Source organism: Phyllostomus hastatus, unplaced genomic scaffold (assembly GCF_019186645.2).
Source record: "Phyllostomus hastatus isolate PE091 unplaced genomic scaffold, TTU_PhHast_1.1 phas_scaffold_21, whole genome shotgun sequence".
Taxonomy (NCBI): Eukaryota; Metazoa; Chordata; class Mammalia; order Chiroptera; family Phyllostomidae; genus Phyllostomus; species Phyllostomus hastatus.
The window spans coordinates 10278279-10347794 of NW_025334017.1; the positions used below are offsets into that span (position 1 = coordinate 10278279).

The following is a 69516-nucleotide window of genomic DNA, read 5'->3' on the forward strand; positions in this document are numbered from 1 at the left end:
TCTGGCTGTATTTAGTTGGTTCTATGGGAAGAGAGGAGCCCTAACCTCATAAATCACATCTTCTGAGTCAGATCCTGGCATCAACAATGCTCCCTCTCCATTAGGCTCTGTAGAACCCAGAACCTAAGTTTGAAGGCCTTTGAGATAGAATATTAGATTGACCAGGAGGAGTGCCTGGGGTTGCTAGATTCAGAAAAAAGAAAAAAAATGAGGATACCCAGTTATATTAAAATTTGAGGTAAAAAAAAACAATTGGGACATACATATATGAAAAATGTATTCACTGTTAATCTAAAATTTTTCTAATGAGCATCCTGAATTTTACCTAGCAACCCTAATCTCCCCCTTCCCCAAAGACAGTATTAAAGAAAATTAATATCTCAGCTAGAGAAAAAGAAACAAACTGGTAATTTCTTATTGACTTAAAGCTATTTTTTATTATTAGGATAAAATAGCATAAGAATACTCTGAGTAACAAGTTTTCCCAAACATGAAAAAAAGTAAGGCGGATTACAGGGAGGTTATAATTTAAGGTAAAATTGAAAGTCAGGTAGAATTATGCAGCTAGTAGTTCCGGTATTTAGTAAGAACCACTGCATGCAGGCACCACACTCTGCACTGGGAAGAGCAAGTTCAAAAAGACGCAGCCCTGTTCCCAAGCAGCTGCAGTCTAAAAGGAGGGAGACAGAAGAGATGACACACATTCAGTATAGACAGGAATACAGAGGACAAGCGGATGTCATGCCTCTCTTCTGCCCCCACTAATGAGGTATGACTATCAGGTAAGTAGATTTACTTGTTTTTAAATGGACCAAAACTGTCTGCACTAACTCTTGATCAACACCAAACCCCACACATTGTCTGTCATAGGATAAAATGCCAAAGCTGGAAATGACCTTAGAAATCTCATCAGTGCCTGTTTGGTGATCCCAAAGCAGCAGCCTGGGCATCAGGGCGGCCGCCCCTCGTCTACAGACTCCAGCTAGAGGCTTCTCCTGGCTGCTGCTTCCTCAGGTGAGGCCTGGCCATGAGGATGGACTGATCCAGTTCTCACATCCAAATGACGAATAAGTTCCTGCTCCCAGAAACAAAAGCTTTCAAAGCAGAGAGAATTTTTAAAAGAGCTATAGGAAAGATTGCTACTACATTCTCGCATTCCGATTAGAGCTCGGAAGTGCACGATGGGTTAGGAAGGCAAGCAAAAAGTATTTAATGGCAGAGGTCATTCTTCCAGCTTATTCAGCAGGTAAAATCTACTCATTCCATTCTTTGTCTTCATGTGGTCATGTCGAAAGGCTGATCTCTGGACTTAGTAAAACAAACAGGTTCAGAAAATTCACACTGTATTTGCAATTGGTCTGCTCTGTCACAGAGCAGACAGAGTGTGGAAACTGACTTATAAATTACTGATGATGAATTACTTGGCAATTACTTATTGCCAAGGGTACTTCTTTCCTCTACCTGTCATTTAAAATAGTAAGGAGAGAGAGGAGGAAGAATAGAGCTGAGATTCAGTCTCTGGGAGAAATGAGTAAAATGACATCACAATAGTAAAGTATTTGTCTTCCTCTTACTTCCCTTTCTTCACATCTTTTTTTATTTAGATGTCTTCTTCTCCTAAGTCCTTGATGTCACGTTGGGAAAGTCTTGTTTCCATCTTCCCTATAACTGTCCATGTTCCTATTTTCGATGTAAGAAACGTCCAAACCTGTAGAGATTTTTTTATAAGTTTATTTGAGCCAATCAGATCTAAACACTCCTGAGAATGACAGTTTTACAATGTGTTTTATCCACTTGGAAATTAAGGAGGGAATGTAAGGAAGATTACGTGAAAGTGAACAGAAGCAAGGCAGAGATGCGATAACAGGATCGTTACCAAGGCTGTGTACTCTCTTGAGAACAGTTAAGCTTCTGAGGGGTCTGAAAAAGAGATATTTCCCAGGTATGTTAACCTGGAGGCACAGAAACAATGGACAGGGCTTGCTCAAGGCAAAGACAAGCCTTTCACTAAAGAAGTTATACATCTGAGCTGTGTGCAACCTGCCCAGTTAGGAAATCATGATCAGATCACCCTGTGAGGTCATTTTCAGTCACTGGGTTTGTCTGCTTTACCAAAGAGCCCTTTTCTCACCCATATACTTACTATATATGTAAGTATAGGCCAAGCTCTTCTAGAAACCAGAAAACTAATTAGGACAATTCCTACTAAAATGTAAATGATTTTAAATCGTTTATAAGCTTGCCAACCCCCCCCCCCCAGAAACATCCCTGTTCTAACAAAATTAAAGAAACTTCAGGAATAAACACAGAGATATTTTTAATCAGTAAAGGTTTCTTCCCATGCCCCCACAACGATCTGTAACAGAGAGATATGAAGACCGCCAGACAGGGCGTTTCGACGGTGTATGCCCGCCAGTCCCTGGTTTACATTTCATCACTATGATTTAAATGCCGCTTTTATTTCTAACTTGAGAATTACCCAATTAAGCATGGGTGGTTATACTTTGTAATTATAGCTAAAATACAGAATATAAATATCATAAACTAGCTAAGGAATTAATGACAAAAAGCAATAAAACAGATGACAGAAACAAGAGAAGAGAAGGGGTTCGGAAGCAGGTCGAGGCTACTCTGAAGGAAAACATCACTGTCTTACTAGAAGGTATGTATTAGTTATATATTACCGCACAAAAAAGTATTAACCCCCCACAAAAACAGTAACTCAAAAGACCAATAAAGATTTCCTCTTTTATTTTAATTATATTTTATTGATTATGCTCTTACAGTTGCCCCAATTTTTCCCCCTTTGTCCCCCTCCACCCAGCACCCCCACTCCCTCTAGAGCCTTAGTTGCTGTTGGCAGGTCAATGGGAGGGATTTACCCAGGCCAGTCAGCCACAAGGACTGGCTGTGACCACTGACCACCAACCTCCACCTTCCATGGAGGATCAGCTGTGCAGGGGCAGGGTGGTGGTGCTCCGATATGGTCTTCAGCTGCCCACTGGGTGCACAGGCTCTGGGGTTTCCCAGGTGGTACAGGCCATGGTCAGCACCCTCCTGGGTTCTGCCCAGGACCACCCTGCCTGAGCTATAAAGCACTCTGAGATGGCTGCTACTTGTCTTGGGCTTGGAGATTTCCAGGCAAAGCCAAACTGTGAATCTAGGCTGGCTGCTGCTTGTGCTGGGCATGGGGCTCACTGAAGCCAGCTGTTGCTTGTTTGGGAGGATTTAGGAAGTGGTAAAGCATGAGCCAAGACCAGCCATTCATACAGAAAAGTCATGCTTGACAGTTTGACAGGGCCTGTAAGTTGGGTGGGATGGAGTCTCAGGGGATCTCCAGGACAGGGAAAACAGTGTTAGCCAGGTTGATGGAGTCTCAGATATTGCCCCAGTCTGCCAGCTCTGTGGAGGGAGAGCTCAGAAAAGGGACAATGGCCTCTACCTGTCTTTCTGGGAGAAAGCTGTCCCCCAGCACCCACCCTGATGCCAGATACTTCAGTTCCTGCCTGTATGCCATGGTTCCCTTTAGGCTGCTACCCTGGTGCTGGAGTCTGAGTAAGTCTGTGTGTGGGTTCTTTAAGGGGAACTGCTTGGGACTCTAGAATTTTCTTCCACCGACTCAATCCTGCTGGTTTTTGCAGCCAGAAGTTGTGGCAATTATCTTTCTGGCACCAGAACCCTGGCTGAGGGACCTGGTGTGGGACTGGACCTCCTTGCTCCTGAGAAATCCCTCCCGAATTTTTATCCACCATATATGGGTGTGGGACCAGCCTGTTCTGTGTCTCCATCCCTCTTACCAGTCTGGATGGATGTGGTTTCTTTAATTCCATAGTTGTCAGACTTCCATTCAACTCTTTACTAATGGTTGTGAGTGATGATTGTTTTATATTTTAGTTGTAATTTGATGGGTTGTGTGAGGAGGCGATCCATGTTTATCTCTGCCACCATCTTGACCCGACATTGACCAATAAACATTTCTTATTGCACAGAATTTTGGGATCAGAAATTCAGGAGCCAGCCCTGGCAGGTGTGGCTCAGTTGATTGGAGCATCATCCTGTGAACCAAAAGGTTACAGGTTCAATTCCCAGTCAGGGCACATACCCAGGTTGTGGGTTCTTTCCTTTCCTTCCTCTCTCTCTCTAAAACCGATGAAATAATGTCCTCAGGTGAGGATTTAAAACAAACAAACAAGCAAAAAAAACCCCTCCTGTCTCTTCATTTGAGGCAAAGGAGAAAAAAAACAAGCAAAAAAAATGAAGAAAAAGAGAATTCAGGAGCCAATTAGTTGAGTGCTTCAAACTCCGATTTCTCATGAGGTTGCTGTGGAGAAGTTGGCCTCAGCCCTGGCCAGTGTGGCTCACTTGCAGCATCGTCCTGGAAACAGAAAGGACACAGGTTTGATTCTAGTCAGGGCACATTCCCAGGTTGTGGGTTTAGTCCCCAGTTGGGGCATGTCCAAGAGGCACCTGATTGATGTTTCTCTCTCACACTGATGTTTCTCTCCTTGTCTCTCTCCCCACCCCCCCTCTTTCTGAGATCAATAAGCATGTCTTCTAGTGAGGATAAAAGAATCCATTTTTTTAAAAAGGTAATTAAAAAAAGTTGGCTTCAAGCTGCAGGCATCTGTAGGCTTGACTGGGGCTGGATAATCTGCTTTTTAAATGGTTCATTAGATAGCTGGCAAATTTGGTGCCAGCTACTGCAAGGAAGTCTCAGTTCTTTGCCACATGCACTTCCACTTGGGGCTGCTGGAGTGTCCTCATGATAGGACAATTAACTTCCCCCAAAGTGAATGATTCAAGAGGGAGCAAGGCAGAAGCCACAACATTTTTTATGACCTAACCTTGAAAGTCATACACCGTCATTTCTGACATCAACACTCTATCAGTTACACAATTCATCCCTATTCGAGTGAGAGGGTCATTAATATGAGCAGGCAAGACTTACTGGGAGAAAAGAAGGCTGGTTCTATTGGGTATTAATAGATACATTCTGTCTAAGGTTGGTGAAATAAAAATAGATGTTTAAGTATATTATTTAGAGTTGTAAAAGTAACCACCTCTAAAAGAAATAAAATAATAATATAATTAACAAACTCAATGGAAGAGGCAGGACAGAAAGGTGGGAGTCATCTTTTATATTAGAAAATTGACTAATACAGTCTAAATTTGATACATAAAAAACATAAATAAGAATATTATTTGGTCTGGGAATAGCCATCTTTAGAATTAAATCTAGAACAGTCAAGAAGTGACTACCTCTAGAGAGGTACTAAAGATAGAATGGGAGATTTTTACTTCTTTTTTATTTTTTAGAGAAAGAGAGGAAGAGAGGTAGAAAGAGAGGGAGAGAAACATCAATGCGCGGTTGCCTCTCGTGCACCCCCCACCAGGGACTCGGGCCCCAACCCAGACATGTGCCCTAACTGGGAATCAAACCAGTGACCCTTTTGTTTGCAGGCCGGCTGGCACTCAAACCACTGAGCCATAACAACCAGGGCAGATTTTAACTTCTTATTCAAAACCATTTTATGTCAGTTGATTTTTTAACCAACTGTATATGTCACTTTAATAACTTAAATTATACTTTAATAACTTAAAGTATAATTTTATCTTCAGGACATAAGTATGATTTTCTATGACATATGCTGGGATTAACCCAGGAACAATATACTGATGTCCAATAGCTATTAATATACTTGTACTGCCCACAGCTAAGTGGTCACCTGGTAACACTCACACGTGCCTAACACAGCTTCACTGGTTTAAAACAAGCCATTGTTCCAACAGGAAACTTATCTGGCCTTTTTTATGTTCTAATAATACAACCCTTACAATGATTTAGTAGTTAAGAATTTCCTTAATTTTCACAAATTCAAATTCTCTTTCTTTAAGAGTTGTTCTTTTTCATGTTTCACCAAGAGTCATCAAATGTAATTGAAACACTAATTTGAAAGAATGTAAGCACCCCTATATACATAGCAGTGTTATTTATAATAGCCAAGATTAGGAAGCAGCCCAAGTGCCCATCAGTAGAATAAAAAAGCTGTGGTACATTTACATAATGGAATATTACTTGGCCATAAAAAGGAGATCTTACCTTTTGAGACAGCAAGGATGGATCTGGAGAGTACTGTATAAAGTGAAATAAGCCAATCAGAGAAAGACAAGTACCATATGATTTCACTTATATGTGGACTCTAATGAACAAAAGAGACTAACAAAATGGAAATAGACTCATATATAAAGAGAACAGACTGGCAGCTGTCTGAGGGGAGGGGTTTGGGGGCTAGATGAGAAGGATGAAGGCATTAAGTACAGAAAAAAAAGAAAGACTCAAGAACACAGACAATGGCATGCTGGTTACAGGAGGGGAGGGGAGTGGAGGGGAGGGGAGGGGAGGAAGGGAGAAGAGGGAGTTGGGGGAATAACAGGTGATGGAAGGATACTTAGGGCACTAAACACACAATACAATCAATATACAAATGATGTATTGTACAACTGTACACCTGAAATCTATATAATTTTACTTACCAATGCCACTCGAATAAATTCAATTTTAAAAAGGGAGAGCTTTTAGTGAAAGATATTCTTAAATTTGTGTTTCTAGGCACCATCAACCATTTTAGGACGCTAAAAAGCAGCTTCAAAAAATAGAAGCTAGTTTATTGCAGAAAACCGATGAAAATGTATTACCCAATAGACATTTCCTTGTCTAACATGCCCTTAAAATTCACCTGGAGAGGAGACAACTGGGCAGGAGGAGACAGGATACAGTGGCCCACTCGCTGGGCCCTGCCCTCGCAGAACCAGACTAGCACCAACAGGACAGCAGACACCAGGGCAACAACAAGGAAGCTTTCTCCTGATCGGAGCAGTCAGAAAACCCAAAGGGCAACCTACAAAGGGCTAACCTGAAGGCCATCAAAGCAATTGGGTGACAAAGCAGAACTGAATTACTACAATTCCTTTCAAATTATGGATGCTGCCTCCAAAATTTATGCTGGAAAAATAAACACTTGGGAAATGTTTTTGGTACACTACTTGACCCTTGATGGATGATAGAAATTAACGACAAACTGTCAGACAAAATGGAGGAGAACTGAGTTCTCCTAGCAAGTGTTTTAGGGCTGGAGGATCAATCTGGCATTAATCCCAAACAGAGTTAACCAGCTAGAGAATGGTTGCTTTTACTCAGGCTTCTTTACAGATTGTAAGCCTGTCACATTTCACTTGTTTCATGAGCATCATCTACAAGCCACACTAAAAATTAATTAGCAAGACAGAATCATTCCTGCCAGTATAGGACAGGGAGAGTATAGACTCAGAAATGTAATGCTTGCCACAGGGCTCTCCGGCTAGGCCAGAAACACAGGGGGAGTGCCCGGCCATCGGCCATCGGGGAGAATTAATCAAAGTTCCCCGGAGCAGCTCTTCCGTGGTAAGCCCACAGTACAGGAAGTGCTGCCCAGTAAAGCACAGCTCCAAACAATGTGATAAAACTGTAGAAACATGGGTAGAGAGGCCGATCTGATACATCAATCAGAAAGAGAGCAGTTAATTTTAAACCCATGAAAATTTTATAGGCTAAAAGCTTCATCTGCAGGCATAGGCAGGGCTGAAAAACCCCACGTGATTCCAAGCTAAAGGACCCCAAGGAAGCTTTTCCAACATAAATCCTGCATAGGGGCTCCCATGAAGAAGGGTGGCGAGAAGAGGGGCTGTTCTGCCATCAATGGGGCAGTGACCAGAGAAACCACCAGCAACATTCGCAAGTGCATCCACGGAGTGGGTTTAATGAAGTGTGCCCTCAGGCACTCACAGAGATCTGGAAATTGGCCACGAAAGAGATGGGAACTCCAGATGTATCCAATGACACCAGGCTCAACAAAGCTGTCTGGGCCAAATGAGGAAGGAGTATGGGTGCACTGGTCCAGAAAATATAATGAGGATGAAGATTCACCAAAAAAGCTCTGTCTGTTGGTCACCTACATACCTGTCATCACTTTTAAAAAATCTACAAACAGTTCATGTAGATGAGAATTAGCTGCTGTCATATAAAGTTATAAAACTATAAAAAAAAAGACATTGAGGCTGACACAACTGGGGCAGCTGCCAATGATGACTCAAGGTCACAGCTGTGCTACCATTGCTCCTCACTACTCTCTGGTAACAGATCTTGCCTCTCCCTGGACCCAGAGCTTGAACAGGGCTGGGTGTCACAGGGTACCTCTCCCTCCCTGGCCATGATGCTGGTCCAGGGCTCAACAATGGCCAGACCTGTAACTGGGAAGCAGGCTCCTTTTTGCCTCTTGGATTGCAGCACTGCATGCAGAGCATTCTGGAGTGGCCTGAGCCTTGTTCCCTACCATTCTGGAAAAGCCCTTAGGAGGTAGTCAGTGGAGGCAGTGCAGCCAGCGTGGGTGCAGGTCCCAGTGGTATTCCAATCTCTAGACCCAGCTAGCCCTCGGGCAGATTTTATGCCTGACCTTTCTGTGGTTTGTCTATATGAACCAATGCATTCTTTTGGGCGTTACAGTTTGGTTTCTTTCACTTGAAAGCGGCATGTCCATTATATGTGCAACCAGATTATTAGAGAGACACAGCTCTTTAGGGGAATAAATGTAAAACAAATTTTTAAAAAATTATTGCCTCAAGCCATACTACATTGAATCCCCCAGGCTCATCTTCTAAAAATATGTGCAAATTAAAAATCTTTCCATTTTTATAGGGCTCAAAGAGCTTCTCTGGAAAGAGCCAGATCGTATTTTAGGCTTTGTGGGTCACATGTGATCTGTTGCATATTCTTTTGCAGTTCTTTTTTTAAAAATGTCAAAACCAGGGGCGGGAGCTGGATTTGGCCCATAGGTTAATAAAACAGTTCCATTTTGAGCTTCAGTTCCATTGCATGAAGAGTCACATTGGTCCATGAGTATCCCCCGCACATTCCCGCTTAATGTGCTAGACTGCCAGGTTTATGCATCTGCTAACAGCAAATTCTGTAGCTGGTTGCATAGATCACTAAGCCAAGGTGACTACCAGGTAGCCCAACATGCCCTCCTGAGCCAGGATGAGGGTGAGGCAAGCAAGGTGCCCAGGGTCACAAAATTCAAGGAGGGTGCCAGGCTTATGGGCTAATCCTGCATTCACACGAACCTAAGATTGAGTGCTTTCCTAAAGCTGGCGCTGCGGGTGTCATACCTTGCTTTTCTCCCACCCCAACGACCACCATCTAACTCCTCATTCTCAAGAGGAAGGGAACTTGTTTTTTGCCACAATGTTTGCTGTTTACTCAAAAAGCTCTGAGACACTATGGAAAACAGTATGTAGATTCTTTAAAAATTAAAATTAGAACTACCATACAACCCATAAATTCTACTTCCAGGTATCCAGTGAAAACAAAAGCAATAATTCAAAAAGATTTATGCACCCCTATGTTCATACGTTGAGGCATTATTTACAAAGACCAAGATATAGAAGCAAGCTAGGTGTCCATCAGTCCATCAATAGATGCATGAATAAAGGAGACGTGATATAAAAATATAATGGAATATTACTCATCCATAAAAAAGATGAAATCTTGTCATTTGTGACCAGTTGGATGGACCTGGAAATTAAGTGAAATAAGTCAGAAAAAGACAAATGCCACGCGATTTCATTTACATATATATGGAATCTAAAAAAACACACAAACTAACCTGAAACTAATATATAGAGAGAAAAAAATGTATGGTTGCCAGAAGGGAAGGAGATGAAGGGATGGGCAGAAAAGGGGAAGGAGATTAATAGGTACACACTTGCAGTCATAAAATGTCAAGGGGATGTAATGTACAGCACAGGGAATATAGAAATCACTGTGTAGTGGCAGATGACTACTAGACTTCTGGTGATCACTTCCTGAAATATGTAAATGTGGGGTGTTATATACATAAAACTAATATATCATGTCAACTAGAATTTTTTAAAAAATGTTTTTAAACTAGTGAGCTTTCAGCCTTGACTTCTTCTACTGGAATGTAACCCAGTGCATGTATTCATATTATCTTAGCCCATGAAACTTCCCCCATAGGACTTGGGAGCAAGGGAACCAACACAAATATGCTGAGGCTCATGTTTTCATTGTGCAGTAAAAAGCCATTTATTTGTCTCTGGCTCCAGAGACTCATGTCTTCTACCAGCAGACACGAAACCTATCAGGCTACAGTGTTAGCTTGCAAGGTGAAATCAAACCCTTCACAGCTCTTAACACTCATACGTGATGCAAAACTCATTGCCCATCCTTACGTCCACCTCAATCACAGGCTGAATGGCAGCTCTAGGACTTGTAACAGTATTGTTCATCTTTGTGATACCTTCTCCCTTTCCTTCATAAGGCTGGAGTTGAGAGCAAGGAGGAAGGATCAGGAAGCTAGAAATATGTAACTGCTGCCTGATGGTGGTTGTGGTGGTCATGGTACAAAGGTCCTTCATTTCAACTGACTGGACTTGGTTCTGTCTAATCCTGGTGGTTTCCAAAGAGGCTATGTGTAGGTTTTTCTTGGGTACTGCCAGCTTCTCCCCAGCTCCTTCAGTTGCTGAGGGGCCCCTCAGGGAGGGGGAACCTAGTCCCTTTCACCCAGATGTGAAACATCAAGCCTTTCTTGAGGTAGTTTGTCTTTTCACTTCACCCAGATAATTGTACAATTCCTGCCCTTCCTTTAACTTCCAAGTTCCTTCCGAAAGAGCCCAAAGAACCTCCAGAGCATTCTTCCATAGCCTCTGAGGGCTATGAAACCTAGAACAGGGTAGCAGTTACCACCCCCTCTACCTAGACACTCCCTATCAAGGTCCATTAGAACTCTGCGGCACAAGCTACTCTTTGTAGATTTCTCACCTTCAGAAACCTCCAGTCAGAAACTGGTATTCATTTCTACGTACACACATGGACCCAAATTCCATGGATACATCCCATATTCTCTCTAGGCTCTGTCCATGATCCACTAAAGTGACAATACAAGGACCTGTGAGCACTTCTAGCTTCAGATTGAGTCTCATAAAGCCACCAACTCCTCTTCCTTGACTTAGAAGAACCTAGCCCCTTTCCCTGAGGAGAAGTGGCCACCTTCTACAACCGCTGTTTCCCCTTAAGGTCTATGCTTCATTCCCCCTCCTCAAGCCTCTCCTTACCTAAACTTGTGAGTAAAGGAAGTGGTTGACAAAACAAATCCAAAATCAGCAGTGTTGGGCAGTAGAACATGGGAGAAGTTAACACCACTTACTACCCTATGTTCTCAACTTTGGGCCTCGCCAGCAATTCCAGAATAATAAGGAAGTTCCTATTGAAGATTTTGACACAGGTATTTGTGGGACATGAGCCTTTTAAAACCACAGTAAAAAAAACAATAGGTGGCCCTGGCCAGGTAGCTCAGTTGGTTAGAACATCATCCCAATACGCCGTGGTTGTGAGTTTTATCCCTGCTCAGGCCACATACAAGAATCAACCAAAGAATGCATAAATAAGTAGGACAATAAATTAATGTTTCTCTTTCTCCCTGCCTCCTGCCCCCTTCTCTATCTCCCCTCACCCACCTTTCCTTCTAACAATTTTAAAAATTAAAAAATAAAAAGTATATTTTGAGGACTTCTGGCAAGATGGAGGCATAGGTGGACACACCGTACCTCCACGCACAACCAAGATTAGAACAACAATTTAGAGGCAGAATAACACCCAGAACTGATAGAGAATTTACCTGAATGGAAGTTGGACAGCCAAGAAGTTGAAGTAGCCCCGTTCATCCACACCAGTAGGAAGGGTGGAGACCAGCAGCCGGGCTCAGGTTGCAGCGTGGGTCACGTTGCAGCGCGGGTCGCAGTTCTCAGAGAGCAGAGAGCAGTGGCACATAAGGCAACCAGGAGCACGTGAGGCATCCGGGGCATGCAGGATCGCAGCAGGTCAACCCTGAGTACGCAAGCGGCAGCTGGAGGACCCAGTGAGGCGGCGATTGTGGACGGGGTAGAGTGCACAGCCCAGGATCCCAGGGAAGGGACTGTGGTCTCAGGAGAACGGAGCTACCGCCATTGTTCCCTCCTGCCCCTGCCCCGACATACAACGTCACAATCTAGCAACTGGGGTGCCCAGCCCCGGTGAACACCTAAGGCTCCACCCCTCACCATAACAGGAGTGACCAGACCAAAAAAAAAAAGAGACAGAGAGAGAGACATGTCTCAAAAAGAAAAACAGATCAATACCCCAGGGCTCATCCTTTTGAGCGACCAAGAGATAGCCAATCTATCAGATGCACAGTTCAAAACACTAGTGATCAGGAAGCTCACAGAATTGGTTGATTCTGGGCACAAATTACATGAAAAAATGCAGGTTACCATAAAAGAAATGAAGGAAGATGCACGGAGAACCAATAGTGTTGGGAAGGAAACTAGGACTCAAAACAATAGAGTGGACCAGAAGGAAGAAAGAAACAACCAAACAGGAAAGAATGAAGAAATAAGAATTCAAAAACACGAGGAGAAGCTTAGGAACCTCCAGGACATCTTTAAACGTTCCAACATCCGAATTATAGGGGTACCAGAAGGGGAAGAGGAAAAGCAACAGATTGAAAACATATTTGAACAAGTAATAAAGGAGAACTGCCCCATTCTGGCAAAGGAAATAGACATCCAGGAAATCCAGGAAGCTCAGAAAGCCCCAAAGAAGTTGGACCCAAGAAGAAGCACACCAAGGCACATCATAGTTACATTAGCCAAGGTAAAAATGAAGGAGATAATCCTAGAAGCAGCAAGAGATAAGGGGACAGTGACCTACAAAGGAGTTCCCATCAGACTGTCAGCTGATTTCTCAAAAGAGACATTCCAGGCAAGAAGGGGCTGGAAAGAAATATTCCAAGTCATGAAAGACAAGGACCTATATCCCAGAATACTCTATTCAGCAAAGCTTTCATTTAGAATGGAAGGGCAGATAAAGTGCTTTTCAGATAAGGTCAAGTTAAAGGAGTTCATCATCACCAAGCCCTTATTTTATGAAATGTTAAAGGGACTTATCTAAGAAAAGAAGATTAAAAAAAAACATGTATAGTAAAAGGACAGCAAACTCACAATTACTAATAACCGCACCTAAAGCCAAACCAAAAGAAACTAAGCAAACAACTAGAACAGGAACAGAAGCACAGAAATGGAGATCACATGGAGGGTTAGCAACAGGGGAGTGGGAGGAGGAGAGAGGGGGAAAAGGTACAGAGAATAAGTAGCATAGATTGTAGGTTGAAAATAGATAGGGGGAGGGTAAGAATAGTATGGGAAATGTAGAAGCTAAAGAACTTATAAGTATGACACAGTGGACATGACTACAGTGGGGGATATGGGTGGGAGAGGGTATACAGGGTGGAGGGGAGTGAAGTGGGGAAAATGGGACAACTGTAATAGCATAATCAATAAAATATATTTTAAAAAGAAAGAAAAAGTGTATTTTAAAAAATAAAACAATCATAAACTGCAGGGGGCTCCGCCTGCAGGGCACGCTCCACCCTGTCTGCCACAGATGAAACGTGGCCAGTCTCTCAAAGAAAAAATGCCAGGAGCCTGTTCATCAATGGGCTTTTATTGGGTTCAATTTGCACAGGAATACAGGTAAAGCTCATCAATCATTGTCAGGCAGTGATGATCAAACAACAGATAACATACAAAAAACTATGAGGGCTTATTCTAAGTCAGGGTTAGTTAGTTAAAGGGCTATAAAAACTTTGGGAAACAAACTCATTTCATGCTTGGACCCTTATCAGAAAATTGAGGACATTCTCAGCAAGGCAGGTTTCACAGTATTTTATGTATTCTTTCTTAGGCCTGATTGCCCCAGGGAACCAGCTCTTTCCAGCACAGGGCTGCACCACCCTCTGTAATGGTTTCAGGCTCAAATCAAGCAGGGGAAGTAAGGCAGCCAAGAGATTAGGAGACATCTCAGACAGAATGAGAACTCTGTGTCAAAGCCAAGGGGTGAGGGTCCATCACCCCCTTTTTCTATAGCCCCCCAAGTCCTTCCCTGAGAGCCCCTTCATGACCATGCTTGTCTTAGGTCATCCCTCCCTTGAGGAATCTTACCTGTCATTGGCTAACCAGTCATCTGCTGGGGCCAGGCAGGGTGAAGTGAAAGCAGGCAGAGGCAGAGCCCCTCCCTGGAAGGTAAGCTTTATCTCCTTAGTGGCTTTTGGTCCCAAGGTCTCTCACTCAGCCTTAGCTATAGGGGGTTACAGCTTCTGAAACCAGGCAGGGTGGTTCCCAACAATAAGCAACAACTTTTCATCATTGTTAGGCCACTCTAAACTGAGCCCCACAACAGGAAACTACACTATTTTCATAGGTTTTAGTATATATGGCGATAGGAAAAAAATTTTCAACCATATTAAAACAGAAATGACAACTTCAGAAATTGGAAAAATTATTTTCTTACTAGAATTATAAAACTACCTTCTGACTTAATACAATGTTTACAGTTACTTCAAATTTTCAAATTACTCTATTGCCTTGTGCACCAACAGTAACACTACCAGAAGTATCTCCTAGTACAGTTTCAAACTTCAGGGCAGTGGTTCTGAAACATCGGCATGCATGCCTCAGAATCCCCTGGAGGTTTTGTTAAACCAGGAATTGCTGGGCTTCAGCCTTTCTGACTCAGTAGCTCCTGCTGGATGGGGCAGAGAATCTGCACTGCTAACAGGTTCCCAGTGATAGGCAGTGCTGCTGGTCTGGGAGCCACACTTTGAGAACCTCTGCCTAGGGCATCATTGTTTTAGCCCAGAGCAGCCAATAGGCCCAATTCAACCTGTCATTTCTTCATATACTATATTTTGCCGTGTATAATGTGCACCCACGTTTTGGGCCCAAACTTTCAGGAAGAAAATCTTTCATTTCAACTTTTTCATTCCATATCTTATTTATTTATATTTAGATACTTGTTTTTTGCATTATTTTGTTTTGCACATGGATATTGTTATTGTTTTCTGGAGTTACACTTTTAATGCATAAGCATAAATACAAGAATTAAAAACATTTATATGGATACACAATTAGTACTACCCATGTATATAGTGCACATCCTTATTTTTTCCCTCAAAAATTCAAGCCAAAAAGTGTGCATTATACATGGCAAAATACGCTAAGTAGTTTTGTCATAACCCAGCCACACTCATGTATTTACATGTCGCTCATGGCTGCTTTCTTGGTACAGCTGTAGAGGTGAATAGTTGCAACAGACTTTACAGCCTGTGAAACCTTTTTTGGTCCTTTGCAGAATATTTACTGCCTGGCCTTTTGTAGGAAAAAAAAAATGCTAATCTCTGCTCTAGAGCATCAACTTCTAGCCCATAGTCAACCATGTGCATAGCTTCTCAGACAGGACAATGGATGATTACAGAGGATAAACCTGTAAAGCCACTGCCATGATTTGGCATTAGTGCTTCTTTCACTAAATATACATTTTGATAAAATTTTACAATAGCCCTGTCTTTGTATGGGTCATCTGTAACTATATGCACATTTTTTAAATATTTGTTCAAAATCTTGCTTTATATTCAAATCATTATTTTTCATTCTTTTAATGAAAAGATTTTTTTTCAAAATGATCTCCATATACCTTGGAAACTAAAGAATTACTGCAGATATCTATGTTATGTAGTAACAAAGGAAAACTGGAAGGATGCAGCATTTATTTTAGTGGAGTTGCATTTCACACAAAGATATATACACAAGGAAAAAAAACCTCATGGAGTCAAAATTATGCTTGGAAATCTAAGTCACCTTTAAAATACAGTATACAACATTTACAGACCATGTTGGAAGCAGACTCTCAATATGTCCAACACAGTCACTTTTTCCTTCAATGTTCAAACAGATGGCTCATTCTTTGGGTGAGCACCAGATGAAGTAGTTGGCTTGCATTTGAGGCCATCTTGTATATAAAAAACTACTTATCTTTAAACACTAGAATCACACTCCACACAGTGAGAAGCTCACATTACAAGGCACAACGAATCTATGACCAATTGAAGGAGCTGTAAATTAATGTCTCCCTTTTAACACTTAATCTGGGGAATACTCAAGAGAAATGTTAGGCAGAAGGGACCACATGACTTAAATTCTCTCTCTCCCTCCCAGCACACACAGTTGGATGCTTAAAGAATGTGCCTCTGACGGGACTACCCTGTGTTCATGAAGATACTGACAATGAAAGCTGACTGGGCCATTTCATCACCATCTAGCTCTGACCCCTGAAGTTATGGACATGGCTGAATCCTCACCGTAACAAAATACAAACACTCCTATTCCACACAGACTAAGCTGCCTTGGGCTACTTTCTTCTGACAAAGGCAACTGAACAGGCTGTCACTTTATGGCCACATCCTTATTTAGGACAAATACCTTCAAAATGATCACAAGGATGAAGTAATAAAGTCTGTGAGCTCAGTAGCAACCAGGAAATATAAATTTTACACTTTACCAATTGGCATTATAGGGTTAGTAAAAACTAGGAATACCATCTATATCTACTTTGCTGAAAGAAGATAAAGCTTAAAACATTTTCTTCTTGGTAAAACTGCCTTTCTCTAACTAAAGCAAGAAGGCCAAGTAAACAATCTGCATTTTAATTCTCCTACTTCTGCATTAAAAGAAAATCATGGAACTTCAGTCAAGATGGTGGCATAGGCACATATGGCTCACCTATTCACACAGCCACATCAAAATTACAATTAAAACACAGAACAACCATCACTCAGAACCATCAGATACCAAGTTGAACGGAAGTCTGCCAACAACAGAATTAAAGAAACTACATCCTTCCAGACTGAGCTGGCAAGCTGGTGCCATATCTTAGATCCCATCAACCCAGCTAACACTATTTGACTTGCCTTGGAGATACTCAGAGAATGTGCAACACCCAACTTACAGGCCTACAGAAGCTGCTTTTCTATATGAATGGCTGGTCTTGGCTCATGCTCCACCACTTCCCAAATCCTCTGAAACAAGCAACAGCTGGTCTCAGTAGGCCCCAGGCTCGGCACTAGCAGCAGTCAGCCTAGATTCACAGCTTGGCTTCACCTGGGAATCTCCAAGCCCAGCACAAGTGGCAGTCATCTCAGATTGCTTTATAGTCCTGGGGGACTGCGTCCCCAGGACACAGATGGGGGATGACTTTGTCCTGCACCACCTGGGAAACCCCAGGGCCAAGTACACCCAGTGGACAGCTACAGACCACAACAGAGCACCAACACCCTACCCCCTACAGCCAATCCTCCTCAGAGGGTGGAAATCGGTGTTAAGTCTTCACAGCCAATCTTTGCAGCTGACTGGCCTGGGTAAATCCCTCCCATTGATCTGCCAACAACAATCAAGGCTCAGTGGAGGATGTAATCAACCTACATGGAAGGCACACCATGAGTACCCAGCTTGGGTGACAGGGGAGACTGTGCCACTGGAACCTACAGGACACCTACTACATTAGGCCATACTACCAAGACATGCAGTCAAAGTAGCTCTACCTAATACATAGAAACAAACTCAGGGAGGCTGCCAAAATGAGGAGACATAGAAACATGGCCCAGATGAAAGAACAGATCAAAACTCCAGAAAAAGAGCTAAATGAAATGGAGACAAGTAATCTATCAGATGCAGAGTTCAAAACACTGGTTATAAGGATGCTCAAGGAACTTAGTGAGGGCTTCAGCTGCATAAAAAAGATCCAGTCTGACACAAAGGATACACTAACTGAAATAAAAGAATAATTTTCAGGGAAACAACAGTAGAATGGATAAAAATGAGAATCAAATCAATGATTTGGAACATAAGGAACCAAAAAACAACCAATCAGAACAATAAGAAAAAAGAATCCAAAAAAGTGAGGATTATATAAGCAGCTTCTGGCACAACTTTAAGAGGTCTAATATTCACATCAAGGAGCACCAGAAGAAGAGAATGAGCATTTATTCTCTTCTGTTCAATTATTTTCAAATAGAATTGAAAATCTATTTAGAAAAATAATGAAAGAGACTTCTGGTCAAGATGGAGGCATAGGAAAACATGCTTCACCTCCTAGTGCAACCATAGCAAAAATTACAACTAGACTTCAAAACAAATAACACCCGGAACAATCAGAAAATCAAGCTGTGTGGAAGTCTGACAACCAAGGATTTAAAGAAGCTACATTTATCCAGATGGGTAGGAGGGATGGGACAGGATGTGAAGACAGATGGAAAGGCAGAGAGATACAGTGTGGTGCAGAGAGGCAGTGGCAGTGGAATGGGCAGCCCCATTCACATATGGTAGGTAAAAATTGGGAGGGATACCTTAAAGGGAGCAATCCCAGCCCCAGGCAAGCCTGCACAGCCCAGAGTTCCAGCACCAGGAAGATAAATTCCCATACTTCTGGGTGTACAAACCAGTAGGGGTTGGGAGAGTGGAAGTAACTGCTGAAGTTCCAAGAGATTCCACTTAAAGGGCCTGCAAGGACTCAGAACATACACAGACCAACCCCATCTGGGATTCCGCACCACAGCAACAGCTGGAAGGGAGGCAGTGGCATAATTTCTACAACAGGCTATTCTACTAAGATAGGGAGTCAAAGAAACTCTACCTAATACACAGAAACAAATACAGAGAGGCTACCAAATTGAGGAGACAGAGAAATATGGCTTAAATGAAAGAACAGAATAAAACCCAGAAAAAGAACCAAAATGGAGATAACCAACCCATCAGATGCAGGGTTCAAAACACTGATGATCAGGATGCTCAAAGAACTCATTGAGTGTGCAACAACATAAAAAAGACTCAGAAAGAAGTGATGGTTACACTAAGTGAAATAAAGAAAAATCTACAAGGGATCAAACAGTGGAAAGGACGAAGTTGAGATTCAAGCCAATGATTTGGAGCATAAGGAAGAAAAAAGCATTCAACCAGAACAGCAAGAAGAAAAAAGAATTAGAAAAGAAGTAGGATAGTATAAGGAGCTTCTGGGACATCTCCAAATGTACCAACATCCAAATTACAGAGGTGCCAGAAGGAGAAGAGGAAGAGTAAGAAACTGAAAACTTACTTGAAAAAATAATGAAAGAAAACTTCCCTAATTTGACAAAGGAAATAAACATGAAAGTCCAGGAAGTAGAGTCCCAAACAAGTTGGACCCAAAGAGGACCACACCAAGACATATCATAATTAAAATGCCAAAGGTTAAAAATAAAGAGAGAATCTTAAAAGCAGCAAGAAAAAAGCAAAGCATTACCTACAAAGAGTTCCCATAAAAATGTCAGCTGGTTTCTCAAGAAACTGCAGGCTAGAAAGATTGGCAAGATGTATTCAAAGTGATGAAAAGCAAGGGCCTACCTCCTAGATCACTCTGTCCAGGAAAGCTATCTTTTAGAATGGAAGGGCAGATAAAATGCATCCCAAACAAGGTAAAGCTAAAGGAGTTCATCATCACCAAGCCATTATTTTATGAAATGATAAAGGAACTTATTTAAGAAAGAGAAGATAATTAAAACTGTGAATATTAAAAAGACAACAAATTCACAACTACCAACAACTGAATCTAAAAAAACAAACAACCAGAACAGGAATAGAATCATAGATATGAAGATCATTTGGGGGTTATCAGCTGGGAGAGGGAAGGGGAATAAAGGGGGCAAAGGCACAGGGATTAAGAAGCTAAATTGGTAGATACAAAATAGATGGGGGGGGTGCTGTTAAGAATACTATAAGAAATGTAGACGCCAAAGAACTTACAAAATACATGCACAACCCATGGACATGAACTAAGGTGGTGGGATTGCTGGAGAGAATGGTGGTACCAGGTGGAGGGGGACAAAGGAGAAAAATTTGGGACAACTGTAATAGTTTAATCAATAAAATATCTTTTATAAGAAAAATTACAAAAGAAAACTTCCCTAATTTGGTGAAGGAAATAGACACGCCAGTCTAGGACACACAGTGTGTCCCCAACAAGATAGGTGCAAAGAGGCCCACTCCAAGACATATCATTAACTGAAATGCCAAAAGTTAAAGATAAGATTAGAATCTTAAAGCAGCAAGAGACAAGAAGTTAGTTACCTATAGGGGAGTTCCCATAAGACTGTCAGATGATTTCTCAAAAGAAACTTTGCAGGCTAGAAGGGATTGGCAAGAAATATTCAAAGTCATGACAAGATAAGCCAGGTGATAAGACAAATACCATATGATCTCACCTATAAGTGGAACCTAATCAACAAAACAAACAAGCAAGCAAAATATAACAGGAAACAGTGAACTAGAGAACAAACTGACAGTAACCAGAGGGGTGGAGGGAAAGGGATAATGGGAGGATTATAGGGGATGCCCATCAAGGAACATGTATAAAGGACACATGGACAAGCCAAAGGGGCAGGTTTGAGAATGGGAGGTGGGGACAGGTGGGGCACGGCGCCAAGGTGGGTTGAAAATGGAGATAAACTGTACTTGGACAACAATAAAAAAATACATACACATATTTAATCAATTAGGTTTCAATTGAGAACTATACATAAAACACCTTAAATAGGGTATGAATTGTATTTTAAAAAAGAAAGAAAAGCAGGGACCTACAGCCAAGATTGCTCTACCCAGCAGATATCATTTGGAAGCAAGGGGCAGATAAACAGCTTGCCAGACTAGAAAATACTAAAGGAGTTCATCATCACCAAACCATTACATGAACAGTTAAAAGGACTTATTTAAGAAAAAGATTAAAAGTATGAACAAAATGACAAAAAACATATACCTATCATCAGTTGAATCTAAAAACCAAACTCAGCAATCAAGAATAGATACAGAATAATGGATACTGCAGGCGTTTTGATGGTTGCCAATTAGAAGGGGTATGTAGGGGAATGGGTGAGGAGGTGAGGGGATTAAGAAGCACAAATAAATAGTTACAGAAAAGCCATGGGGATGAGAAGTATAGTATAGGAAATAAAGTAGCCAATCCATGGACATAAATAAAGGAGTGGGGATTGCTTGAGATTGGAAGGTGCTGGGTGAAGGGGAGCAAAGGGGGAGAATCTGGACAACTGTAATAGTATAATCAGTAAGTGTTTTTAAAAATTCAGAAATGGTCCTGGCTGTCGTGGCTTGGTTGGAGTGTCATCTGGCAAACCAAAGGGTCACGGGTTGATTCCCAGTCAGGACACTACCTAGGTTGTGGGTTTGGGATATGAGAGGCTACCGATCAATGTTTCTCTCCCTCTCTCTCAAATCAGTAAGCATGTCCTCAGGTGAGGATAAAAAGAAAAAATCAGAAATATAGTTGTAAGGAAGCTTAAGATGGATGAGAAAAAGTTTACAATGTTCAAAATTAAGGAATTCATTTGATTTACTCAAAAATCATTGTTTGACTCAGTTTTTTAAAAAATTTTATTGATTGATTTAGAGAGAGGAAGGGAGGGAGAAACACCTATTTGTTGTTATGCTTATTTTTGCATTTATTGGTTGATTCTTATATGTGCCCTGACCTGGGATCAAATCCACAACCTTGTTGTATCGGAGACGATGCTTTATCCAACTGAGTTACCCAGCCAGGGCTGTCTGAGTCAGTTTAATAAAATGTCATTGTTTAATCAGTACATTTATGGCATTACTACTCCCACACTCTATGTATTACCAGTGCTTCTCCACTCACACTTTGGGCAGGTCGATCCTCTACATTTGGGACTGTGCTTAGCAATGGAAGATGTTTAGCAGCCCCAGCTCCAGCACTAAGTGCCAGTAGTTCGTTCCCTTACTATGACCATCGCAATGTGTGGGCACAAAGCATGAACATGCCCCCAAACATTGTGAAAACTATACCACCCACCTCGACCCCTTCAAGAACTAGCGATGGGCATCACAGTAGGTAGTGACAAAGTTAGCCCGTTCCTTGGAATAGTTTTTTAGGAGACTGCATATATTCAGTGTAAGATTTAGTTGGAAAATTTTTCTATAATTCATAATTTGACATACTGATTTATTATTGAGCTAGGTTAACTTTATTTTTTGTTTTTATTTTAGAGAGAGGGGAAGGGAGGGAGAATGAGAGGGAAAGAAACATTGATGCGCGAGAGAACGTCGACTGGCTGCCTTCTATATGCACCCTGACTGGGGACCAATCTGCAACCCAGGTGTGTGCTCTGACCATAATCAAACCAGCAACTTTTCTGTTTGTGGGCCAACACCCAACCAACTTAGCCACAAAAGTAGGGCTAGCTGGTTTTAATTTTAGAATAATATATCCATATGATATTAATTTTGAATATTGTGTATTCTTAAAGAGTTCTGGTCAATTAATTTGAAGAACGATTCTGAGTCAGAACTATAAATTTAGGAGTTGTATCTTTCTCCCTATCATGTTTCCCACCCCACCCCCAATCACCATACAGGATGGACCTCTTTTTAATTTGAAATAATAAAATATAATGGAAAATAAGGGTATCTCTACAAATTTCACATTATCGTGCAAGATTTTTCTTTAAAGCAACTCATTTATTGACATTTTTATAGAGCACACATATATTAGTTTTATACTTACTTCTGGAAAATTGTTATATTTATACATAACACAAAGATATTACACTGCCGAGTCCCTGCACAATTTTAAGAACTACAAACCATAAAACTTTAACTGAGCAAGACTGCATGGTATCAATTAAAATGAATGTGAACCTGAAATCTCAAAACTGGGCACAGAATCCCTTTTCTTTCATACTTGTTCTTCAATGGTTCATCTACCGGAAAAGGGTGGGGGTGTGATTTCATTTAAAAGAAAACTTTCAAATCTCCAGTTGAAATCAGAACCACTCCTTAGACAGCACATAGGTACAGAATCTGTTTTATACAAGTGTATATTGAAAATAAACCAAAATACCCATAACACTTGCGTATTTGATAGTTACAAACTGTAATGCACATGATAGATCCCTGCACCTGCATATGCACATAAACTGGCTGTATTTATTTTAATAATGAGATTGCCTCTGTAGAGTAAATGATACAATAAATGCCCAACTATTTTCAATGGCTGCTATTTCAATTTTATGGTTAGTAATGTGTCTTCATTGTTTTGAAAATGTAGACAACTGAAATTAAAGTCAATACCATTCCTCTCCAATACACACTAATAGGTATGTTATACATAAACACACTTATTACAGTCATAACTTACTAAGAAGTCATGTAAAATAGCTGCCTTTCTACCAATGACATTTTTGCTTCTAGAATTTAGATTAATATTTTTAATTTGGAGAATTTATAAATATACAGGAAATGTGTGACATCCATTAAACAAGACCCACAGACCAAAATAATTCCGTTTATGTAACAGCAGCAGCTATAATTTATAAGATACCAAATAACAGCACAAGCTCATTACAACTATCAAAGGTTTCTTCATCCTAAAACATTTATGCTTTTGAATAGTTGCTAGCTTTAAATTTTTCATATTCATTTTAAATATTCAATTGCTTTCTGCCCACCAGTGCCTTCAGAAATTTTTGAACTAGTATATTTATTGCCTTTTGGTCTCTTTTTACTTTGATCATGGTCTGTATTCTTGATACTTGGAGAATCCAAACACTTTGGGGTATTGTCAAAGTATTTTAGAACAGGTATACTATTTGGGGCTAAAATAAAGGAGAACTTCAAGGTTAAAATGGCACCATGCTCAATGCTATTTATTTGAGACCCACTGAATTAGAAGCCACGGATCTCATGGCAAGATCAGAAAGTAGATGGTAATCTAGGAGTCTGATGATCATTCATGAAAATAAACTCATCCATGCTAACATAAAAAATGTAACTGGCTAACTTATTAAGACTGAGCACATTCTCTTTCTGGTCAATTTCAAATAGCCTTAACATAAAACTGATTTAATTTGCCTTCTTAATCCACTAGGAATTTAACAGTAATAAGAACTGTCCCAATAGGTCAATCCAGCAAGTCTTCCTTTAGCCTTAAGGAAGGACCCAGGAAAGTTCATCAATGAAAGGCCAGTCCTTCTAACCCTACTCCAGATTTCACTTGCTTCTGAACTTCATTCTACATGAAATGATCCCTTCTCTATATCTGATCTTTCTCTTGGATTCTTTCCACCAATGTTTAGGCATTTCAGTCTCTGCCATCTTAACACACCCAACCCTGGATCCCACATCAACATCCTTGTCCACAATCCTGTTCTTCCAGCATTCCCTAGCACCATGTCCAACAGGCCCGTCAGTGCAGCTGCTAAGAATCCTGGGAGTCTCCCCTCAGAACGAATCACCATTCTTTTTTTTTTTTTTGATCATTTAATTTACTTTATTTATTTTTTATTTATTTTTTAATTTTAATTGTTGCAGTACAATTTTTTAATCCAAATCACCATTCTTCTGTGATATAGCCTAAAAATCTCTCTCAAACATGCCCTCTCCATGCCCACTGCTACTTACACAAGTCCAAGCCACCAATGCCCCTGTGTGACAAGTATGGTTAAGAGCCTGATACACAATCTGGTGTCCTCAGATACCTTTTCTCCTCTCAGGTCCATTCTACATGTTGCAGCCTACGTAATAGCACTTTAGGCAAATCACCAAAACCATACTTCAGTATTTTTTTTAATATGTGAAGTCCACTTTTTTTTTACAGATTGTTGTGAAAATGAATACTAATTAGTTGTGACACAATAAATGGTAGCTATTATCAGTTTATTAAAGTATAAACACTTCATAGCAATTGAACTACTTATGTTGTTAGGAAAGGAAATATATAACATTCAGGGACTAAATCGAAGGGTCACAGGGCCTTATCTGTCCTCCACCAACATTCCAGCCTCACTCTCATGTATGAGCCGTGACAAAACTATCCCCTTGGCTGGACTATTGTCCTGCTTGGCCAACTAACTCCTGATCATCATTCAAATTCTACTTTAATCTTCAGTGTCTCGAAGAAGGCTACCCTGACCCCCTGAACCCTGTCCCCAACTGACATCAAGTCTCCCAAACCCTCTGTACCACTTTCTGGTACAACACATTTGAAATTCTGTTTCAAGATCTTCCTTCCCAGTAGGCCAACTACCATGGAGGATTGTGTCTACAATTCCACCAATTAACACAACAACGATAACAATATCGGTTTTCAAACATTTACTGACTTTAATGATGTAACTGAAAAAGACCCTTAAGAGCTACACTCTGATAGAAGCCTGTGACCCTCATTGTTAGTTGGTAATGTTGGTATTTCTCTAACACCTGGTTTCCCTTGAATTCCATCAACTAGAAATGCTATAAGATAAACAGGAAAATATCATTTTTTAAAATTTCTTTTACAGCTTTGCTAATGTTATATTTCTAGCATAACTTTTGTGGAAGTGAGCAAAGATCTGCTTGGCCTATTTTGCTATTACATCACTAAGAAACCACATACTAAAGGAAAAAGGCTGCTCTGCTTTCCCATCCTGGATTATAACTAGTAGCTCGGGGACCAGGATCTTAATTTAGAATATGCACATTTTCCTTTAACTCATTCCTCTTATCAGCTTACTCTTGCTACTTACTATCCAATCACAGGATAAGAAAAGATGCCCATACATTGTCATTTCCAAGAGTTTTGCCACAACACTTTGAGAAAAAGTTTAGTACCACTATAGTCCCTATACTAAGCACTATAAGTATCTTCACCCAGAAGTGTCTTTATACATTGTTAATCATCCTTAAGCTAGTTTCTTATCAAATTTAACTATTTAAACTAATCTCCCCATCTCAGTAAGACCGGAAACACTTGCTTTTGTTCCCATTAGGTTCATCCTGCTTTACTTTCATAAACGTCACGTGAATCTAATTTTTTAAAAATAGACCTTATATTGCCTGGAAGAACTTGATCATTAAAAAAAAATCAAAACTAAAAGCATAAATGTCCATATAAATAGTTTGTTTTACAGAGATTTATTTCAGCATATACATTTTCTTAAAGCAGTACATCTTTACTCTGAATTTCTGCATTGAGAGGTAATGACTCACTTTTCCCTGTAAGTTTATCTCCTAAAACTGGGTCAACTCTTTCAATCTGCTTCAGAGTCTTCCCCTACATTTGCTTTCATACTATTTTCTTATTCGTTGGTAAGCTGGTATGGCTGACTTCCCTTCCTTTAAGTCCTTTTTCCATCTTCATTCCCCACATTTTGAATTCATTGTATACTGTTTACTTAACTATCAGTCTTCTGACTCATTCACCTCACACCAAAATTTCCCTTTATCCTCTGAAAGTGTATTTTCCACTGCTCAATTTTGCTCCCAATGAATAACTAGAATATTTCTGTTTGCAGACTACTTATTGAGCATTATTTTTGTGTCCTAATGAACTATCCTCCCACCTAATATTTAAACATTGAGAAATGGCTATTTACATTACTTACATTTTCACATTAAACTCCTCCTCAGAAGGGAAGAGGACTTCAGAGACATTAAAGGCTGGAAAAAGAATAAAAACTCAGGAAACAGGCTGCTCCTGAAGCCACCAGTATAACGAGGCTGGGAATCAGGCTTCAGTTTGGGCTGGGTAGGAAAGAGAAAGGCGCAAACATGGAAGCACTAGCTTCAAATGGGACCTCAGCTGTCATAGCCTAGAAAATGAACACATCTAGGAATGAAGAGACAAATGACACACTAAGTGCTCAAAGATACAGCAGACCACCTAAGTGCTAATAGAGTTTGAAGAATTGGGAAACAGTAGAAAATAGAGCAAAGGGTCACAATCAAAGTGCTGGTTAAATAAATATAATATTTGGAATATTAGTATGTGTAATAATACTGTGAAGCTATGAAAGGAAGCTGCTTTACACAAGGAAATAGCATAACTTCTAACATACACTTTAAGTAAAAAAAAGTAAGGTGCAAGGCATTATAGTACTATTTGTATGAAAAAGTTGAAAAATTTATACAATATTCCTGATGGGCACACAAAATTACTAACAATGGCTAGGGTTCAAAGGGACTGGTTCCCTGACTGGTATGGCTCAGTTGGTAGAGTGTTGTCCCACAAAGCAGAAGGTCACCAGTTTGATTCCTAGTCAAGGGCACACACCTGTGTTGCGGGTTCAGTCCCCAGCCAGGATGCATATGAGAGGCAACTGATCAATGTTTCTCTCTCACATTAATGTTTCTCTGCCTCTCTTCCTCCCTTCCCCTCTCTAAAAGAAAATAAAATCTTTTTTTTTAAAGGCAGAGTCACTGTTCATTGGACACACATTTTGAACACGTTAAAAATTTGGTGTATATTTCTTACCGGTAGAAAAAAATTAAAAGAAAAATATTAAAACTAAATCAAAGTGTTCAGTGAATATTGTCTATGTTGTAAGATGACAGGTAACAAGTTTTCTTTATGCATTCCTGTAATATAGTGAGCTTATTTTAGTAATATTTTAAAGGAGGAAATTCCAGATAAGAAAGAATATGAACAAAGATCTAGAAGGTGGGACAAATACAAAATATTTAGGTTATAATAGACAAGCTTGGTAAGCAGACTGTTTTGGTAACAATGAAATATACAACTATGCTTCACATAATAATAATGCTAGAGAATGTATGAAAGACTAGGTTGGGGGCTAAACTCACCTATTTTGGGCGCTAGACAAAGCAGTTCAAACTAATCCAAACTAATCCAAATGCCTCTGTTGACATTAGAGCAGAAAATGACACAAAGATTAATCTGGTAGATTACAATGTGCTTACTCTAGAAGTTAACTGTAGTCAATTTCTGGCCAATAGACAAATTTATGTAGCCCAAGGAGTGTTTCAAGGGTCTGGAATAGTCACAAAGTCCAGAAGCTCTGCATTGTGAAAAGCCCATAATCCATGTGAGGAAAAGGCGGTTTCCCTCTTTAAAACAGGCCAGGCGTCCTCCAGGTGCGCTTTCCTGTGTTATAGCCTAACCAGCCTTAATTCTTTCATGTACCTAACTCTTCTGGTCCCCAGATAAAGTTTCTGATTGCTAACAGACTCTACTTAGTTAAGACACTACACATGATTCAGACAAAAGAATCTGGACTGGGATGGTGGTGGTAGGAATTACAGCCAAGGGACCTAAGACACAGGATGCCTTGTGAGGGAGTCTCAGAAGCCAGACTGCCAGGTCTGACTCTTGGCTCCACCACTGACTAGCTCTGTGACCTGGGACTAATGAGTTACTTAATTTCTGTCTCATTTTTCCCCAGCCATATAATGGCATATCATAGTGGTTCAGGATTAAATGAGTAAATATTAACACAATGCCTGGTACAGGATTAGCGGTTTGTTTTTAATATAAGCATGCCTACCATGAGCTTGGTTCTAAGAGAAATAAAAATTCAGACTTTACATTTCATACAGCAAAGGACAGGGAGCTATGAAAGATGACAACAGTACAATGGAGATTTAGAAGTTACGTAACCGAAATCCTCACAATGGATGCATTCTTCAACGGACAACATTCAGATAAAAATCAAACAGTTGAGAACTAAGCTTCAAAAAGTCCCTCTGATTGGATATAAAAAGACGAGGAGTCAGATAAAGTATGATTAGAAAGGTACAGTGTCTCACTTGAGAATCAAGGACAAAGAGAGAATCATGTCAAACTTTCAGTAACAATAATCCCATTTTACACTCGTAAATTTTTAGTTTTCAAATTACTCATGATGGATTCTAATAATGACCCATGAAGTAGAGGAGTTATCTTCATTTTACTAATGAAGAAAAACCTTAGAGATAAATTATTACATAAGATTAGCTAGTAAGTTATAAAATAGGAACTCAAAACCACTACTATATATATAAAATATTCTCCTATAACAATTCTATAAGAATCAAGATTTATAAGTTAATCTTGCCCTGGCTGGTGTGGCTCTGTGGATTGAGTACCAGTTTGATTCACAGTCAGGGCACATGCCTGGGTTGTAGGCTGGGTCCCCAGCTGGGGTGTGCAAAAGGCAACCAATGTTTCTCTCACACATCGATGTTTCTCTCCCTCTCTTCCCCTCTCTCAAGATAAATAAGTAAAAAAAATTTTAAATGTTAAGTCTTAATTTCATTCAATGCAAGCATTATGACCTTCTGCCACTTTTTAAAAAATAAAAACCAAATGAAAAAACAATAAATTGCATAAATCAGAAATAAAAAAGGAAAAAAGGGGCATTCTGACGTTTTTCATATGTGCCCACATTAATTAGTACCTTCTATTTATTTTTAGTGATTAAAAACAAATTCTTCATTCAGTCTCCTAAAAAAATATTTGAGTGCTTGCTACTAATCAGGTATAACCACAGACCATCTCAGTTGTCAAAGAGCTAAGGAGAGGAGACTCACTGGTAAATATAATTTCAACCTAATGTGAAAAATGCTCTAATGAGTACATGTAAGGGGACAGCTGATCCAAACCCAGCGGGCAGGGGGAGGCAGGTATACTGCTGGCAAGAAGACGAATAAAAGATGCATGCAAATCAGTTGGGTAACGCACCTACAGGGAGCTAGGAGAAGGTGCCAGGCAGTGTGTGTACAAACAGGCTTAAGAGTAATCAATAATGCTTATAGCACAAAAATGCAATGTCCATTCAATTTTAATTGTTACCTTTTATTATTTTACAATATAATTCAAAAAATGCCGTAACAGTTGGCTTAACTGCTCTAAGACCTGGAAACAAAAGAACACATATAATTAGAACACACAAACACCAAGGTATTATACCTACTTGTATCGAACCACTGCTACCAAAGCGATGTCATTTTTTTTTAAATAAGCAGATGTGTGGCAATGCAAAATAAAACACAAGCCTGTTAAAACAGAACAGTAAACTTTGTTTTAATGGCTATAGAAAGGAGGTGGTTTTGTTTTCTTTTTTCAACATGTCTGGTTCTGGCAGCAAGTTGTATTATGCATTTAAAGCAATACATGCCCTGAAAGCTTGTATTTTCATTTGTGCGTGTCACCTGAATCAGAACCCAGACACGTGAAAAAAAATGTCATTCTCAACACCCTCAATGTGCCTCCCTCCGGAAGGTCACAATGTTCATGAACTCAAGATTCTTGTTGGTGAAGCATTTTACAATATTTTTTCTCCAGTAACACTGGATGCTTTTAATTTTCTCTAAAAGAGAAGCAATGAAAATGCAAGAAAACCCTCTGGGGTCCAATCTTCACTTCACATTCTCCAAGTAGTAAAATAGCAGCTCTACATGTAGATGAAAAAGAATTTCAATTTCTTCCCATTAGTTTTTAATCATATGGGCATTAAAATTTATCTGGATTTAGTTGGATTTCAGAAAGGAACATTTTAGTTGCCAAATATTTCAGCAATACAATAAAGCATTACATATATGTATTTAGCACTTATCTACAAAAAATATATATGCATATGTATTTATATTTATTTATCTTACCTTCACTGAAGTTCTTTTTTTCTGGCTGGACATGAGAAACAAGATTAAATAGACCAATGCTGGCTTTGTTTCTTTATAAGTATTAATTTGAGTCTTTTTTCATTCAATACGACTGTGAGTTCATAATAAATTCACAAAGGCAATACAAGGAAACACCTACTGAACAGGCACCTGCCAAGCAATCCACGTGTTATGGTTCGACTCTACCAAATGGCACTATGGCATTATAGGCATCCAATTTTTATTTTCTTTTTCAAGTTTGTCAGTTCTTTACTCTTTTCTTTTCTAACAGAAGATAGTGTGTAATCACAAAATAAGGCCTACCAACAGCTGCTCCCATTACACAGTGGATGTAACTCTCAAGAGCTGGTACAAACCAAACAGAACAGCAGTCAAACTACATTTGGTCATGTTCAGTCTCACTGGCACTTTGCTGACATACATGTTTCCCTTTTTTCGAATGATTCTATGTTACTCTTATTAAAATGACAACAAATAAGATTGCAAAGACTTTGTAGGATTGTATTTTAAGGGGACTGCTACATTCAAATGAATATATTTTAATTCACAAAATGTCATTAGTAATGATCTTTCCATATACATGGTTGGCAAAATAAAAAAAAAGGCACAAAAGGGGATAATTAGAAATGTTGTCAACTCTCAGGAAAGAGTACCAAAGCAAGTATCTTTCATGAAGAAAAGCACATAAAAATGTTCAGTAATTCATGCACCACTTGAGCTAAAACAAAAACTTCTCTTCAGATAGGTCCTGAGGCTTCAGGAGAAAATGAGTTTTCCTAATCAAGTGCTTCATGTAAAATAAAATGTGAAGCTGCACATACTTATGTTTGGTTTAATTGTGGACCCATGTTTTTTAAAAGTGAGGCAATTAAACAAAGGAAAACAAAACCAAAATACCTTCATAAACAAAGCAACTCCACCTGTAGCCTGTCATTTTTACCATTTAGTGGGGCAAAATGTCCAATAAAATGTAAAATGCAGCATACGCAATCATGTAATCTAAAAACTTTTCATGATAACTTATTGCAAATTGCACTTGACAGTTCACCACAACAATGGAAAACTGGCCCCTTGTTCATTCACACAGTCCTCGCACCCCAAAGTAAAGTCACCAGTAAAACGATCTGGATAAAAAGTTTGCAGCTGTGCTCAGCCAGCTAGCCCCACCCTCTGGGTGGGAGCCGACCCGGGACACAGCTTTGTCCTGCTCCTTCGTGGGGCTCTCATCCTCAGGCAGGTAGTCGGGCAGCTCTGTGTTCTGTTCTACTTCCACGGCCATATCCTGGAATGGAACCAGCATCTGACAGAGAAAACACGTAAAGAGTTATTGCGAAATCAACATACTTGATAGATATATGTCAGATGTAAAAAGTCAACTTTCTTCTCATTCTAATCACCACAGTATTTATGTTCACAGGCTATATTCCTTTGAAAATGTCCCTCTTACATGAAGGTAGACCCAATTGCTGAGCACTATGTAGGCACATATAGGCAGAACCACACAAGAATAAATGTGCAACTTCCATTTCAAGACGATGGGGTTAGGCTGAAAAGGGAAAGGAGATTAAGAAGTACAAACTTCCAGTTACAAAGCCAGTCATGGGGAGGTAATGTATAGCTTAGGGAACGGGGTCAATAATATCTTCATGACTATGCACAGTGATAAATGGTTATTAGACTTATTGTGAGGACCACTTTGTGAAGTATATGAATGTTGAATCACTGTGTTGTACACCTGGCACTAACATAATGTTGTGTATCAACTATGATTAAAAATAAATTATAAAAATTTACAAATAAACAAACAAGACAAAAGCACATATCTGGCTACTGGGTGAGCTTCTGGAGGGCCTGTGAACCTCCTCATCCGTGAACGCAAATGGGCTGACACCATACAGGTTCATTCACCTATCACAAAGCTAATGGAAAGCAAGGGGCAAAGATTCCCTATGTATATATATATTTGCCCAAGAGTAGGACTGGACTTTTATTTTTTGGACTGGCAAGACTAAGGTTAGAAAGTATTTAAAAACCAAAGCAAGGAAGCCATATCTCCTCTATTTCCATGTATCAGCAAAACATCACCACTGGAAAAAAAAAAGTCTGAAATTCAGAAAATATAAGATATAAAAACAGACTTAAATCCACAAAAGCTCTTTTTGTATTTCTAAAAGAGTTAACTATTAACCAAGAAACACTGAGATAATGTGATCCAATCACATTCCTATATACTTTGCAACTATTAGTCTAGAAATACTGGCAATTGGCTAGCCATAACGAACAATCAGGACTCACAGTTAGATATAAAGAAACTACATAGCCCTGGCTGGTGTGGCTCACTTGGTTGTAGGTTGGAGTATTGTCCCATAAACCTAAGGGTCGCAGGTTCCATTCCTAGTTAGGGCATATACCTGGGTTGTGAGTTTGGTCCTGGTTGGGGCGTGGAGAGGCAACGGATCAATGTTTCTCACATTGATGTTTCATTCCCTCCCTTCCCCTCTCTCTAAAATCAGTATGTCCTCAGGTGAGGATAAAAAAATATTTTTTTAAAAAAGAAAACTATATAAGGCTTTTACCTCTTCTCCACTTTCACTTTTCACAACTTGCTGAGCCTTCATAACCTTGGTTGATGCTATTGCTGATGCCAAAGCCTAAGCCAGAATAAAAAGGGTCAAATTTGAAAACTGATTTGTTACCTGAAACCTCAAGCACATTCAAGCATTGAAAATACTAACCTCTGCTTTCAAATCTGAACGGATTCGTACCACACATCTTTGAACAGCCATTTGAAAAGTAAAGCTAATAACACCTTTAATTTTTAACAAAGCCTCTTCACAGAGATTTCTCCGAGACTGAAAAAGGAAAAGCAAATCGGTATTAAAATTGGCAAAATAATAAAAGGGAATAAATCAACTGAAACCACACTGAACTAGTCATCACATTTGGGCAGAGGTGGGGCACCACGGAGAACAGATGTCCCCATTTCAGTTCTACCATCTCACATGTGAGGGCACGGGAGAGTGGTGCTTAGTCAAGTTCACTCAATTTTGTAAGATTGACAGAAGAGTAATCCCTGCTAGATTTTTTCCAAGCTTCACTAATATTTGGTTTTAATTATTTTACCAAGAAGTTAGCCGATGTTAATTTAAATCTTAAAGCAAAAAGAAATAGTGCTGAAAAGTAGGCTCCTCCTGCTCAAGAGTGGGCAAACTATAGTCCACCAGCCGTGTTTGTAAATAAAGTTGACTGGACCATAACGTCTGAGGCTAGCTTCCTTCTACAGCAGAGCTTGTAGATGTAAGAGACCAGACGCCCTGCAAAACCTAAAATATTTACTATCTGGCCTTTTAAAGAACAAGTTTCCTGACCCCTGCTGTAGCTTAAAAACCTCTAGGGACAAATTCTAACAAACTAAAGTTAGAATTAGTGAGCATTCAGTGTTTGACTCTGTTTTCGAAAGCACTTGGTATTTATAAATATCACTGCATTTCTCACTAATGGCATTCATTCTCAAGGGTTACCAATATCCTCCTTTTGGTTCTCATTTTCCTCTAACAGCACAATATAACTAACATACACCTTTCAATGCATCTTTGACTCCTAATAATATACTACCCTGGTCTTCTACTTACACCACTGATTATTCCATCTCTGTCTCATCTTACTCCAAGGTCCAATGTTTAAAACCAAGAGATTTTCTTTCTATTTTGCCCTTAGTAGACTATTCTCATCACTTCCACATAAGCACAGACATATTCCAATATGATTTAATTTTCATTTGTCTACAGGTATACCCACTTAGATATCAAGTAGTCACCTCAAAGACAAAATCCAAAAAGAAAACAATAAAAAATAACTCGCTTCTCCTCATCCCTCCCTCTACCTCCAGCCCGGACATCAAGTCACCACCTGAACTTCCCTGTTTCTGTACTGAGACCAGGTTCTCATTTAGTACTTCTGAGGGGGCAGGAATCTGCAACCGAGCCCTGGTCTCTGAATCACATCCTAAGAAGCACTGCCTTCAAATTACCTGATTCATTCTTCTCCTCTATTAAATAAAATCGTCTTCACACTTATTCCCACATTCTTCAAAACAACCTATACCCTTGCAATCTCCCTACTTAAACCACTTTTTCACTACTTGTTACTATATTTCAATACCGTTCGGGCAAGGATCTGGGATACAGAGGTGCGCGGCAGGGCCCAGACCCACAGGGGCTCATCTGCTGCGCTGTTCCTGACTCTGCTCTGCTGCGTCCTGGGTTCTGTAAGGCCCCTTTAGGGGACTGGTCACCAACAGTCCATGTTTATCTCTTCCACATATCCAATACCAGGTAAACTTAAAAGTGAAGAAAAGTTTGCACAGTATATACAACATCAAAGTTAAAATACAAGTCTAACCTGATTCCTTATTTCAAATGTGAGAAAAGCCAAACATAGAAAAGTTAAGCAACTTGCCTAGCTTATGACAACAGACTGACACTAAATTACAACTATATGTGACAGTGAGAAACCAGATTCATGAGGCCCATTCATCTTTACTTTGACACAAATTAATACATTTGCAAAAGGCAAAGCCTGGGGGTTGCAGAGGGGTGGAAAATCCAATTTCAACATTTGATCTCAAGGATAGGCTATTTTCAGGTAAACCCGAGTTCTTCAACAGAGCAAACAGGGTCAAGAATTAGCCAGGGAGGGTGAATAACCTCTGGATTGGAAACAGGGTCTACATTAGGTTGAGAGAATCTTAAAAAGATGAAGTTACACTTTGGGCAAGGAGAGAGATGAGTCAAGGTTAACTCTGGCAATGAACAGAAGAGTGTGTTAGTGGTGTGTGTGTGCACCTCAATACACTGAAAAGGGTTAAAATCATATAGTATATGAAATGAAATCAGAAATCATTAATGGAAGAACATTTGGAAAATTCAGAAATATATGGAAATTAAACAAACTCCTAAATAACCAAGGCGATCACAAGAGAAATTAAAGAATAAAACGAAAACAGCACATATTAAATCTATGGGATGCAGAGAAAACAGTGCTTAGAAGGAACTTAATAACTATAATAAGTACATTAAAACATAAGAAATTCTCAAATCAATAACCTAATGTTCTATTCTAAGAAACAAGAAAAAGAGCGACTAAACCCAAAGCAAACAGAAGGAAGGAGAAAATTAAGATTAAAGTAGAGGAAAAAAGAAATAGAGAATGGTGGTGGGAAGGGAGGTAAAAAAATCAATAAAACCAAAAGTTGGTTCTTTGAAAAGATCAACAAAATTGATAAACCTTTAGCTAGACTGACCAAGAAAAAAAGAAACATGACTCAAATTACTAAAATCTGGAATAAAAGAGGGTATATTGTGACTAACTTTACCAAAACAAAAGGGTTATAAGTTAATACTATGAATAATTATGTGCCAACCATTAGAGAACCTCAGTGAAATAGACAAATACCTAGAAAGACAAAACTACTAAAACTGACTCAAGAAAAAAAAGAAAATGTAAACAGACTTATAACAAGAGACTGAATTAATAATCAGAAAAGCCCAGGACCAAATCACTTCACTGGTGAGTTTTACCAAATGTTTAGGAGAAGAATTAACACCAATCCTTCACAAACTCATCCAGGTACTTTCCCCCTCATTTTACGAAGATAGTATGACCCTGACCAAAACCAGAAAAAAGCACAGGAAAACAAATTATAAATTAATATCTCATGTGAATACAAATGCAAAATGTCTCAGTGCACCAGCAAACTGAATCCAGAGGCATATTGAAAAGATTATACATCATGACCAATTGAAATTTATCCTAGGAATGAAAAGATTGGTTCACATGGTATTTACAGAACTCAACTAAACAATAAAAAGACAAATAACAAGCAATTTAAAATTGAAGAAGGAATGAACAGATGCCCTGGCCAGATGGCTCAGTTGGCTGGAACATTATCCCATATACCAAAAGGTTGCAGGTTAAATTCCCAGTTAGGGCTCATACCTAGGTTGCAGGTTCAATCCCATCAGGTACGTACAGAAGGCAACCAATTGATCAATCTCTCCCTTAATCCCATAATCTCCCCCCCTAAAATCAGTAAACATATCTTTGGGTGAGGATTAAAAAAAAAAAAAAAAAGAATAGAAATTTCTCCAAAAGAGAAAATCCATGATAAAGATTTATGCAATAAACTCTAAATCAACCACTAAAAAATGGCCAATAACATGAAAAGATAGTAAACATCGTTAGTCATTAGGAAAATGCCAGTCAGAAGCACAGTAAAATATACTACTTCTCAGCTACTAGAATAGGTATTAAAACTTATTTTATACCCTGGCTGGTATGGCTCAGTGGATTGAATGCCAGCCAGCCTGTGAACCAAAGGGTCGCTGGTTCGATTCCCGGTCAGGGCACATGCCTGGGTTGCAGGCTAGGTCCCCTGTTGGGGATGTGCAAAAGGCAATGGATCAGTCGATGTTTTTCTCCCTCTCTTTCTCCCTCTCTTTTCCTTTCTATAAAAATAAAAATAAATAAAGTCTTTTTAAAAATACAGTTAAAATAGTAAATTTTATGCTATGTGTATTTTATCACAATAAAATATTGAAAAAAATTTAAAGAATATTTAATGTAATAACAATGTATTCTGGGGCTTATACCACCCAGATGATACCAATAGCACTAAGGCAGAGATAAGGGAAATGAAATATAGTGTTACGTCTTATACTATGCATGAAGTGATCTAGAATAGGCCTCCCCTTATTGTGATTTTGCTTTCTGCAATTCAGTTACCTGCAATGAACTACAGTTCAAAAATGGTAAATGGAAAACTCCAGAATAAACCATCCATAAATTGTACACCATTCTAAGTAACATGATAAAATTTTGTGCCATCCCGCCCCAACCCAAACACACACATAATTCATCCCTTTGTCCAGTATTTCCATGCTGTAAATGCTTACCTGCAGTAGTCCTCTTAGTTATTGGATCAACTGTCATAGTATCATAGTGCTTGGGTTCAAGTAACACTTATTTTACTCAACAGTGGCCCCAAAACACAAGAGTACTGAGGATGGCAATTCGGATATGCCAAAGAGAGGCCAAAAGTGGTTTCAATAAGTGAAAAGGTATATATGTATAGGAAAAAACACAGCATATATAGGGTTGGTACTATTCATGGTTTTAGGGCATCCACTGGGGGTCCTGGAACTTATCTCCCACAGATAAGTTAGAACTGTTGTAATATAATAAACCCTAAATCAACCAACAACGAAGGGAGGGAGAGATAGAGGGAGGCAAGGAGGGAAAGAAAACAAGGAGGGCAATCTTGGTAAAGTTCCATGTGCACTTCAAAAGAATTATTGTCTTGCTGTTGGGTGGGGTATTCTATAAATATCAATTAGGTTAAGTTGATTAGTGTTGAGTATCCTATACCCTTACTGATTTTCTGTATATTTGTTCTATTAACTGAGAGAGTAATATGCAAATCTCTAGCTCTAACCGTAGATTTGTCTATTTCTGTTTGCATTTCTGTCAGTTTTTGTTTTGTGTATTTTGAAATGCTAGTATTAGAGCATAGATATTTAAAATTTTAACGTCCCTTGATTAACGAACCTCTTTAGCACAAAATGCTCCCCTTTATCGGTATAAAATACTAATATTAGGACTTATTCTTAAAGACTGTTAGCAGGTGCCACTGAGAAAACTAGTTAACATGATTCCTCTTCCCATCTTATGAACCACGTTTATAAAAATCTTACCGTATCATCAAGACCATCTATATGCAAAACCACTGTTTTGGCACGTTTGTTTGTAGTCCCCAGAAAAAACTGAGCTTTCCTTCGACGTGAGTTCATTTCATTGAAACTATCACTATCTGCCATATTGGAAGATTGAAGAATGTCATAGATTTCAGAGGCCAGCAGTTTTGTTTCTCCTGGAGTTGTAGTCCTTGAAAAGAAACATATAAATTAATAAATTAGTACTGTCACTTTTACTGACTCTGTAATTTTATTCCTCAAGTTTGCAAAGCCTTGTTTTCTTCATTCTGCTTTGTTCAATTTAAAATACCAGTAAATCCTGGACTAATCAGTAATGTAGAAAAAGCATTTGGTCTATAATAAAGTCTTCTCATTTCATTTTACACCCACGGTTCATTAAGATTCAAAACTCATCACTACAGTGGTATAAAAGCACATTTAATCGAAATCATTAATTAAGTATGAAATCGACTAGATCAGGATATAACAAGTCCCTGGATTAACACTAAAATTTAACTTGCAATTTGAAAGTGTCTGACCTTCAAGAAAATACAACAGAGTTCCAGCCAAGATGGAGGTGTAGGTAGAAACCCTTCGCTTCCTCGCACAACCAAAAGGAGGATAACAACCAATCTAAAATCAATAAACAACCAGAAGTGCCAGAAAATCAAACTGCGTCGAACTCCAACAACCACGGAATAAAGAAACAGTCAAACAGAACAATCAGACCAGTAAGGTGGCAAGTGGAGAGAAACAGTGGCAAGGTGGCAGACCTACAGGCAGGGCTGGCTGAGAAACTGGGCAGGGCAATGACTGTGTGGGCCCGGCTGCCTGCAGACAGGCAGTGGGCTGCGTGGGCAGGGCAGTTGCTGTGGCGGGAGAAACTCCCAGTCTCACAGGAGAGTTCAGTGAAAAGTGAGCAGATGAAGTGCATAGTTACCTCTCTCGCCCCTCCCCCACAAGCAGCGCCACAGCACAGCAAGGAGGGTTGTCCTGCCCAGGTGAATACCTAAGGCCCCTCCACCTTACAACTTACAACAGGATCCCGGAACAAAGAAATAGGGCCAAAATGAAAGAATGGAACAAAACTTCAGAAAGAGAGCTAAACAATGAGGAGACAGCCAACCTATCTGATGGAGAATTTAAAGCCCTGGTAATCAAAATGCTTACAGAACTGAGTGAGCTTGGTCAAAAAATAAAAGAACAAATGAAAGATACCCAAAGTGAAATAAAGCAAAATATTCAGGGAACCAAGAGTGACAGGAAGGAAACCAGGACTCAAATCAACAATTTGGAACAGAAGAAGGAAATAAACATCTGACTGGAACAGAATGAAGAAACAAGAATTTTAAAAAATGAAGAGAAACTTTTGAACCTCTTTGACAACTTGAAATATTTCAATATCCGAATTATAGGGGTGCCAGAAGGAGAACAACAACAAGAAATTGAAAACTTATTTGAACAAATAATGAAGAACTTCCCCAATCTGGCAAAGGAAATAGACTTTCAGGAAGTCCAGGAAGCTCAGAGAGTTCCAAAGAAGTTGGACCCAAAGAGGAACACACCAAGGCACATCATCATTAAATTATCCAAGATTAAAGATAAGGAGAGAATCTTAAAAGCAGCAAGAGGAAAGGAAAGAGTTACCTGCAAAGGAGTGCCCATAAGGCTATCAGCTGATTTCTCAAAAGAAACCTTGCAGGCAAGAAGGGGCTGGAAAGAAGTGTTTGAAATCATGAAAGGCAAGGACCTACATCCAAGATCACGCTATCCAGCAAAGCTATCATTTAGAATGGAAGGGTAGCTAAAGTGCTTCCCAGATAAGATCAAGTCAAAGGAGTTCATCATCACCCAGCCCAACGTTAAAGGGACTTACCTAAGAAAAAGGAAGATCAAAAATATGAAAAGTAAAATGACAACAAACTCACAACTATCAACGAAGGAACCTAAAAAAAAAAAAAAAGAAAAAGAACGAAAACAAAAACTAAGCAAATAATTAGAATAGGAATAGAATCAGAGAAATGAACATCACATGGAGGGTTTTCAGTGGGAAGGAGGAAGGGAGGAATGGGGGGAAGGTACAGGAAAGAAGAAGCGTAATTGGTAGGCATTAAACAGATGGGGAGAGGCCAAAAATGGTATAGGAAACAGAGAACTCAAACAACTTACATGTACAACCCATAAACATGAACTAAAAGCAGAGAAAGCTGGAGGGTGGGGGAGTGCAGGGTGGAGGAGGAATAAAGGCAGAAAAATTGGGAAAACTTTAATAGCATAATCAATAAAGTATACTTAGAAAAGAAGAAAATACAACATAAAAATCCAAAAGGAGAAAACAAATTGGATCATTCATATTAGTTATTTCAAGAGATTTCTTAGCAAATTCAAACTGATTGTTTCTTAATTTGCATTTTTGCATACCTTTCACAAAGCATGTATGTACCATAAAACCACAATTCAGACAATTTTCATTCTTAAACTTTCCAGTCCTGCTATAGCTCCTCACATAAACATGTAGTGCCATGCTATCCAACAGAACATTCTAGACTGAAGAAGTCTATACCCACAGTGTTTACTCACATGAGGCTACTGAGTACTTGAAATGTTTCTGTCAAGTGCAACTAAAGACTTGAATTTAATTTACTTTTAATTAAATTTAAATAGCCACATGAGGCAAGTGGCTACCATACTGGACAGCACAGGTCTAATAATTAATTAGTTGAATTGAATGAACAATAAGTACATATAACTGTAACAAATATTCCTCATCTCATCTATAAAAGGGCTCAATTAAATCCAAATCCTTTAGCATACAGTCAAGGCCTTTAAAATCTGACCTCTACCAAACACCGACTCATTGTGATCTTTTATAAATGCCTCTCCATCAGCTTTCAAACTCAGCTCCACCACCATCTTCTTTACGAAGCCTCCTCACCCCATTCATCCCTCTGCATTCAAAGTACTATGCTTGTACTTGACTACTAATTTTAATTTTCTACTTCTTTCTCTTCAAGAATAGGGGTATATTCTCTCTGTACCTTCCACAAAACCTAAATAAAACTTTTTGCAATCTATTTGTTTATTGAATAAGAATACTTCAATTTCTGATATTCAGTCTGTACACACTCTAAGTATAAAGACCTTCGATTCTATAGGTGCTAATCTGGCAATTTTCTAGGCCCCCAATTTATTATATCAGGTGCTTTTTTGACCCTCTGTTGACCACAGAGATCAATTACTTTGAATGATTTTGCCTCTGTGTTACAGGAAGCTATGAAAAACACTATTTTTTTAGGACGTCTCAACACTTTTCAGATAGCTGTTTTATGGTTTATTCAAAAGGTTAGTGCAGTTCTGAAATAGTTTAAATACTAGCCAACCATAAGTTGTAAAAAGTATGAGGACACGGGCTAGAGGCACTCATGAATTTGAGAGGAAAAAAACTACCTGAGTGACTATTTTCTCAATTCCCCCAAGGATGGTATAGAGATAGAACCATTCCAGAGTCACAGGAGAGAGGATAACCTGTACATCTAATGGGTTCCTTAGGCTTCCGGGCTTACTTCTCTCATAAACCTGTTCTAGTGGCTTCCTTATTAATAGCAACAAAGTGAGGGGAGAAACTGCCATTTGTTAATAGAAACAACTGGCAAAGGTGATACATGTGCATTTATGATTGCCTGTACAGTTATGGAGGCTACTCACACTTTCAATTAGAAAGCTGAAGCCCTGGCTGGCGTAGCTCAGTGGATTGAGCGTGGGCTGGGAACCAAAGTGTCCCAGGTTCGATTCCCAGCCAGGGTACATTCCTGGGTTGCAGGCCATAACCCCCAGCAACCGCACATTGATGTTTCTCTCTCTCTATCTCCCTCCCTTCCCTCTCTAAAAATAAATAAATAAAATATATTTAAAAAATGTTAAAAAAAAAGAAAGCTGAAAATGTACACAAAAGTATAGTTCATCGATAGAGTCATACATGCTATGCCTACTTAGATAAGCAAAGCACTTACAAATGAGAGACTAGCAAAAACAGTTAAATGAAATAAATACTCCTGCCACCACCATTTCAACTTCCTTATTTCACAGTTCCAAAGTTTCATCATTTTCATACAGTGATAAAATTCTTTCTGAAAGACTTCCAATTTCTATCTGTTTAAAACCAAAAGATTTTAAAGAATAACATAGTCAAATCAAAGTGACGGTGTCTCATTATTATTTTAAGTATGTTCTTCTGGTATACCTCATAGGACTCAATTTTATTGCTGCCATTTCTATGAAACAGTGAGAATACCCAGATCTCTCTTAAAACTATGTTAAATTTTATCTTAGTCAAAATGAGATTTACAAAATCATGTAAGCAAAAATAAATTACAAACCAAGTTACTTCTTGATCTGCACACTATGTGAAGTATCCCAAATACCTATACACATTGCTGATCAACAAATCAATTATAAATTATTATTCTCTTATTTTAAAAATATGCTTTTAAAGCCAAAAAGAAAAATACAAGGGCATTTATAGATTCAAAAGCTATCTTAGTCTTTTTTAAATAAAACAAAATTCCTGCTAAAATACTATGATTCAAAACATTCGAGTAGAAAATGTCTAGTGTTATATGGTACATCTGGCCATAAATGTTAGAGAGAATGTATAATTAAACAAGTATTAATTGCCCTAATATTTCTAGGCAAGTGAAAATTGAGAGCTGATTAATGCCCTGGATTTAGTTCAGTCTTTAAAATTTGACATCAGAAAAGAAAAAATCTTGAAAGGCTCCTTCATCTAGTAATTGTAATTTTTCTCTCAGTAATTTACTATTTCATAATGAAGTATATTGACTTCTCACCACTTTTCTAATTAGTTTCCTGTATTGAAAAGGTTCAAAATGTCATTCATAAAATGTAAGTAAAAGGTGAATTCTGACCTTTATTATATAGTGAAAATAATTTTCATGCTAAATATTAGCACAATATTTCCTATAGGTCATACACAGCAATTCACTCTAATTCTAGATGCTGCTAATAACATTTTATATTGCCCATAAAGGCCAGTTGAGACTTCCATATACTTTGTGAAAGCAATGAATGTACATACTATTTTACTGTTAGTGACTTGCTATCATCTTTTGAAAAACTTCACAATGTTTTCTTTAGGAACTAGCTTTCAATTTTTCTTTCCTGTGTTATTTGCTAAGGAAAAGTGTTTTGGTAACATTTATGCAACCCAAAAAATCATCCTTCATCTGTTAACCCAAAACAATCTTACTTAAAAAGGGTTCTAAGAAGGACGTCAACAGCTCTGTTTAGGTAACAATGAAGTCTAAGGCAGGGAAATTATGATACTTGAGCCAGCACCCTTTAATTTACACATTATCTCTGGCTGCTTAAGCAGTTTGCAACACAGATCGTCTGTCTGGCAATGCCAAAAATGATTTACTATCTGCCTTTTTACAGAAACAAAAATTGCTAACATCTGTTTTAAATAATTACAATAAGAAAAAAAAAGAAAGACACTGAAAATACTACAAAGGATGTGGAATATAACTGCAGCCATTTAGAATGAAGTTGCAGGAAAATGGTTCCCGATATATTAAGAAAACTACAGCAGGCCCTCAAACATCGTATCATTCAATGTTCTTTTGTTATAATGTCGATGAGATGTTGTAGGAACTTACCTCTTGTTTAAACCAATTAATCTAAGGTAAAATTGGTTGTTAATATGTGGATGTTAAAAGAGTACTTACTTACTTACTGTACTGCTATTGTTTCCATATTTTATATGATAGGTTGACATCTGACTTTTCAAAAACACATAAAAATCAAGGCAAAATGGGACATCATTTTCAAGAATCTCAAAAAAACAAAAGGGTGAGCCACAGATACAACCTCGTTATCCTTTAAGTATCAAAGTTATGGGAAAAGTTTTCAACATGAAAGAAAATTTGAGCCTTTCTTGAGCAATTTACTTGAGAATAAACTTCAACCAACCAAGAAATGAGTGGGAGAACTTCAGCAAAATGACTGATGATGAACATTTTATATAGTTAACTGTAGATCTAAGTTTAAGTCAAAGGTGGGAAAGAGAATGAAAGAATATCTAAATGTTCTGATAAAGTAGAATAATGCAACTTAAAGGAAGGAGATGGGAGAAGAAAAGAGGAAAATGAAAAAAACCTCAATGACTATGGAACACATTAATAGTGGGAGTCAAAGGATTACCATTAAAAACTAAAAACCAAGACAGTGGAAGTTTAATTAAGAAAACAATCAACTGAGAACATTTTTTAACAGTGTAAGTACAAAAGCAACCACTATAACAATAAGATAAGTATTTCTATCAGGAATTTTCAAAATAAAACATCATGTAGAGAAAAACTATTATAACTTAATATACAAGTGCAACAAAAATGAATTAAAATGAAATATATTGGTCAGTAAATATAAATGGACTTAAAAAAGATTTTCGATTTGACTCATAAAACAGGGCACAGTTAAAACAAAGTGACTCAGAAATAAAGGAACAGGAAAAATGTAGAAATAATGGGAACCAGGTTGTGTGCCAATGTCAAACAAAGTAGAATTCCAACCCCAAATCCAAGCAGCAAACACGACAAGGGGTACTTTTTGTTTAATCCTAAAAAATAGACTTCACTCTGAAAAGATATATATAAATATAAAAATTATGAACATACATGAACTAAATACATATAGAGAAAGAACGATAAAGTTAAATGGTAAAGCACATGTTAAGATGTTAAAATCTGGGGAATCAAATGTAGGGTATTGAAGTATAGCTGTACTCTTCTACAGCTTTTCTGTAAGTCTGATATCGTATATGTAAATGAAAAGATAAATGGCATGATGGGTTTTCTTCCTTTTTGTAATTTTTAGTTTTTAAAAATAAACTACATACTACATACTTGCAATAAGATTTTAAAAGGATATTCTAAAAGGTAAAAGAACACAGAAAAAAAGGCATAAAGAAATAAAAGCACATGCTTATCATCCAAGATTTTAACAAAAGGAATAGACCACCATTTATTATTTTAAAGTCTAGAATTTTAGGAAGTTCTCCAGATTAAATGAGATTTTAAAGTTGTGATGCCACATTTTATTAAAGTGTTTTTATTTATAGTATCCTTAATGTTAGATATTCACAAGTACTTATATAAAATGCATCTTATATCAGAATTTTCTCTTTACCTAGAGATTCAGGACTAAAAATAAAATGTAAAAAGGTTCTAACCTCTAATGACAAGATTTTATTTATGGAAGAGATTAAAATTAGGACATAATGCCAGATTTGTTCTGAGTGACAGAGAACTTCAAATTCTCTTCACAATTAAAGAACCGAAAGTAACAGTCCAATTGTTGAAATCAAGCCAATTGTTGATCTGTAAGCACCACTCAACACAAGTAAAACCTGCTATTGAATAACACATTAAAAATCTCAGCAACATCCTGCAGCAAAATGTAATATGGTGATTAAAGGGTGTAACTTTGAGTATGCAGAATTTCCCCTATTTTATAAAATGTTCTTCTCTGCTTCCTATGTGAAGAATAACCTCCATGCTCCCTACCTACTTTAGCTTTTCAGTCTCCCCTTTGATCACTGTCAAATGGAAAGTTTCTCTTCAAAGCAGCATCTCTTCACAACAGATTTTCCTTGTTCTGTGGCTCTTTCTGGGATATGGGAAGATCTATTTTATACTTCCTTAGTTGCATAATTCCAAACATTCATAGCTAAATTTCTCCCTAAGTCAGAACTCTTAAACAGAGAGATCCTGTATGAATCACAGCATGACTGGCTGACTGTCACATCAAGGAAAAACAACTTGAGTACAGAACACTGATCATTTGTGCTACAGCTTATCAAGTTGACCCACATAAAAATGGGATGCCAAATCCAGTCTTAATGTTTACAAGCCAAAATACACACTTTTAACATTCAAACATACAAACTTCTAAAATGGTTATTATGGTAAACAGAGGTGACTTTTTAAAAGCTTGAAAGGCAACCTTCAAATCTGAGATCTCTAATAGCCAAATGACCTGAAAAATATACATGAAAACTATTTTATCATACCTCTTTGAAAGGGCTATAGGACCAACTATAATAATGTAGAGTACAACAGATGTACATTTGTTTTACTAGTGGAGGAGCCAGCAACAATTACCACATTGGTCTAGCAAAAATACTTTATTTGAATTGAAAAGGTAAGCCACTAGTGTCAGCCATGAAGATACAATGCTTGGATCTCCCTTTAACAAACACATATGACTTACAGCTGCAGAAGTCCACGAGTAGAGCCACCAAATGTGGTGGCTTTGAGATTCATTAAGCCCACCTTTCAATCCCATTCCAAGGCCTACCTCTTCCAGGGCAGGCCCAAGCCAAAGACCGAATCATGGGGGCACCAGGGTGTGGCTATTTCTGTCTAATGAGAACTCACCTTACAGGGCAAACCTTGCTTTGGAGCTCCCCACTGTGTTAGCAGTCCAACTTGCATTGCAATCTGAGACCCTCCTCGCCCCATTCAGATGTCAATGTGCATTGTAGACTGAAGACTGTAGTCCAACCTTACTTCATCCTCCTTTATCTTACAGACCTTACCCCTCAATAAACCTCTTCTATTTCTTAATGCATCTTTGCTGCCCACAATAACCTACACTGACAAACCACTTCTCTTACAAAGATACATATTGACTTCCTCCTATGTTTTCTTTTATTTCTATTACAAAATATAAATAAAATAGCCTAATATAAATAAATAGCCTAAAATACATTAGGCTATTTCAGTGGTCCCAAGTTTTCCCCCTTTGCACCCCTCCAACCACCACCCCCCACTTCCTCAGGCAAGCCTCACACACTGTTCATGTCCATGGGACATGTATATGAGTTTTTTGACTTCTCCATTTCCTACACTGTACTTTACATCCCCATGGCTATTCTGTAACCACCTATTTGTACTTCTTAACCCCCTCACCTCTTCACCCATTCTCCCACAACCCCGCTCATGTAGCAACCATCAAAAAATCCTCCATATCCACAAGTCTGTCTCTGTTCTTATCTGCTTAGTTTTCTTTTTATTTTCTTTAAAGATTTTACTTATTTATAGACAGAAGGGAAGGGAGGGAGAGGAATAAATTTATTCATTTTCAGAGAGGATAAGGGATAGAAAAAGAAAGGGAGCGAAAACATCAATGGGTGAGAGAAACATCAGTCAGTTTCCTCCTGTTTGCCCCCAAATGGGGACCTGGCCCACAACCCAGGCTTGTGCCCTGACAGGGAATGAAACCAGTGACCTTTTGGTTTGCAGACTGGAGCTCAATCCACTGAGCTACACCAGCCAGGACTCATCTAATCTCTTAACATTTCAAATTTTTACCACATATTTTCAACTTCAATAACTATACCTATTATAGAAATACATAACCTTCTAAGTTCATCATATGGATAAAAGAGCCCTAAAGAAACATCCATATTATGTTTAAACCTTTCACTGTATCCAATTGCATTAAATGTGGCAGTTCAAAATAGTTAATTACAGGGCATTTAAGTATACTACAAACAAGAATAATGCAACATTCTATTTTACACAACACTTTACAATTTACAAAGCATTTCTACATACATTATCCCACTAGAGTCTCAATTACTTTGCAAGTGTTACTTATGGCTTATAGATAAGGAAACTGGTGGGCAAAAAAATTATTTGTCTCAAATCAGAACTAGAATCCGAATCTTTACTAATGGGAATTGGCTTCAAACCATAGGAATGATGAACACAGTTGATGGCAGTCAATAATCTGTTATTTATTCCTAATGGTCACCTGAATAAAAACAAGAAAAACTTCAATCTCTATCTTGTCATTATCAAAGATCAAAGGACCAAAGAACTAGTCTATCAGGTAGCTGACCCCATGAAAACAAATAGTTAAGTAATCTGTAAAAAATGAGACTAACAAAATAAAATTTATCTAGAAGCCAAGAACACTAAATAAGAAAAAAAAAAGACAAAACAACAAATCACTGCCTTGGAGGTCAGTTTAGATGATTCTTCACTGATATAATTTAGTTTGGAGCATTTGGCAACTACATAAGAACTACTGTGACCACTCAAGACAAAGAAACTTTAAGGTAAGTTTTAAAACATCAAATTAAGTGATTACTTAAGTTTTAAGGGCAGTCATCTCATCATATACAATCAAGATACAGAGTAAACTAAAAATGAAGCCTCAGAAAGCTTACCTTTTTCCTTCCAGACACAGTGGAAATATCAAAACACTAAGTCTTCAATTTCTAGCCTCTACAAAGAAATCAGCAAGGCCTAAGAAAGGAGCAAACCAGATATCCCCAGAGGCAACACAGCTGAAGGACCACAGATAAGTAACAGCCTCTTAGTATTTTCCTCACCCATAAAAATGTTGTCAAACCAACCTCAAAAAGTTGTAAGTAACAAAATGAGACAATAAATACGGTATTAAAATCTTAGTAAGATTTAAGATACAATTATAAATCACCCATTAGCTAAAATTCAAATTTAACAGCTCTAAGTAGGAAGCAGTGAATGACAGTCAGGGAAATCTCATCAGAGGCCCTTTTTGCTATGATACTGATTTTTTTAGTAGGACTGGGATGGAGTAACAAAATTTTGTACTGCATATTTCCAAATGTGATTACTCACCTGTGTGGCTGTGCTAACAATTCAATTTACTTTACAAATCTCACATGAGATAAGAATTTCTCTTCTTAAAAAATATTTGTTAAGTACAGTGTTTACCAACATTTCAATTAAAATCTGAACATTTTCATAAGGACTATTATTAAAACATGTTTAAGAATAATAAGAATATCGACCAACACAACATGTTTGGACATGAAACCCATATCAGAATAAAAATTTCAATGAAATTATACATTAACAATCAATACACATTTCACAAGAAGATTCATGTTTCTACTGCATCGGGAGACACTATTGTACTTACTTCTGTATAACGTTTTGCAAACTTAACATCATACCAAGTTCTCCCTGCATCTTTTCTCTGTTAGCACGGCATTCCGCCAAGTATCGAAGAGCCTACAGCAGAAACAGTAACACATTAAGTCACATGTCCAGACTATTCAAAATTAAACCCACAACTAATTTATTGCAAGAGAAAAAAAAAAACAGAAAAACAGCTTTTTGTTTTTAGAATCAATTGGTTTTGAAGTGTTTAGAAACTCTTCTTTAAATGTGATAATCAGAGCAGTCCCCTTGGGGAGAAATGATCCTTTGAGCTGAAGCAGCTGATTCTGCTCTTTGAAATGAAGGTTCCTAACTTATCTGCAAGGTCAAATTTAGTTTGTTCTGGCTTTATTTTCACCACTTCATCTTGTGAAGGATACAAGGAATGATATTTCATTTATTAATTTCAGGAAGTAGTCCCCACAGCCATCATGCTTTTCACATTTAAATTAAAATAAATTGTTGACGGGTACAAACCACACAACCACCTTTATGGAATCGAATGCTTCTAGTTTTACAATTCACCTTTAAAATGTCTCTCTTTGTTTTTTCTTTCTTTTTTTTTTAACTGAAAAGCAGAAGGTGAACTCACCTCACTAATTTCTACTTTCTAAGTTCAATTTTTCTAGGGTGCTATCTTTATAAAGTACATTTTGCAAGTATTTCCTTTAGAGACATTCTGATACAAAAAACCCCCTCAAAAACCCAAAACTATAAAATTTGTAATGTCTGACATCTGATTAAAAATTAATAAGTAGCCCAGGCTGGTGTAGCTCAGTGGACTGAGCACAGGCCTGCAAACCAAAGGGTTGCTGGTTCGAGTCCCAGTCAGGGCACATGCCTGGGTTGTGGGCCAAGTCCCCAGCTGGGGGCACATGAGAGCAATCACACACTGGTGTTTCTCCCTCTCTCCTTCTCTTTCCCTTCCCCTCTCTCTAAAAATAAATAAATAAAATCTTTTAAAAAAATTACCAGGTATAAAAAGCATGAAAATGTAATCCATAACCAGGAAAAAAATCAATAAAAACAAACCTACAAATAACAAAGATGGAATTAGAAAAATAAGAAAATTAGAAAATAAAACAGCTGTTATAATATGCTCTAGCCCTGACCAACATGGGTCAGTTGGTTGAAGTGTAGTCCCATAACCAGAAGGTCACCAGTTCGATTCTTGGTCAGGGTGCATGCCCAGGCTGCAGACTCAATCCCCATTTGGGGTATGTGCAAAAGGCAGCCAATCAGTGTTTCTCACACTGAAGTTTCTCTCTCTCTCCCTCTCCCCCTCTCTCTCAAATGAGAATATAATAAACCTTTAAATTAATATATTCCTGGCTGGCGTAGCTCAGTGGATTGAGCGTGGGCTGTGAACCAAAGTGTCACAGGTTCGATCCCCAGTCAGGGCACATGCCTGGGTTGCAGGCCACAGCCCCCAGCAACCGCACACTGATGTTTCTCTCTCTTTCTCCTTCCCTTCCCTCTCTAAAAAATAAATAAATAAAATATTTTAAAAAATTAATATATTAATTATGCTCCATATGCTCAAGGATGAGTAAAAAACAAAAATATGAGCACAGTGAGGAAAAGCTAGTAGATATTTGAAAGACCCAACGGTAACTTCTAGAGGACAAAAACATACTATCTGAAATGAAAAGCATCCTGGATAAGATTAATAGCATATTAGACAGTACAGAAAAAAAGATCAGTAAGCTTTTTTTTTTTACTACTTTTTTTTTTAGATTTTATTTATTTATTTTTAGAGAGGGAAGGGAGGGAGAGAGAGAGAGAGAGAGAAACATCAATGTGCGGTTGCTGGGGGTTATGGCCTGCAACCCAGGAATGTACCCTGGCTGGGAATCGAACCTGGGACACTTTGGTTCCCAGCCCGCACTCAATCCACTGAGCTACGCCAGCCAGGGCTTTTTAAGATCAGTAAGCTTTAAAACGCAAGGAAAACTACCCAAAATGAAGCATTGGGGAGGGGGGGAGACAAATAAAAGAAAAAAGAAGCATTGCAACAGTGACCTGTGGGGTGACATGAAAACCTAACATTCATGTAACTGAAGTTTCAGACAAGTAAGAGGAAGGAGACAGGAAACACTTGAAAAAGTAATAAATGACAATTTCCCCCAAATTTATGAAAACTATTAACCCACAGCTCAAAGAAGCTCAACAAATCCCAAACAGAACAAAATAAAAAGACAGCCATCCATTTCAGGCACATCATAATCATTGGCTGAAAACCAGTGATAAACTCACAAAAGCCAGGAAAAGGCATTATATAGGCTGGGACAAACGTAAGAATTACCAAAGTCTTCTTATTAGAAATCATATGGGCCAGACAAGAAACACCTTTAGAAAAAAGCAAATCCACAATACAAAACATGTTGAAATTCCTCAGGCAGAACAAAAAGGACACCAGTGAAAATATGAATCAATATGAAAGGACTAAAAAACACCAGAAATGGTAAATATAAGGATAAATATAAAATACGTTTGATTTAAAATTTTAATCTCCTTAAAAGGTAACTGTTTAAAGCAAAAAATACTGTAGATTTTTTAAAAAGATTTAATTTACTTACTTTTAGAGAGAGGGGAAGGGAGGGAGAATGAGAGGGAGAGAAACAACAATGTGCAAGAAATACATGGATTGGCTGCCTCTTGCATGCCCCCAACTGGGGACCCAGCCCACAACCCACACATGTGCCCTGACCAGGAATGGAACTGGTGACCTTCCAGTTCACAGGTGGGCACTCAATCCACTGAGCCACACCAGCCAGGGCTGTGGATTTTTTAACATATGTAAAGTGTATAACAAAAAATAGCACAAAGGACAGGTGGGAGAAATGGAAATACACCGTTGTATGCTTCTAACATTATACAGAAGTGTGTGATTTATTTAAAGGCAGATTTTGGTAAATTAAAGATGCATATTGTAAACCTAGAGTGACCACAAATTTTTTTTTTAAAAAAAGGGTACAGCTAATAAGCCAACAGTGAGGATGAAATTATAAAAACACACCTGTTCCTCAATCTCCTTAGGAACTTTCACCCACCACTGATCCCTCTTACTTTCTCTTTAGCTCTGTCCCTTCATGACTTTACTTACCTTCCTATGCAGCCTAGCAGCTACAGTCTATCATTTCAACCACTCCCTTGCCAAAAATCTTCCACTCTCTCCCACAGTTGTTCTGTCCAACTTACATAAGCAAGAATCAACCCTGAACAAATCCAACTATTTGGCTCTTAGGACCTACAGTAGGACTGAAGAGGGGTGAGAAAGGAGTTTCATAAGCCATAAGTATTATTTCAACTCAGCGCTACCAAACTAATCAGCCCCTCAACACCTGTGAACAATCCCACCATTAGCCCCAGCTGGTAACCTTTCCCACTTTATGTAACTATGAGAACCTTCTCCCATTCTTGCAACCCCTTGCCTTCTGAATTGAAAGGTTCAAGTCTAGTCTGCTTTTCAAAATAAAAATTCCTTCACCCCAAGTCCCTACCTAGAAACCAACCCTCTCTTCTCATTCTTACTGAAATTCTTATTGAAAAAGGACCAAGACTGGAGACCATGAAAACTTTCCATTACTACTATTCATTACATAAATGTGTGTTTTGCCCATTAAACTTCATTTTATGAAGGCAAAATAGGAATTCTGTATTACATTGTTTGAATTTCAAAAAGGAAAAGCCTGTATTTTCTGTATGAACTTGTAAAATTAAGGCTAAATGGGAATTTATCATGGGTTCTTAAGGACAATGACTTTAAAATGTTTTACATTAATTTTCTTTTGAGCATTTTGTTATAAAAATTTTAGAAAAGTAGAGAGGAAAATGTTTGGTGACCTCCACGTACCCATCATTCAGATGCAACAAGTATCAACCACTTGGCAATCCTGTGTCATCTATGCTCCCTGCCCATAACCACACTTGAGTATTTTATAGCAAATCTCAGAGAACACATCCTCTCATTTGTAAATACTTCAGTACATCCCTGAGAAGTTAATGGGTTTTTTATTAACTTAATGTTATCATACTATTATCATTACCCTGCAAAGGTATTAATGGTTCTCTAATATCATCTACTATATGATCCATACTCATTTCAAGCAATCTAAAAGTATGTTTACAGTTGATTTGTTCAAATCAGGATCAAAATCAGGTTCACATGTTACAACTAGATGATATGTCCCTTAAGTCTGTTTCAACTTATAATAGTTACTCCTATCCCCCTGCTCCACCCCAACTGGCTTTCTTTTTAAAGCTATTTATTGTTTAATAGAACCAGATTATCTGTACTCCAGAAATGACCACATTCTGGATTTGCCTGATTGTCTGCTGTTATTCTTTAATGTTTCTCTAGCCCCCAAATTTCTCATAACAGGGGAGTTCCTTCTGTATTATTAGCTATGATCCTTCTATTTTTCTTTTCTTTTCCTTCCCTTATCTTTCTTTCCCATCATATATCAAAACAATACAATTTACCTACTGATGAATTTATCCATTCATCATTTATGCCAACAAAATGTGGCATATCGCTGTATGAAATATTATTCAGCCATTAACAGCAATAAGGTAGTGATACATGCTGCAGTGTAGTAAACATTATGCTCAGCGAAACAGTCACAAAGACCACATAAGATTTTATGTATATGTATATTAAAAACATATAGACATTTTTGCCGAAACAGGCAAACACAGAAAGACAGAAAGTAGTGGCCACTTAGGGAAACAGGGTGGGGAAATGAGGAATATGTGAAGAGTAGAGTTTCTGAGGTGATGAAAATGTTGTAAAACTAATTGTGGTGATGGTTGCACAACTCTATGAATATACTAAAAACCACTCAATTGTACACTTTAAATAGGTGAACTGTATGGTGTGATTTAGATCATAATAAAGCTATTACAAAGTAAAAACAACTAAGTACCTTGCTATAATGCCTCCATGTAGCATGCTATCATTTCTGTAAAAGGACTAGTCACACACATACATGTTTGCACATATAGAAATAGACTATTATTTGCTCTAGAGTCACTAATTTTTTAGCATGTCACCTAACACTTCTTCATATTCTCCTTAACTGAAAAATTACAGCACTGAAACTGAAATTACTAAAGGTGACTTACGAGCAAAGCCGAGTGGACAACAGGGGGGTTGGGATGGTCCATAAATAAAATAAGGCCAGGCAGGCATCCCTGGTCCTGGACAATGGCTCTTCTATTTAATGGATCTGCAGCTAGATCCCGCAGCTGGTTAACTACCGATAGAGCATCGGGTTCTTCATTCATGGTGGAGGAAGAAGAATTCATCTTCTATGCCATACACATGAACAAAATCTTCTTAAATTCTGTAGAAACAGTTTGCAAAATTAGTTCTAGGCTGAAGTATATTATGGCACTCATTAAGTAATCAGGATTACAACACCTTTAAAAAGAAACAGGTAAATCTAAATCACAAAAAAGAATTGGCAATTCCACTGTTTAAAGCAGGGGTGTCAAACTCATTTTCACCGGGGGCCACATCAGCCTTGAGGTTGCTTTCAAAGGGCCAAATGTAATTTCAACTCCTTAACAGTTACATTTATATATAAATGTAACTACTTGAGGTTGAAAGCAACCTCAAGGCTGATGTGGCCCCTGGTGAAAAGGAGTTTGACACTCCTGGTTTAAAGTAAAATGAACATAAAAGTTGACTAAAATATTTTTTATGTGTGCACAATGTTTAAAGAACATATGTCATCTCCAATATTCTAATAAATTCCTTTTAGCAATACATACTTTAACACCAACACACCATAATAAACAAGAGCTTTACAATTCAATTTTGTAACTTTTGCTACATTTCTCAAACTGTACACTGCCAAGTGCTTTTTTTCTCTAGAACATTTCTGGAGCCTAAGTCACACCTCAGGGAAAAGTGGCTTGCTGACAGCTTTCTTTCTTATTCATCTATGAACAAAGCCCAACAAACCGAGTCTATAAAAGATAAAACCCACTAGGAAAAAGGAAAAAGTCAAAGAAGGCTGTGAACAAAGAAACCAAGAGGGGTGTCTCACCCTGGGCCTCAGTCCAGTGGAGTTAAGGAGGTCACAGTGAATCTGAACTAAATCTAAGCACACCAGTCTATCTCTGCATGTACCACCTTCAGAAGAATGAAACAGAATTTGGTTGATTCATTTAACAGTTAAGTAAACAGTCAAACAGTCACAACCACAGAGAAGTTAAATAATTTGCCCTGAGTGACAAAAATTAGTACAGTACAGAAATGGGCTAAAATCTTATTTACTATCTCCTAAATTGGCCAGCAGACTTTCCACTTGCAATACAATTATTTTAAATTCAGTATACCTTTTTCCAATAAAAGTGAACAGGTATTTTAGAAAATGTAACATGCTAAACATACAAAAGTCTAAGAAACAAAATATTTCAAAATAATCTTCATATAAGCAGAAAGTTAAAAACAGTAACTTCAGTTAATTAAGTCACACAACGCACTCCTTGTTAGGATGAATATAAAGGTGCAAATACTTTCCACAAATTAGTAAGTTTAATGCTCATTTCAATAACACTGCCAACTGAGATAGAGTGCTGGAAACAAAATTATAACTCTAGAAAGGCTATTCAAGTTATTTTGAAGGAAAAAGATAATAAAATAGAACTGGCTTTACCATGTATTAAAATGTGTGCTCATTGTAAGTAAAGCAGCTAGACTAGGGTGGGGGTAGAGACAGAGAAAGACACTACACCCAGGAAAGTTATTTATACATTTAGTATAAGAAAGCAGGCTCTCAGTAAGTTAGACCCAGGCTCCACTACTTGGTAACTATGATTTTAGGCAACTCACTTAAATTCTTTGTCTGTTTCTTAATCTGTAAAAAGGAGTTAGTTATAGTAGCTACCAAATGATGTTTTGTCCAAATTAAATAAAAATACATGTAAAGGGCTTAGAGTGGTGCCTGGCACACAGTATATTCTCAATAAATGAAATTAAAAGTTACATGGCATCAAAAATAAATAAAAACCACTAAGATTATTCAATAAATTGGAATAACTTCTAAGAAATTTTAACACCACTACTAAGGATCTTTAACCCATACCACATTCAAAAATTTCATTCCAGATAAAAAACATTAAATTTATAAAGTTTTTAAGTCTACAAGCAAATGCAAAATAAAGGACTCAGAAAACAGGGCTTTATCACAGTAGTATTCAGCAGGTAATTTTCTGAAAATGAAAGTGTTAGTTCCTGTGGCAATTTAAAAAAAGATTTAAGGAAAAACAGCATCCCTGGCTGGGTAGCTCAGTTGGTTAGAGCATCGTCCCAATACACTAAGGTTGCGGGTTGGATCTCCAGATAGGACACATACAAGAAGCAACCAATAAATGCATAAATAATTAGAATATGTTAGTATTTCTCTCTCTCTTTCAAAAAAAAATCAACGAATAAAAAAATGGTACACTGAATACAAAGGGTAAGACAGGTTTGGAGACATGTTGTCTCTTAGGTGCTTCTAGTACCAAGAGGCTAAATATCGCTGTTCACAAACCAGCTACCCATCAGCTGTATGTGCTACCACCAACACAAACCCTATCCAAAATGGAACCTACAAAACCAATTACTGGCTCAAATGTCCAAGAGTCAAGTCACAGTTAAGAACTAAACACTCTAGGTGATGGTGTTTCACATGCAACAATTGGCCTTGGAACTGGAGAGCTCCATTCTCATCTAAAGAGTCCTTAGAAAACAAACTATTCAATGGGAAAACTTTGAAAACTTACAGCCTTCCTGTTCCTTTGAGATGAACAAAAGTCAAAATAGTTAAAACTATCAATCCTCAAAGCCCAGTGATAAGTCGAGGGCTCAAATAAGGATATGCATAGGAAAGGGTCCATAATACAATAAGGCATCTCACACACAAACATAACAAGCAGAGGCCAAAGCTGTGGTCAAGCACTGCATTTGCTATGCCACTTAAATGAAGGCAAGAGCTCTGACTGGTGAAGCTCAGTTGGTTGGGTATCAACTACAAGGCAAAAAGGTCACTAGTTCAGTTCTGGTCAACTGCGTGTGCCTGGGTTGTGGGCTTGCCTACGAGAGGCAGCTGATTGATGTTTTTCTCCCTCCCTTTCTCCTTCCCTTCCACTCACTCTAAAAATAATCAAATAAAAAATATTTTTTAAAAATAATGAAGGCGCCCTGGCTGGCATAGCTCAGTGGATTGAGTGCGGGCTGGGAACCAAAGTGTCCCAGGTTCGATTCCCAGTCAGGGTACATTCCAGGGTTGTAGGCCATAACCCCCAGCAACCGCACATTTATGTTTCTCTCTCCCTTCCCTCTCTAAAATAAATAAATAAATAAATATTTTTTAAAAAATGAAGGCAAGAAAGGCAGGCAGAAGCTGTGATTTGCTTCCTTAAATTAGATGAGCTCTTGTGTAAAATTTCAGGAAAGAACTTCTCAATGTCAGAGTTCATGTTTCTTAATATTCTTGATATCTGTGGACTGCAGAGTTCACATAGCTAATTTTACATAGCTTTGGAACAGCTGAGAATATGGAAACAAGTGTGCAAAAAGTTAGAACTTTAATCCCAATATACGCATTAGTGTTTCTGCATTAATTCTATCAACTTCACACAAATACTCAAGTTGTTTGATAAAAATGTTAGCCTTCACAGGAAAAATGTTTCTAAGCAATGTATTTTAGCATTCATTCTACTCTATACTCTCTCTTTTTAAAAAACTGATTTTTGACCCTGGCTGGTGTGGCTCAGGGGATTGAGTACCGGCCTGTGAACCAAACGGCGGCTGGTTTGATTCCCAATCAGGGCACATGTCTGGGTTGTGTGCCAGATCCCCAATAGTGGGCATGTGAGAGACAACCACACATTGATGTTTCTCTCCCTCTCTTTCTCCCTCCCTTCCCCTCTCTAAAAACAAAGATTTTATTTATTTTTCATACATCAATCAACTGCCCCTCATATGCCCCTACCTGGGGCCCGGGCCTGCAACCCAGGCATGTGCCCTGACTGGAAATCAAACCAGTGGGCCTTTCAGTTCACAGGCCCACACTCAATCCACTGAGCCACACCAGCCAGGGCAATAAATAAAATCTTCAAAAAAAAAATAAATAAATAAAAATTGATTTTTGAGTGAAAAGAAAGGAATGGAGGGAGGGTGGGATGGAAGGAGAGGGAGAGAGAGAAACATTGATTTGCTGTTCCTCTTATTTATGCATTCATTGGTTGTTTCTTGAACCTGTCTTGACCAGAAATGGAACCAACAACCGTGGAGTACTGGGATGAGGCTTTAACTGAACTCCCTGACCAGGGCCAATCCTATCCTCTTATTCAGACCTCAAAATAATTTTTAAGTTCACTGAAGTAAGCAATTTTATAGCAACAAAAAAGAAAATAATCTTGCTTTCTAGTTGCATTTCCACCTAAAATACTAACACCAAGGTGTGGACCTGCATAGCACCCAACAGAATAAAGTGGGATTGTTATTAAAATACAGATTCCAAGATCCAACCCCAGACCTAAAAAGGAATTTTGGGGGGCAAGGCCCATGACTTTTTTTAGTAAGCACACCAGGTGATTCCTGGTACAAATAAAAAACATTGAAACTTTATGTTAGTTTATAAATGCCATGTCTTTCTAACATGGTTATGAACATCTGGATAAAATCCTGAACATTAAAAATTCTACAAGACTCTTTAAGTACTTAGCAACATGAGGATAAGTGAATTTGGAACTAGGTTTGTTTTATTACCCAATAATCAAATTAATAACGGAAAAACCACCAGTAGTATCTACCCCCTCCTTCCAAAGCAACTGGAACAAAATTGTGGGAAGAAATTATGGTGGGAAATTTGTGCACAGACTGTGTGTGAGTAACAGAAAGTTCTTGAAATTTTATTTAACTGTCAGCAGTGATACTTAACATTTCTTTTGTTTCAGCTTTTTTAAGACCAACAGTTGCTGTCTTACAAGGTAGTTTTGAAATACTATATAAGTATTCATGTATATTTTAAGATTTTTGGATGCAAAGCTGAAATTGCCAATACAGACATATTTAATTTAAAAAACTCATATCCTCGCTAGCAAATAAAAAAAGTAAAAAAAAAAAACCTTTCTGTCTTTATAGTTCCAGTCTTATTAGAACCCAAATAGACATACTATATGCCATTTATTTTCTCTTTTGTTTGGCTCAATTTGGACAAATCATTGTAAGACAACGCAAACTCCTCAAACTTTAACAAGCAACCTGATCATCTTAGAGATCTTGTTAAAAAGCAGATTCTAATTTAGTAAGTTGGGGGAGGCCTGAAATTCTGCATTTTCAATAAACTTCAAGGGGAGGGCTGTGCTGCTCAAGGAACTACACTGTGAAAAGATAAGAGTGAGGTGGTAGATATGAGACCTTTGTAACTGGGCAGATGTCTTAAAGATTTTTTTCTTTTAGCCAAGATTTACGATTCAATTCCAATTATTAAGCTCTCATCTACTAGGAGCAATACAGAGGGCACATATACAATCTAATCAGTTAAGTAAGTTTTTAAAAGACAGCATAAGCAATGAGATTATATCTGGCTTTCCCCTCACTAGCAACTAACAGTAACTCTTTGAGAAGTAGGTTACCTCCTCCGAGCCTCAGTTTCCTCACATAATAAACCTGAGTGGTTGTCCAAATCAAAGAAAATTAAAACTGAAGATGACATGAGCACCGGCAATTACCAAACAAGAACACTTGATCACTTGGGGACTTCTATTTCACCACATTCTGGGGTATGTCCCGCACCACCCTGATATATCACTACACTACCTCCAAGGAGGTTGTTGCTAACAACACCAATACCCCAAGAACAGCTTTTAAAATACAGATGTAAATGAAGCCAAACACAACCTTGTCATTATGCTCAGTGTCGGCATGCAGTTGCACAAAACTAACACAAAGTTATCAAAGAACCACCTGGAGAGATGAAGTGAGATAACATTCATTAATAATGATAGGCTCCGTAAAGATCGGACGTGCGGGGGAAGAAGTGAATAAAGCTAACATTTTCACAGGACACGTGGGAGCAAGGCGCTTTAATGAGATGGTGGGACGCACTGCTGGGTCCTGGTAAGAAAGCAGACACAGCACCCCGGCCCCGGCAGATTCGCCGACTTTGTGCAGAGTCTTCTCTCCGCGGCCTTCCCGTATCCACCGCTTTGTCTGCCGCCCCTTGACCCTACGTACCGTCCCAGAGCTTTAGGAGTCCGGGGCCTGCCGCACCATCAGGGCCACACCAACGGAGGAGATACAGGGACCCGGAGGCACGGCCACAGAAACACCAACCCGGACTTACTCAAAGAGCCAAAGACCGAGGGCGCCAGCGGAAAAGGCTCTACAGACTCTCCCCCATGACCCTGAAACCTCCATCAGTTCTGTCCTCTGATTGGCTGATACTATTGCAATGCGAGGATAAATCACCCAATCTGTGAAGGCTTTCTTGCACTAAAGCGTTCATTGGTGACCCAGGGAAATGCACTAAGTGTTGAATGGAAGGATCCAATGAGAACTCAGGAACCTGGATTGGACTAAACGCCTCTCCGTCCACTAAGCAATAAGGGAAGAAACAATTCCAACTGAGAAATCTTCGCCCTTTTCTCAACTACAATTCCCAGCATTCCGGCACTGGAGGAATCACGCTCCTGCTTTCAGAAATTCAGGTTGTACGTGTGTTACTGTGTTTTGTTTTGTTTTCTCTAGCAACTTTCTGAGTTCTAATACTTTCATAATGTTTCATTCGCTTCTCTAAGTCTTAATTCATAATCTTTAAAAATTTTTGAGTTTTTGCGAGAACATTAGCTCTATATTAGGCATTTCTTGGATTTCGTTCACTTCTTGCTAATGACCACTTGTCTTCCCAGCAACGTATAGTCAGCAAAGCACTTTGATTCATCTGTAAATGAACTTAAAAAGCAAACGTTTATTTTTGTTCATATGTGCTTGCTTTCCCTAATTCTTGATTATCCTCTTCCATCTGATAAACACTGAAAGTAAATAGAAGCAGAGTAGAAAGGTCTCTTGGTTCACAGGCTGCACTAAACCCGCTGAACCACGACAGCCAGGGTTGAGAGGTCTCTTTAGCGCTGTTTGACCTATAGCAAAAGCAAGTCTGGCATGGTTTCTGTTTCCCAAAGTCATAAGAGGAAGTGGTAGTAAGCGAACTTTGAATCTAAAGTACAAAGAAAAAAGATGATACATAATGTCCAGTGGTAGAAACACCAGTGTCGTTTGTTAGCAGTCGTCCAGACCAATCACCTGATGGAACAAAAAGGACAAGGAAATTGTAGGTGTGGAAAGCTATGAAAAGTCCAAAGGCTAGTCAGTCAGGTGAAGCAAAACACATTTGATGAAGTAAATGAAATTTCATTGTGTGTTATTAAAAACAACTCCTCAACCCAGGAAAGTACGCTTTCTAGTTTTGTTAAGGTTACTTTGTATATTAGAGAAAGAAAAGACATTTGGGATTTTTCAAAAATAATTGATGACTTAGATTTGTGGCACTATCCAGAATATATATTCAATAGAGTCTATCTTTTAGAAGTTCACAATATAAAATTAAATATAATCACACTTCTGACATTAAAGTATAGGTGCATTTTTCCTAGCAAACTACAATGATTGAGAGTAGATGACTGGCATTAAAAATAAGGGATGTAACCCTGGCTGGTGTGGATCAAGCCCCAGCCTGCAAATTAAAGGGTCACTGGTTCAATTCCCAGTCCGGGCACGTGCCTAGGTTGCAGGTCAGGTCTCCAGTAGAGGGTGAGTGAGAGGCAACCACACACTGATGTTTCTCTCCCTATCTCTCTCTCTTCCCCTGCCTAGAAATAAACAAAATCTTATTTATTCACACAGGGGATGTATTCACACACAAAAAAATAATTACCAGTTTCATGAACATCTATGGATTATAAGCCATAGGGAAGTCTTTAAGGTTTTAATAGTTTATATTCTCGTATCAAAAACAGATGAACTTGATACCAGAAAAGCTATCCATCCATTATACTTGCCATTATGAGTCACTGCTTCTTCTTTGCCTCAGATATCTTGCCACAGAACATAGCTGGAATGTCAAGTTTCTCAATGGCTGTGTTGCTTCAGACACATGAATCAGATAATGGCAGTTTCATTCATTCAATTATTTTACAATCATTTTTGAAATAACATACAAAGTGCCAGAGACAGTCTTAGAAGTGAATTCAAAGATATGGAAAACCATAATTACTGCCCTCAGGGAGCTCATGGTATAGTGCAATGGTTTCCAAAACACTTTAATCGATTACCTCTTTAAGCTTAAAAAATGTTTGAGCATCTAGCTCTGTAATATATATATGTATTCATACATCCTATATATATACTATCATATTAATACTTAAAAACATGTCACAATAGAAATTTTCAAAGGATGAGAAATGATTATAAATAGAAGCCATGGCTATCTACCTAGATAAAAATAAAATTGTATCTATATCCATCATTTCCAAAAAAATAAATTCCAGGCCTGACTACTAGTGTGGCTCAGTTGGTTGGGCATCATGCTGCAAAGCAAAAGGTCACTGGTTAGATTCCTGGTCAGAGCACATACCTAGGTTGTGGGTTTGGTCCCTGAACAGAGCATGGACAAGAGCCAGCTGATCAATGTTTCTTTCTCATCAATGTTTCTCTCCCTTTTTTTCTCCCTCCCTTCCCCTCTGCCTCTAAATAAATAAATTCCAAATAGATTAAAAACTCAAGTGTGAAAAATAAAATATACCTGCTCTGGGCAGGCAGGTAGCTCACATGATTAGAGCAATATTCCAATATGCCAATGTCAGGGCACTTACAAGAATCAACCAACGAATGAATAAGTGGAACAGCAAATCAAGAAATCAATCTCTATCTCCAATCAATAAAAATACTTTAAAAAATAAAAATAAACTCATTTGTAATAGGTAATATAAATTAATATAAAACTGAGAATAATCACTTGATGCTGCTCAGGCTAGCAATAATCAAAATGGCACAAAGTTGCTGGCAAAGATAACTGGTAGGAAGAGGACTCTCAGATACTGCTGTGGAAATGTAAATTACTACAAGTTTTTAGAAAGCAATACAGCAAATATACATTATAAAAATAATAGAGGATTTGGCTGAGTAGCTCAGTTGGTTAGTACATCGTCCTGATATGCCAAGGTTGCAGGTTCGATCCCAGGTCAGGGAACATACAAGAATCAACAAATGTAGTGCATCAATAAGTGGAACAATAGATCAATGTTTCTATCTCTCCATTCCTTTCCCTCTAAAATCAATAAGTTAAACATATTTTTAAATAATATATCTTTTAACCCAGAATCATGTTCTCAAGAATCTAAACCATAGAAATAAAAAGCACCTGCCCAGACTGGGTAACTCAGTTGGTTAGAGCATTGTCTGGATATGCCAAGGTTGCTGGTTCAATCCCCAGTCAGGGCACATAAAAGAATCAACCAATGTATGCATAAAATAAGTGGAACAACAAATCAATGTTTCTCTCTTTCTCTCTCTCTCTCCCTCTCTCTGCCCCACCCTGCCACTTTATCTCTTTCTCTAAAATCATTTAAGTGCACATTTTTTAAAGAAATAAAAAGCACCAGTTTATATAAGACATAAGAGCGAATATTTTTATTGTAGGGTTGCTTATATTGGCAAATGAACAAACAAACAAAACCCCCAATATCAAATGAATGCATGTCAATAGTGGCATGTTTTAGTAAATGATGACAGATATAGCTAGAGGCCACAGACCATTTTGAAAAATATACTAGCCATTAAGAAAAGGAAATCAGAGCTGTAGGAACAGACATAGAAGAATTTCCACAGCATTAAGTGATAAAAGTAAAATGTTTAAAAGTATGTTGGCATGCTCTTTCTTTCTCTTGAGCATGCCTGTACCTTTCCCCTGCCTTCCCCCAGACCTATTTTCTTCTTCTTTTTTAAAATTGTTATTGTATTTTTTCTATTACCATTTAGTCCCCTTATATCTCCCTCTCCCCACACCTCCCCTGGCCTGGTTTTCTTTGTCTTTCTTTTCCCTAAGCTCCAAGAGTCCTTCTTTTGTCTCTGTGACTTATTTCCTGAACCCACAGAGCCCAGCTGGCTCGCTTTTTCCAGAGCTTATTTCTTCTCTGTTACTTTCTGAATAAAGTTTTGCTGTATTTGAAAAAAAATTATATATGTTATGATCTGAATTTTTTAAACAACAATTCATATCCTACCCTTGTTTATATAAGTATTTATCTTTATATGGTATTGTATGAGTATGAAAAATATAAAGATACAATACAGGTTTTCAGCATATTATCTGAATGGGTAGGATAGGACCTGAGAGACTAGGAATCCACCACACAAAGAAAAGTTAAAAATAAGTAAACTATCTTTACTGGGGGGTATAAATATAGTTTGATATATAAATGTGATAAATTTACATTAAGTGAAATCAGGCATGTAAATGTAATAGAATGTATTCAACAAAAATATTTGTGTTAGGTTATAAGGCAGAAGGGTATTTAGCAGTACTAGGGAACTGCTTTTCAAGTATGAGAGTGACAAACTTGGAGTCACAAAATGATAACGTCTGAAGAGGATATATGATAAGAGGTAAGACAGGTTACCCCATCAGTAAGCCCTACTTATTGACAGACTCAGTGTTTGTAGAACCGCATTCAAAACTATGTAGTGTCATGTGAGTTAGACAAATCTGAACTATATACTTGCTAGCTATATGACTTTGTACTAGCCACTTTGCTACTGAGGACCTCACAGTCCTCTAATACACAGAGACCAGGGCACCTGCCATCCAAGACTGCTGACAGGATTAAATAAAATAGTGTCTGAGCACCTAGCCCAGTGTCTAGAAGATGTTCCGTAAATGTGCATTTAGTCCCAGTTCACTCTGTATAGAAATCTGCTATTCAGAAAAGATCTAGTAAAAGCTAATTTGTAATGATAAAATTCATAACTGCCTACTTGGGGAAGTGGTAGGGAACAGGTAAGAAAAGAAACATTGTTAGAGAATATGAATGAATCAACTAATTTTCCTGAAAACTCTTAAATAGAATCAAACCAAGCATTACATTTATCTACTACATGTCAGGGTAACAAAATAATTGATGTGGGATAATTACCCTGAAAACTGGTAAATATTAAGAAAAGCATTCAATCTGCTTTTCTTTACAAACATTCCTCAAGATAACCAATTAGCTAATAGGAATGATGAGTATCATCATTTTGCAAACCCTTAATGAGATTATGAATATAGGTAATGATCACCAATAGCCATTAATGTTACAAAGAAGAGAAACACATGAACACTATATAGCTTTTGATGGAAGTGCACACCACTACCTACAAAGTAGTCTAGCTAAAAACTGAACGTGAATCAAATCAAGCGTTTATACTTAATTACCAGTTTACAGAAAACAAAAGGAGACAAAGGAAATTGTGAAGTGTCACCACAGGAATGTATAATCAGCAAAATCCTGAATGTGGCGAATTTCTACAGACAACTCAGTTTCTTCCTCAAAACAAAACTACAAAAAGATGGAGGAGGGGGTTGTGTTGATTAAAATATATTTCAGAAACATTCACCAAGTGTAATGTGTGGATATTTTTAAGATTCTGATTTAAAGAAACTATAAAAAATTAAAAAATAACTGAGACACCTAGGTAAATTTGAATACTGAATTGATAATATTAAGAAAAAAATGATTAGCCCTAGCTGGGTGTCTCAGTTGGTTGGAGCATACTCCCATACACCAAACAGTTGTCGGTTCGATGCCCGGTCAGGGCAAAGACCTAGATTATAGGTTCGATCCCTGGTTGGGACACATACAAGAGTCAATCAATTGATATTTCTCTCTCTTGCTTCCTTCCTCTTTAAAATCAATAAACATATCCCCTGGTGAGGGTTAAAGAAAAAAGAAATAATGATCAATGTTTTAGGCCTGATAATGGTGTTATGGTTTTGCTTTTAAAAAAGACTCCTTAACTTTTAGTTACACACTGAAATACTTATGGTTGAAATGACACACCTGAGAGTAGTTTCAAAAAAAGCAGAGTTTGCCTGTATGAGGCCCTGTGGTTCTTTCCCCAGTACCTCCAAAACAAACAAAAAGAGTCAACTCAGAGGATTGATTGCCAGTCTGTGAACTTAAAGGCTGCTGGTTCAATTCCTGTTCAGGGCATATGCCTGGGTTGCCCTGGCCAGGTCCCCAGTTGGAGTCATGCAAGAGGCAATTGGGCAATATTTCTCTCCCTCTCTTTCTCCCTCCCTTCCCTCTTTAAAAATAAATAAATAAAAGCTTAAATAATAAAAAAAAAAAAGACTCAAAGACACCTGGAAAGGGTACGGATGAAACCAGCAGCTATGAGTTGCTAATTGTTGAAGTTGTGTGATGGGTACATAAAGATTCACTGTGAATACTTTTACTTTTGTATATGTTTGACGTTTTTCATAATTTAAAAAATAAAACCTAATTTTAAAACATTTTTTAATGATTCTTTTTTTTAAGATTTTATTTATTTATTTTAGAGAGGGAAGGAAGGGAGAAAGAGAAAGAAAGAGAAATATCAATGTGCGGTTGCTGGGAGCCCTGGCCTGCAACCCAGTTATGTGCCCTGACTGGGAATCAAACCTGCAATACTTTAGTTCACAGCCCATGCTCAATCCACTGAGCTACGCCAGCCAGGGCTAAAAACATTTTTAAAAAGAGTTCTGCAGGTCAGGGTTTATCCCAAGAAATAGTTTATAGAGAGAAATGTCACAGTCTCTGGAAGGCAGTGATCTTTTCACCTATTTGGATATACACTGTTCTAAATGTACATCAGATCACTGTATCTAATCTGAAAAGAAAAAAATAGTTGCCAGGCTCAGAAAAAACAAATATACCCAATAGTGTATAATTAAATCAGAATATCTCGATTCTTCACTGGCATCGTGGTAAAAACATTCATTTGCACTGAGATTTACAAGTGAAGTGGATTTAAACGTTCTCTTCCAATAATACCTGCCTTTAATAGTGATCAGAGCTTGAAGCCAATGGATCTGAACTATTAGACATTTAGCTTCATCCTTGAACTTTTCACCTCACATGAGATAACACCTGAGCCTCTCCCAGACACATCCAGCCCCACCTTATTTTAGAGCACCCCTTAAATGGGCACTTCACTGTTCTACCCAGTGGTCTTTTACCAGCTAGGGGTTTTTTTGGGGTTTTTTTTTTTGTTTTTTTTTTTTGGATTCTAACTCAGGACCACTAGAGGCCCATTCCAGTGTATCATATTTTCTATAGACAGGCAATCAGAGCTGGAGAAAAAGCAGAACTAGAGATAAAGGGTCTGGATTTCCAAGGAAGATACTGTGTAAGACTTGAAGATTATTACCCACCTCGACAAATGGGATTATCATTAAACCAAATATGGGAAATAGGCTGATGAATGGACACATGTGGACATTTGTCTGTCCTTTACTATCACTGGATCACACCCACATGGACTGACTGTAATCCTTCATGGCTATTATTTAGAAGGCCCTTGTGATAAGTCAGGTTTGCCTGTAGTATTTTATATCAGTTCTTAGGGCTACTCTCTGAGGTGACTCTTTTCCCCCACTGTGCACAGCAGGAAATTGAGACCAAGGGAGGCTGATTGGTTTGCCCAAGGCCACACACAGCTGCTTAAGTTGCAGAGGCATATTTTGAATATGTGCCTGTCTGACCTGGAAACTCCCATTCTTTCTACAACAGAATTAAGCTTCACTGTCTACCAAGAACCAATGGGAACCTGACCTTTTGTTAAATCTCTATAAAGTAGCTGGCCCACAAAGGGTCTTGATCACCTAATATACCAGCCTAATATACACTTAATAATGGATAAATCTCTTGCTTAAATAATGGCATTATAATCCTTTAATTTCCTGTTCACAATCTGGAAGCATAGAAAGGTCAAGGGATTTTTTTCAAGGCCACAAAATGAGTGAAAGCTCTTACTCTTTTCCTCTAGTCAATAAATACTCCAATTAACAGATGAAATTACAGTCATTCTGGATTCTGCCAAGAAAGCTGGGCCATTAATTTGGATAAAGAACTCCAGGATCAGATACACTAAAAAGAAAAAAAAAACAAAAAACTATGTTCCTCTAAAATCCCCAATGGTTTGCCTGTAACCTTCTACATTAGTTTCCAAAGATAGTTATGCAGAACAATCACCTAAGATTCTGGGAAGGGGCCCTGGGTATATGTATGCTTATTTTTTTTATTTTATTTATTTCTTTTTTTCCAAAGACCCCTTCTGCTGATGTGATTTGAGATGAGGCCAGGCTCCTGAGAAGCCAGCCAGTCATGTGTCCCACCTCCTGCTGGCCTGCTGGCCCCAAACCAGTGGCTCACTATGGCAGCCTCTTTTATAGCCTCCAAAGAAAAGCGCGGGCATGTGTATTTTTAAACATGCTCCAAAGTAAATTTAAGAACAACTGATATTTGTGGAGACAGAGATCATATTAGCTCTCCATTGTTTCCTAACAAATTGCTAAAAATGTAAGCTTACCACAATAATCATTTATCTCAAATTTCGTGTGTATGAGGACTCCATGTACAGTTTAACTGCATGTGTCTGGCTCAGGGTCTTTCACAAGGCTGGAAATCAAGATGTCAGTGGGGCTGCAGACATCTCAAGGCTCAAGAGGGAGCGAATCTTTTCCCAAGTTCACTCACACAGCTGTCAGCAGGATTCAGTTTCTCACTGGTGGGGGAACATAGGGTTAGTTCCTTGCTGGCTATTGGCCAGAGGTCTCCCCTAGTTTCCTACTACGTGGTCCACTTCATTGGGCAGCTCACAATTATCAGGGCTGGCAACTCCCAGAGCAAGTGGAGGAGGGACCAAAAGAGAACAAGCAAGATGGAAGCCACAATCTTTTTGTAACATAACCTTGGAAATGACATCCATAACACTTGCAGTATTCTATTCATTAGAAAGAAATCACTGATCCACCCCTCTCTCAACAAGAGGGGATTACACAAGGGTGTGAATACCGGAAGGCAGGGATCATTGGTGGCCATCTTAGAGGCTACCTATTACAGAGATACAAACAATTAAAAAATGACTTGGTAATATATTTCCTAGCCCTGTCTGCTAAGAGGCTAGATTTAATGACTTCCCAGCAGTGTTACCACAGATAGTCAGCCTGAGCTGGCGTGTCTTGCCCATTGACCAAGATGGTGGCAGGGGGAAGTTCTTACACTCAGTGCAAGGAAAGCTAGAAATATGA

The 69516-nt window shown here is 38.3% G+C and overlaps 1 protein-coding gene across 2 annotated transcripts; it reads right to left on the reverse strand.

Annotated features, from left to right (window-relative positions):
• Positions 1-29561: 29561 nt before the first annotated feature.
• ARMC1 (armadillo repeat containing 1) lies at positions 29562-60610 on the reverse strand. 2 transcript variants are annotated; one of them, XM_045861461.1, is made up of 7 exons: positions 60532-60610; positions 54311-54531; positions 49164-49255; positions 38172-38361; positions 33156-33272; positions 32997-33071; positions 29562-31720 (listed from the first exon to the last, which is right to left on the reverse strand). In XM_045861461.1, the coding sequence occupies exons 2-7, from the start codon at positions 54491-54493 to the stop codon at positions 31529-31531; spliced, it is 849 nt and encodes a 282-aa protein (XP_045717417.1). In that variant the 5' UTR covers positions 54494-54531; positions 60532-60610; the 3' UTR covers positions 29562-31528. The 2 variants fall into 2 exon arrangements, with proteins under 2 accessions (XP_045717417.1, XP_045717416.1); XM_045861460.1 differs by having other exon boundaries at positions 60423-60585.
• Between the last annotated feature and the right edge of the window lie 8906 nt (positions 60611-69516).

Excerpts from the sequence above, each read along its gene's own strand:
- ARMC1 (XM_045861461.1), bottom strand. The coding sequence starts at position 54,493 with ATGAATTCTTCTTCCTCCACCATGAATGAAGAACCCGATGCTCTATCG. Across the intron at positions 33,273-38,171 it reads TAGATGGTCTTGATGATACG|TCTCGGAGAAATCTCTGTGA; the intron begins GTAAGATTTTTA and ends TTCCTTTTTCAG. Across the intron at positions 33,072-33,155 it reads GTTCAGATTTGAAAGCAGAG|GCTTTGGCATCAGCAATAGC; the intron begins GTTAGTATTTTC and ends ATTCTGGCTTAG.